The following is a 72,089-nucleotide window of genomic DNA, read 5'->3' on the forward strand; positions in this document are numbered from 1 at the left end:
AAAAATCCACATTATTATCCACATTAGTCCAATTTAAAATAACTGTGTCCATAAAACATTTTTCATAAGACCCAAAATCCATCTTTTTACTTGTGTAAGAATCTGAGTAGGATTTTTATTTTATCTTAAACAGTTGTAAATGTTTTACTTCAAATTTTAAAAAAAATTTTCTGGTTTTAATTTTCTAATATTTCTATATGTATTTAAACTGCTACTTGCTGCCATACCACATGAATTTCCCAGTTCAAGAGACTAAATGATCTAGTCTAATGTTATCCTTAACCAATTCATAAGTGTGATTTTTTTTTTTTTTTTTTTTTTTTTAAAATCAGGAAGCCAACATGTTGCATTGAACCTTCTCTTTGTCCGGTTTTCCATCTTGAGCATGTACAGTTACCTTTCTGGTGTCTTGGCGGGTTAAAGCAGAAGACAAAAATGTTCCTATTATGAGGGGAAAAACCGTCATCAGAATCAGAACCAGCGTTAGGAAGCGAGTTGGGGGTAGAAGGTACCAGAAAGCCGGTTAATAGGTGACATAACTCAAATCAGGGGAGGAAATGTACCATTAAAAGTGGTTCGAGTGGGGATCCTGGGATGCAAGTATGGCATGAGACATGGACGATAAATTCATAAAGATTAAAGTCCAGTCAGGTAGGTTTTGTTTGTAGCATATTCCTATTTTTATTTTAAATTACAGCAGATTTTTTATTCTGCTTATTCTTCAGGGTGTAAACTTATTAATCGTTCAGACTGTTGATTTGTGTCAGGTTTCCCTACAAGTGTTCAGTGAACATTCAGCAACACCAAAAGCCCCACTAACATAAAGGACAGATCAAATGATATATACTGCATTATAATAATAGTTACTAGCCGAAAATCTCCTCAAACAAGTATTTGCAACCAAACGTACCAATTAATTGTCTATTAGCCCTAAACAAAAAAACCTACCTGTGGTTCAACCTTCCAGATTTTTTTGGGTCTCCCCTTTTCTTCTTCTCCAACATACTTGTAGGCAGAAAACACTGGAATCTTGTTGCTGACATCGTAGAGCGTCAGAAACCTTCTCTTGTTCCTGTATGTCTGGCAAATGGGTTTGTACCGGTTCTGGTTCAGGATTTTCCCATTTTCCAAGATGTTTGGAACATGTGGAGGAGTTTGGTCCAATAGAAAGTTGTTGCAGTCAGACATCGACCTCACTACTTCAGCTGAAGTAGGAGTGATGCACAGGAGGAGGAGAATAATGGAAGCGATTGACATTAAATGCCACATCTGTCGGGATATCGTTTTTATAGTTTTTAATGCTAAGGGAAGTAAGAGACAGGGAGAGAGAGAGAGAGAGAGAAAGAGAGAGAAGAAAAATTGTGAACAGCTGTAAAAATGTTAACTACAAAAACAATCAGAGTGCAAACCTCTGCCAAGGGCAAGATTCCTTTAAAAAAAAAAAATAAAAAAATACAAACGGTGATCCGGATCACCACCAAAATTAAATCAGTTCTTCCTTTTCACATTTCACATTTCTGTCAATATCTTTTGGAGTTATCTTGAAAACAAAGACACAGATAAACTCTGGTAAAAACAAAACATCCTTGGCGGAGGTAATTACAGCTGTAAGGTCAAACTAAACACCATTGAACACTAACTATGGGAGGGCAGTTATAAAAATGTATGAGCAGCTTCACCTTATAAAGATTAGTGACTGTTCTGGATAGAAATAGACCAGATGGTGATGGTTTAGCTTAATATCCTAAAACCAGGGCCCAAGAAAAGTTAAAAATTTAAGGCAAATACTGCAGTTTTTTAAGCTTATCACATCTCACCAGCTAGCATTGGTCCTTATCCTATTTATTTGCACATCTCGCTTGCTAACATTGATCCTTATCCAAGTTTATTATCACATCTCTCTAGTTAGCATTTTCCTTATCCTAGTTTATTAGTACATCACACTAGTTAGCATTGGTCCTTATCCTAGTCTATTAGCACTTCTTGCTAGCTAGCATTCGTCCTTATCCTATTAGTACATCTCACTAGCTAGCATTGGTCCTTATCCTATTTATTTGCATATCGCGCTTGCTAACATTGGTCCTTATCCGAGTTTATTAGCTCATCTCATCAGCTAGCATTAGTCCTTATCTAAGTTATTTGCACATCTCACTTGCTAGCATTGGTCCTCATCAAAACTAGCAAAACTAAACCAAATCAATTAAAATGAACTTTGATTTAAAAAAAAAAAAAAAAATCTTTGTGGTAGTTTTCCTGATTCAGAAAATTGAAATGCTGTAGCTGCTGTTAAGATAAATAAGCACAATTATTGTTTATAATCACAGAAGAAATAAAAAAAAAAAAACATGAGGCTATAAATATGTGTTTGGTATAAATATAATTCTGTTTCAATCTATTCCTTTCAGATGGTCAAAAATTCCCCAGTGATGAAACTGAAATGATCTCTGCCACAAAAAAAATCCATTAAATATGTCAAAATGAGTATATAATGGTTAAATTTTACGGATTCATTTTAAATGTGCATAATTTTTATACCCAAAAAAGAATATTTTACACAAATTTAATCTCAACTTACATTGAAAAAAAAAACTTGGAGACGACTTGCTCCGATGATTCAGTCAAGTTTCATCTTTGAACTGAGCTTAAGAAACTGGGACCACGTTCCTTAAATGCAACATTTAGGGGATTTTCTGAATGCTCAAACATATGTTTAGCTGTTCAGTGATGGCAGGGCGGAGGAAGTGCGTTCAGGAAGTAATACGATTTTTCTGGTTAGATGTAGGTCTGGATTCCAGAGAAATGCAGTGATGCAGGTTTTGCTGCTTTTTGAGAAGCTGAGTCAGATATGAAATTTTGTTTTAGCTTTGCAAAAGTCCCTAAAATGAGTCTAAATAAGGTAAAACAACAACTAAGTTGTCTTTTTTTAAATCTTTATTACTTGCAAGGAAGGCGTCTCAGTCTTCCAGAAAGCAGTCTGGCAGATCTGCAGAGGGAGAGATGAAGATGTCGGGCAGGGGTCTCCAACTCCGGTCCTCCTGAGGTACCATCCTGCCGGTTTTGTGTTTCCCTGCTGTGACACACCTGACTCAGATCAATGGCTCTTTAACAGTCATGTGCAGAAGATGACAAGTTCTTGGAGAACTTTTTCATTTGAATCAAGTGGGTTGTAGCAGGGAAACACTAAAACCGGTAGGGTGGTAGCTCACGAGGACTGGAGTTGGAAACCGCTGACGTAGGGAGTCATCTGTCCGTAATACACGATTCACTGAGAGAATGTGGAAATGTTAAGGATTACATGTCAGTGAGGTTAAAGTGAAGGCCAGGATGACAAAAAACAACTGATACGTCCAAGATTATTTTCCAGACTAGTCAGAAATGTTGGATACTTAACATTTTGCATGATGCAGCAGATACGTGTGTTAAGGGATCTGACCAATGTGACATTTTACACCAGATTACATAAAAATGATTTAACATTTGTTTCAAGTCACAAACATTTACCAAATTGTAAGAAAACTGTTCAGAAAGTTTGACCAATGAAACAAACTCCATTTCTGTGTTGTTTCAGAGTTATGTGTGTTTAAATGTGATTGAAGTTGGCTTTAACCCTTTCACACATAGCGTCACCGTACGGTTACATGATGTTTTATAATTCAGAATTAAATAATTCGGAATTAATTTGTTCTCCTACGAGTTGACATGAAAATAATAATTCCGAATGAAGGTTTACACGAAACACGTCCTCACTTAATTCCTCTTTAGAGCAGTGGGTTGGGAAGGGTTCTGATTGGACAGAGGGCACATGTGACGTATGACTATAGACTGTATATAAAAAATGGAAGTAGCCTCTGTGACATCACCCATAGGTTTCTGAAGAGCTGAATTGAAGCTCTGTGAGCGGTTCCTACCATCGTGATCTTGGTATAGGCATGCGTGTTGTCTTGCCAGGAAAATACAAATGTGGGCAAAGAGGTGGAGCTGAGAGGGGGGCTGTGAGTGTGGGGGTGGATGATTGACATCGAGCGAACTCTGAGCTTTCTGTAGCTAAGAGCTAACCGAGCTAACCCGGCAATACCAGGAACAAACCAGCTAACGGAGGTAAGCGGGCTAAAGCTAAATCCCGTTGTTAACCGGCTAAAAACCGCGGTTTTTCTACGTTCTTCTTACTTGAAGCGGGAGATCGGGTTCCTGTCAATCAAAAGGACACGCCCCTAAATATGCCGAAATTTGAGATTAAGTTACTTTTAAACGGGCGAGTTAGAAACAAATTCATTCCTCCCACGGTTGTCATGAAGGTAAACCTGACCTATTAAACCTAAAATGGATTTTTGAACCAGGCTGTAAACATGTTTATTTCTGCTGTGAAGTTGGTCTTTTTAACATGGGAGTCTATGGGGATTTGCTCTGTTTTGGAACAATACAAAATTGCATTAGGAATTAAGTGTTTACATGGTCGTTTTACATCAGTTTAAAGCAGAATTAATTTTATTCTGAATTAAACATGAATTAAAACTCTCTTGTAAACGTAGCATGTGACGGCAAAGCCGGACCGCCTGGTAAGTAGGACTCTAATGCAGACTAGAATGATGACTGAAGCACACAACAGGATTTGTCTGAGGAACTGAGGCAGTAAGACTGAGCCAGAACTTCTGGGAGGAGAGGGAGGCAATTCGTGGAAATTCCAGTGGAGCAAATGTATCAGTAGTTTAACGGGAACCAGTTCCACCACATCCCAAAGCTGCTCTGTTGGATGTAGATCTGGTGACTGTGGAGGCCGTTGGAGGACAGTGAACTCATCGTCATGGTGGAGATGATGTGAGCTTTGTGACATGGTGGATCATCCTGCTTGTTTCTTCTCTAATCAATCGTTCTTAAACTTTATGGACATCGTCCCCACTGTGTGATCATTTCTCTGCGATATGTAACTTTACATTTTGCTCCAGGGGCTACAGAGCACTTTGATCATGAAGGTGGTGAGAGCAGTAAAATAAAAGCGTAATATGACGAATTAATAATATAAACCATTTGTTTCAGTGCAAGGATGGTAAGTACATCAAGATTTTTATAGTTAGAAAACATTTACATAAATTAAGAAAAATGGCTTTTGTCATATTTGACCTCACTTACATATGTACTTAAAGCAAAACCTTTAAATAAAAAGAATAAAATTATTTTAAATTTAATATATGAATATAATATTTTATAAAAACAGATTAAAAAGTTAAAATGATAAAAATATTTATGAATTCTATTGATTTGAATGGATAAGTATTCAATTTCCATTTGCTTTGATTTAGGATCCACTGATTAATATGAAACAAAATCAGTCCATTGAAAGCAACTATTCCCATTCATATCAAAATCACAAACATTGTGTAATGTTTTCTTTCCAGTGCTGATTAAATTAAACATTAAATTTTAACATAATTTGTGCTTCTAACAGACTAGTAATGAACAGAAAATAATGTGCCAGCGCGAGTCAAAATACATTCAGTTTCAAAATAAAAGCAAATTTTATAAAAGGTTGATTTTTGAACAATGTATTTTGTATTGATGCCATATGCTCATTGACCGCATGATCGATGTACCCATGTAGATTGTTGTATTGTTACATGTTTAATATTCACAGTTTACAAACGTGCTACAACGTACACACTAGGGGCGTGACGATATGCTTTTGTTCCGATTCGATTCCGATTTTTTTTGGTTGCTGATTCGATTTAAATTGCAATTCTCACAATTCTCCAATATTGCTGATTTTTGTAGATTAAAAACAAAAAAATGGACCAAACTTTTTTGAGCTTGTCATTTTTCTTGAGTTCAATGAGGAAAAAACAACAAAGCAGCCAGACCATCATTCTGCTGCTATAACGCCCAAGAAGACAAGTAAAAAGTTTAATAAACAGTAAAAGTGACAAAAATGACAAGAATTTTTTTATAGTGATAAAAAAAGGATTTTTTTTAACAAAAAAATCTATTTTAAAATTGTGAAGAAAAATATCCAGATTTCCAATTTTTCGATTCGATTTTCCCACCCCTAGTACACACAATGAAAGAACAGAATCACACAAGAGTCAATCCCAGATATGTGGAACTGGAAAATACAGTATTTTACATGTTGAACAGAAGAACTTTCAAAGTGTGTGTAAGTTATCGTAAGGATTGCGATATACTTGCTTGTATACACAACCGTACATGCAAGGCGTGGGGGAGTTGCACTCTTTGCCTGTTTTTTCCATTTGTTTAATTATTCACATTTGCAAAACCAGTCCAGGTGATTTGGTGGGTCTGTATAAGAAATGTATTGTGGTACTTTTACTGTGATTTACTTGACATTATTGCAGCTGTGTACTTGACCATTTATGACTTGATGACAAAGTAATGACTGGTACATCCTACTGTATTTAGGCACTAGTTAGCAAGGCCATGGCAGCTTCCACTCAGCGGATTTTGTGCTTGCGTCAACTATAAATGAAAAAAAAATGTAAAAACTTCCAATAAAAACATGGGCTAGAAAATAAAAACTAATTTCTGTAAAGAACCTGGGAATATTCAGTGCATACTATCTGTATCACTTCCTGTGGTTGAGATGCTGCACCTGACTCCTGTCCATCCTCCAGAAATCTCACCGAGACTTTCCTCTATCTTTCAGATCTCCTCAGATTATTTACATTATTTACAAAATTATTTACAAAATGTTACTGCGATTACTAATGATTAGGTCTGAATAAAAACAGGAACTATGGCAAAATGATGAAAGTTAGCAAGAAACATGGAATGATAAAGAAAAAATATGAATTAAACAAAAACAGAAAAAAACACCCTAAAAGCTATCAAAATCTATACTAATCCAAGTATTTATCATTACAAATTATTTACAGGAGGTATCTGGACAAAAGCACCGCAAAGAACACGCTAGTATTTGCTAAATCACGGCTACAATGCTACAGATGTTGGCTCAGTCTCCGCTGCTGTCTCCCACAGCCCAACTACCCCTGGCTGCTTCCCGCGGCTGCTCACTTTACCCCACCCCTCTCGTGCGTACCCCCGCGAAAACCATAACATGTCATACATCAACAGAAAGCTACGTTTCTCAGCTTTCAGAATCCGTTGGAACAACATTGATAGCGTAAATGGTTGGAGTTACGCTAGTTTCAGTAGATTCCTATAGAATCGTTATTTTTTGGGGGGGGGGGTTGTATTGGCTGGATGTGATTTTTGCGGGGGTTGCAACCCCCCCTATCCCCCGTGCAAATTACGCCATTGCATACATACGTTTCTCTACATCTCTGAAGTGCGATGCAGCCAAAACGTTCAACACTGTAGGTCACCACTAGGGGGCAGCGCACAGCACATGGACTCTGAACTAGCGAAAGGCCCAATGCGGCGGTCACATTATATTTCCAGGGAACAACAGTAAGCAACCAATCGGTTACTAACTGTTGAGGCGCGAGTTTTTGTCCCAGTGCAACTGGGAGCTATCATAGCTATGCACCATTGTGTTTACTTCTGATCTCGATGATCTTCTAACAATGCAGAAGGGTTGCATATAAAAGTTGCAGGACAGTAGATCTCGAGGACCAGACTGGTCTACACGAGCAAACGCATCCAGTTGCTGCCAGGTGATTGGATAATCAGCTAGGAATAGAAATATAAATAAAAATCATGGAAAAAAAAAAACTTTAATGTTAAAGTTCAGACTGTCATTTAATTGAGATCAAACCAGAAACGTCCTTATTCCAATAAGATGTTGTGATTCCTCTTCTAACAAAGATTCATCTTCATAAAAGCATTTATTTTGTGCTTTTTTCTTTTATTGGAAAAGAAAAAAATGACAGAGAGATCTAGAAGGGTGGAGCTGGAGGAGCGTTGAGATGTCCATCATCATCACATTTATTCTTTTCTGTTTGTTCGTTTCATCCCGAGCTGATGGGAAAAGCTGATGTGATTGGTGGAGGAGTGACTTCAGCTGCTTTGTCTGCTCGTTTTGATTGGTCCGATCCAGATGCAGTAAACTACCGTTACAGTGCAGACTGCTTAACGTGGCTTCTTCAGGAGCTGAATCAGCTGATTGGTGAGGTTTCAGTCAGGACGTCCTCCTCTAACGTGTCGGAGAGCATGAGGCAAAGCTGAGAGAAGGACGGACGTTCCTCTGGTTTCTGCAGAAGGAAAGAGGACACGAACCGGTGTAAACAGGAATTATGTTAAAGTTCAGCCATAACATCTTTTAAGGACGAACTGAGCTCTGCTGACTTTACGTCCCTGAATGATTTTTTTCTTCTCCAGCAGTTAAACCAGGACATGAAAAAGATATTTTGTACATCAGTCCTCAAATGTCCACCGGGTCTCTGCAGCCCAAATATCTGAGCATCCTAATTTGGTCAGAAAAACACTGCAGGGACAGAAAAGGAGGTTTTCTTGCTTTAGAGCAGAATCTTCAAGACAACCTGACCTTTCAGGACTTATACAACGTTCTTGTATCCGTGCACGGGAAGCTTCAACATGGACATCAGTCAGAGGAGTTATTCCTACTGCTGGACTTCTAACCTCTACCTTCCTCTCCCATGTTTAAACAACACGCTCAGGATCTCAGTTCAGCATAAACATCTAATAATTACCGTATCAGCTGATGACTCGCAGAAGAAACTTTTATATAAAAGTTAGAAATGACATAGACAACTGAGCTTTGAGTTTACAGAAGCCTGAACTTGTAAAACACTGATTATTTTAGTATGTTTGCTTTGATGACAAACAGCTAATGAACAAGACAAGCGAAGGAAAACCGAATCAGAATAATAAAAGCAAGAAAGTGTAAGTAAAAGTCGGTATTACTGGAAAGCATAACAGCTCAGAGAATAAACACAGAATACAGCTAAATTTACTAGAATAGTATCATAATTATGAAATAATAAAACATCAAGATGAGAAATTAGCAGAAAAATTAAAAAACCAAGTCAAAACTTGCTAAATAGGAAAAAGTTAAGTTCTTAGACTATATGGAAATGAAAAGATTTTCATAAGATATTTAAATTTTATTTTAAATATTATATATAAATATGACACATAAACCAAAGGTGGAAGCTCAAATAAAATAACTAAAATTTAAAAAAGGACTAAAATTTTAGTTCAAACGTCAAGTAAAAAGTTGTTTATCAGTTAAACATGTAAATTTAAAATAATCATAATTAAAACACTTAAATGAAATTAAATATGAAGATTTTGGAAAATAAAAATCTGTAAAACAAAAAAACAAAAAAAAAACAATTTAAACAAATAAATTTGCTAAATTATCTTAATAAAAATCTTGAAATAAAAAATTATAGAATAAAAGAAAAACCTAATCAGAACAAATAAATCACATTAAAGTTGCACATTTATGAGAATAAAAATATTTTGAGGTAAATATAAAACAAATACCTGAATAAAATTAGTTACCGATTTTATGAACTTTAAAATTGTTATAATAAATAGAATGTAAAATATTAAAAATACTGAAATAAAATAAGTTGTAAATTTATGAAAATAAAAATCTTGAACAAAATCAAAGCTGTAAATTGTGAAAAAGTAAATTTTTTAAAATAAATTATTAGTCTTAATTATTGTATCGTCATGATTTGAGTTAAAGTTTCTGATGTTTAAAATTCAGTGAAAAAAAACCCCATAAAGTCTCTTCATAATGTCCAACATTAAAGCTTTTCTGAAACAAATCTACTAGATTTTATTTCTTTGTTTGATGAGGTGTGTGTTTTCTGACCTCGTGCCAACACATCTGCATGATGTCGTACAGGGCAGGCGTGGCCATCTTGGGTCTGTACAGGCGGTGACCCTGAGACACCAACGTCACCACCTCGTGATTGGGACTCTGATCAAACGGCATCCGGCCCTCTGTGAACACCTCCCACATCAGCACACCTGGACACACCAAAAGCAGAACAATGAGACTGGCGGTGGGGTGAATCCATATGCGGACTTCCGGATGTTGACCCGTACTCACCAAAGGACCAGACGTCTGACTTGCTGCTGTATTTGCAGAAGTTAAACACTTCAGGAGGCGACCACTTTACAGGAAACTTGGCTCCTGATGAGCTGGTGTACTGGTCGTCCAACACATACCTGCAAAGGCAGCATTTATGTGACTGCAAACACCCATTTATGCTCATTTACATAAGTTTCAAACATTGTCGTTCGTCACAGCCCTCATACTTCCATGCATCTTTTATGTTGCTGTAATTGTTAAATTAGTACATCCACTAGGGGGCAGTGGTGAGTTCAGAGTTTACTTCAATGTTTTGAGACCGGTTATGCACCATGTTTACAACCGTCTAAAACACCAAAAGAAGAAAAAAAAACCACACGTTTGCTGCTGTTCTCAACTTCTTCCCTAGCTGCGTTTCCATTAGATTTTTTGTTAAATAAAAGTGAAAGTTTCGACAAACAGTTGCGATTTGCAGGTGTTTCCATTGAATGGTGTTTAGCCACAGTTCTCGTAAAATCTCGTCCAGCTCATTATTAACAGGCTCCCTGTTAAATCCAGGATAAAGTTTAAAATTCTTCTCCTCACATATAAAGCTCTCCATGACCAAGCTCCATTGTACATAAAAGATCTTATAGTTCCATATATTCCAAAGAGAGCACTTTGTGGGGGTGTGGGGACGGTGGGCTCTTGGTCTGTCTCTCCTTCTGCTGCCCCTCCCCTTCCTTGCCCCCCCCCACTTTTGCATGTGGTTTGTTGGTGCCTTCTTGGGCCGGTGGCGGCTCTTTTGTTGGGATTGCTGAGGGCCGTGGGTATTGGAACAGCTGCCCTTGGCCTGTCCTGGCCTTCGGGGGCCCCGAGAATCGGGGACATGCCTCGTGCCGCTGGTGACTCATCTTCTTGAGGGAGTCGCGATTGCCTCGGGACCTAAATCCCCGGACCCCCCTCCTTCCCTTCTTCCACCACACACAGGCAGGGCGTTGAGAGGTGGGAATTTGCTACGGCTTTTTGAAGCTTTTTCCCCTAATTTTCTTTATTTAAAACTCTGAAATTTGCTGTCGTTTGACCCACATGGCGCCATCTTTACCCGAAATAAACTGGTTGTGACTCTCCCAAATATTTGGACACCTAAATGCGAAAAAAGTGATTTCGTTACACTTTTATGATATATTTCTACATCAAGACGTCTGAAAAACCACCTCATGAGTGTAAAAACCTTTTAGTGATATTCGAGACTTTTCTCGAAATGTAGGTGTTTCCATTACCAATATTTTATTGCGAAATTTAGTATTTGCACAATTCTAGGTGTGTAATGGAAATGCAGCTTGTATCTCGGTGCTTTTTATTTGATTGTTTATGCATCAACGTCTTCCTGTTCCTTTTCTTCTTTGACACTGGCTGCATGCCAGCTATACAACTCAACACTGCCTCCGGGATTTCTGGAGGTATTGCTTCATTTTCTGTGTCATGTGACTGATAGCTAAGCTCCCTTAAAATATGGAAAACCACACATAACTGACACAGGAGATGGACAAAACCATCAGTCTGCGTATCTGTCTTCTGCGTCCAGCGTAAATGGGCCTTAAGTCATTGTGAGTGAATGAAAATGAATGATGATACTAGAGTTAAATAGTTACCTGGTCATGCCAAAGTCAGAGACCTTCACCTCGAGAGTGTCATTCACCAGACAGTTTCTGGCTGCCTTTGAAGATAAATAAAAGAATCTGATTTTTACATCTCAGCTGCCTGACTGTGACGAGCAACCCCCTGTGGGTTTAATGTGGCCTCAGAGTCCAACAAACAAGACGTTACCAGGTCTCTGTGGATGAAGCCGTTGGCTTCCAGGTGCTCCATGCCCTCACAGACGTCCAGGCAGATGCTCAGCAAGGACTCCAGGCTGAAGCTGCCCCGCCGCTGCCTGAGGAAATTCAGCAGGCAGCCGTGCTTCATGAACTCTGTGACGATGTAGATGGGTTTCTGCTGGCTGCACACTCCATACAGCTGCACCAGCTTGGGGTGGGATAGTTTCCTAGAAAAGAAACAGACAACAAAGCAAGAAATATAACCTTTTTTTCGGGGTAAAGCTTCTCAAATGCCAAGACCGGCGTCCAACTGGACTCCAGCAGATGATGTGATGATAAAACAAGCTCTCTGAAAGCATAAGAAGTAGATCTGGTGAAGCTGAACAGTAATATCTTACAGTTTATGGGTAAATCTTTTGATAAAATCATTTAAATCCTGATTGTGCTGGTTTAATTGTTGTAGTACCAAACTCCCTCCACTAGAGGGCAACAGAGGTTTACATTACTAACTACTCTTTTCTTTCTTTTAAAAATCTCTTTACATCCATTTTTTTTCCTCATTTTGTAAACATAGCATCCTCCTCCTTACATCATGATTCTGGCCTCCTCGATGAAGTCCTCCTCGTACATTGCTCCCTCCCTGATGGCCTTGATGGCCACTTTGTGCTGAGCCCTCCACTTGCCGAGCCTGACCTGGCCGAACTGGCCACTCCCCAGCTCCTTCATGAAGGTCAGCTCGCTCGGGTTGATCTCCCACTTTTCTGAAGGGCAAAGCGTTATCAGATGGAAATATCACAGATGTTTGAAGGTAAAAAACTGAGAGAATCGTTATAACTCACCGTAACTAAAACCAGCGGTGGATGGAGCGGATTTCTCTTGTTTTCCTACAGGATATCTCAACCTGACCACAAGACCTGATGCAGGTGACATAAAAACAGACATATTTACACAAACTACCAAAATCTGCAAGCAGGTTTTAAATTCATGCTTTTTTTTTTTTTTTGTAAAAATACAACCATTCAGCATATGCAGAAATAGAAAAAATATGACATTGTATCAACAACCTTTGCGCAAATCAAAAGACAATCGGTTTTATATGGGAAACAAAGATGTGAAAAAAGGTAAAGGTTAAAAAAGTTCTCACATACCATCAATGTGAAATGGAAAAGGCATGATTTGTGACGATAAACCCAGCTATAGAGTTAAAACCCAGCTGTGGTTGCATGTAGCTGTATGACTATAACTTCCTTTAACTCAGAAAGCAGATTTCAGAAAAGGTCCTGAAAAACTAGACTGAACTGTTTCTGAGAGTAGATGTGGACTTAAATTTAAAAGAAAAAAATCCCCTTGATTTCTTGTTTGGCTGTGTAAACCTGTCTCTTACCACAGTCCATAAACATGTATGAGAGGTTAACAGACCCTTTCTGTAAGTTCTGCCACTCACATATGCTCATAACTACCGAAGACAGCATTCATCTGTTTGTTTGTTTGTGTTCAAGATAACTCAACAGGGTTATGGATGGATTTTCATGAAATTTTCAGGAGTTGTTGGAAATGTGAAAAGCAAGAACTGATTTCATTTTGGTGGTGATCTAGATGACGGTTTGGATCCAGGAACGTTTTAAAGGCCTTGATGGAGGTTTGTGCTCTGAGTGCTTTTCTAGTTTGTGTTGTATTTTCACACAGATTATTTGTTAAATTGAGAGGAACTGGCTTACATAGGAAACTGAAGTAAAGAGAATTATTAGAGACTGCCATAAGTTACCCAAACCTCCCTAAGAAGCCTCTAAGGCCTTGTCCACACGTAGCTGGGCTTTTGTAAAACCAAACACTCATGAGCATATCAAACCTTTAGGTGGCAGTAACGCCCCTAATTCTATCCAATCAGAATAACCCTCCATCTCACAATGCCACTTCCACAAAACATGTCTCAAACGTGGTGGAAAATAGTTGACCTTAAAGTCGTCCTTCACCGTTGGTCGTCTACGTGGAATGGTAATGACGGCAGTGTAAAAACAAACGCAAGGCACTTGGACAATGGATAACGGCAACATTTCTGAGGATGTCCATGCTGTTGTAAATAAAGGCCACACATGACGTCATAGTATTTTTGTCTCAGATGGTGACGTTTTAAAACCTAAATCTCTGGTGATATATGTCCACAGGCAAATGGCGTATTCACAGATTTTCAGTAGTCAATAGTTTTCAATTGCATAAATCTGTGTTTTTGCGTGGATGAAAGACCAAATCGGAGAGAAATGTCTTCATTTTGTGGGATATCCTGCTACTTGTGCACAAGGCCTAAAACATCTTTTATCAGATTTTAGCGGCTAAATCAGCCCACCTTACGTTCAAAGCTTTCAATGGAGTTGCCAAACATGCCTCAATGAGGAATGTCAGAGACCTACAGCTCTCCTCTGTAAGTAGTCTCGGCTTTTTCTGATATCAACAGATGTTTCTATTACTTTGATGCTGACTGACGAAAATACTTATTTCTTTGTCGTTTTTTGCTCATGGAACGTCTGGTACAAAACGGCGAAAGGTGGACTTTTACAGAAAGAAAACCAGCCCATTAAATAGGGATGTGAATCGAACAACTCATGATTCAATTCGATTCCGATTTTTGGGATGATGAGTCGATTCTGAATCGATTCTCGATTCAAACAAAATTTCGATTCATAATTATTACACTTAAGTAACAAAAGGTGCTAATTTCCCAAGTAACTTCCTTCTTCTATAAGCTTTAAAAACTGAAAAATGATCAGGGCCTTACTTGTGTTGTATAGATTTCATACTTCTTTCGCACCTCAACCAGCTCTAAAATCTATCCATTGACCAAGTTCAGGCTTTTGCATAAGTGGAAAAACAGAAATGACAACTTTTTGCTTCCTGCTTTTCCGCATTAATCACGCTCACTTCAAATATCTGATGTTTCAGAATTGTATTTCTCAGAAAGAATATTAGCAAAACTTATGCCCAGGTGATGTCTTGAGAACAAAATGGTGTCATTTTGTATCGGGGGGGGGGTAAAAAGCTGCTGTTGCTCTGATTTGGAAAGAATCTGCTGAGATGGTTTGGGCAGCTGATGAAGATGTCTCCTGGTTGTTGCCTTTTGGAGGGTTTTTAAAGGGGTGCTATTATGGTATTTTAAGTTTTCTGAGCTTTCTACAGTGTTACAGTGTTGAATCCTCATCAGACATGTGAACGCCACTGTTTTTTTTATCACCTAAACGCATGTTTGAGTTTGAGTTCCAGCACTTTCTCCATTTGGTTTCCATGACGACGAAAAACGCGTCGTTTTAGAGAGTTTTTTCTTCTTGGAAATCCTTGTGACGTCCCGGGGGATAAGGTTCGGTGATTGGTTACCTTCTACTGGTTAACAAGGGCATGTACAAATACATCAGGCGGGTGGAAAACGTGGGATAAAGTTATTTCCAACGATGGCTGGTGAGTTTACCAAAGAGAGACATCCTGCTGCATTCGTTGCTGTGGGTTGCTGTTTTCCACTTCGTTTTCAGGGTCTGATTCAGGTTCCAACATGTAGGGCTGTATGCTATGTGTTGACATTGTATTTTGTTTTTTTTATTGAGTTCATATTAGCCTAATCCTTCTGTTTATGAGAAGTTACAATGGCGGTGAAAGCAGGTGCGGTGCGCGCTCCCGATGTAGTGCAGTGGCGGGAGGCGGGGCTTAATGCGGAAGAGTCTCAATCCACTCTTTTTGCCCACAGGCTGATCTGACAGCCTACAGAGAGGGTCGGTCTGAAGTAAATAAAGCGATTTGTGACAATAACTCCATCAATCCCAGCCCTTCTGGTCTCAGAAATAAAAATAAATTAGCCTGAAATGCACAGAATAGTTCCACTTTAAAGAGTGTCCAGCTGTTCAGATACGGTCACTATCCCACTGACTTCGGTGAACCACTTGCCATCGTTCCCCATGTGATGTCAGTGAGAAATGAGTGTCTTTGCCAAGCAACCTCGGATGGTTAAAAGTGAAGCCTACATGGAAGTGCATAAGAGTGCAGTTCCCACCTCATCCACTAGGGGCTGCAAAACAGAGCAGCCACATAGACTCCCATGTTAAAAAGACCAACTTCACAGCAGAAATAAACATGTTTGCAGCCTGGTTCAAAAATCAATTTTAGGTTTAATAGGTCAGGTTTACCTTCATGACAACTGTGGGGAGTGAATTTTTTTCAAACTCGCCCGTTTAAGAGTAATTTAATATAAAAATTTGGCATATTTAGGGGCGTGTCCTTTGACAGGTACCCGATCTCCCGCTTCAAGTAAATAGAACGAAGAAGAATCGCGGTTTTTAGCTGCTTAACAACGTGACTTAGCTTTAGCTGGTAGCTCCTGTTATCTCGGTTAGCTCTTAGCTACAGGCAGCTCGGAGTTCGCTTGATGTCAATCATCCACCATGACGCTCACAGCCCCCCCTCTCAGCTCCACCTCTTAACCCATATTTGTATTTTCCCACGATGACAACATGCCCTTGCCCTGCCAAGATGGCAATGGTAGGAACCGCCCACCGAGTTTCAATTCAGCTCTTCAGAAACCTACAGGTGACGTCACGGAGGCAACGTCCATCTTTTTATATACAGTCTTGACAGGACGAGTTGTGACAGTTACTGTCCCCCTAGTTCAAACCAACCACTTAGGTCTCAGCTTCAACCATGTCTTGATGCTAGGCTCCGTAGAGGAACAAGTCTGTAGTTTTCCAGTTAAAGCTTGAAAATCAACCAGTCTCCGTTGGTGAGGTGAGCTTTACCTTTTTCTTAACAATACATGGTTACCTGCTGCGTTGTGTTTGTGGTACTCGATCAGGTCGGGAATGGAGTTGAACAGGTGTTTCTCAGCCAGGTAAAACTGCTTGGGTGAGCCTTGTATCTCCTTGATGTGATAATGTTTTATAGCTGCACTCCCATCCCTGCAAACACAACAACAGCGATGAGATGACCTGTGGCTTCCTGCCTGAGCTAAAGTCCTCTGCTGCACTGAATCAGGTCTGTATCAGGGGGGCATTGACTTCATCCAGAATTCAGTCTCTTAACGGTTCTATACAAAATCATCTGCAAAGCACAAAACATGTTAAAAACCAGAATGTTACCCTGCTAAAGACTTGACATAAACTGAGACGGTGTAGGCTCCTGGGGTACTGGAGTCTCTGACGATAAAGGATCCTTCTTTGTCCTGCAGGGGGCGACACAGAGACACAACAGGATGAAAATAATGAAATCTTTTGTTTCATCTCATATATCTGCTGCTGATGTTTTGGACAGTTGCAGAATGAAGGTAAACATCTGGATCGATGGATGTTGGATCGTGTAGTTTGAATCCCAACAACGTGACTAAAGATGAACACAGCCCACAAATCAGACGGTTCCATGACAGGTCTGTCTGTCTGACTAATGATATTCATGGAGTCCATAATCTCCCTTAATGAGTAGTTAAAACCACCTTTTAAAACATATTTGTGTGTTTCGTATTGACTTGTATCTCCTTGTTTTAATGGGACGCTAACAAATTAATAACAATTAATTGCAAAAAACGTATGCATTTAAAAAAATTAACTTATTTGGTTGTTGTGTTGCAAATGTGTAATGTTTTCTTGGTACAACGATCACACTTCTTGTTCTCGAGGCTCGAGGAGAAAATTACGTCATGTTCTCTCGGACGTGACTGAAGACAGCACTCAGGCTTGCAGAATGTTTTTCTTGTGGCGTTCTGAGATGTATTGTGTGACTGGTCGGACATCTGAGGTTGGTGTGTTAAACACAGAATAACATAAAGCAGAAAGTTCCGCTTCGCGTTTTTGCTGTTGCAGGTAAAACGGATTGTTTTGATAAAACAGCTGATTGAGGTGGGGAGAAAGTACGAACATTTTTACAACTTTGAGTTAAAACACGCAAACGCGGATGAGGATATATGAAATAACTGGGTTCATTGCACATAAAGACAGACATTGTAGCCTGCAGTGATCCCTGCCTTCTTGCAAACTAAGCTTCTTGTGGAGTATGACGGACTAGATGAAAATGTTTTTTTTCTTGTTTTCATGGCTTTGAGAGCAAGAATGTATTCACTGGTCTTGGTGGATGGAACAAGATTAACTTAGCAACTATGAAGCGGTGATATTAAAAGCCATGTTAATAATCATCGAGCACGAATAGGCAGTGTATGCAGATGCAAATAAGTACAAGGAGATTAGAAGAATTAAGGACACGTTCACATCAGCCTTTTTGATTCAAATCCGAGTTCGTTTGCTCGGAAAGTCAAACTTCGTTTGGGGAAATGTGAATGCAACAAACAAATTCTGATTCGGACCAAAGAAGTGGACTCAGTCCGCCTACAAACACAGGTCTTGGTCCATTTCAAGCAGACCAAATACAGGAAGCGGACTACAATAAAAAGTTGCTTCCTGCATTCGGCGTAGCATTGCATTGTGGGTAAATACATAGCGATGGCGTTAAGCGTCCTCTGTCTCGTCTGTTGTTCATACTGCGTCCATTGTTGCAGTGTATTTTTGCAGTATACTTAAGACACAATAAAAAAAAAAAAAACGCAAACAGTGATAGTTTTGTCTCTATGTTTAACTCACAGAGATTTCTTCTTCAGTCTTATCCTCTCGTTTGCTAAATACTAGTGCAGCGCCACCTTTGGTGGGAATGGGGATATATTATTGTAATGGTTTGGCGCGTTTGACTAAAGTGCAGCATGAACACGATCTCGGTCTAAATGAATACACCCCCCTACAACTGAGCCGAGTTCCCAATCGGACCAGGTCCAGCAGACTGTCCTGATGTGAATGTACAGTAAATGGAAGAAGTTGTGACTGAAATGTGGGAAAACAATAAAGGTTAAGTCTTGAAAAGTGAAAGATAAACAAAAGAGAACATAGACCAACCTTTTTTCTCAGCAGCTCCTCTGCCTTGTTTCTGTTTACTTGTCTACTGTACCATCTAGAAGAAACAAACATGTATCTCGTCAGCATGAAGCTCTTGCCAGTCATCTGTCAGCTTCATATGGAGGTTTGACTCTGCAAAGTCCCAAAGTGGCCGAACCAAACCCAATCAACCAGAATAAATCAGGTTTTTATAGGTGTTCTTCAGAGAAATGAGGGACTCAACCTGCCAGATGATAAAATGATCTGATTCACTGTTATATTTGTTAATAATTTATTTTCGCTGATTAAATTAGGACTTTTTAAACATAAATTGACTAAGATTAATTTTTTTTTGTTTTGAAATATGTGAACTAATGACTATGTCTGTAGTAAGAAAATTAAAGTAGCGTAGACGTAACTGTGTTATATGTTAGAAATAAAAAATTATGCTTGGTCTATTTGTTTTCATTTTAACATACCAATTTTGTCACCTAAACAACCAGAAACACTCTAAAGGCACATTCCTGCTCTACGAAGACAGACACACTGACGGACGGATAGTTTTGTCTATCTCTTGCAATAATTTGGTCAAATATCAAGAAGCTTACTTGGCTTTCCACTTCCAGACAATTAAACAATACGACCAGAAATCAGGGCAGAAAAGAAGACGCAAGGAAGATGACGCAAAATCACCAAATTAAAAACAGCTGAAGAAGACACAAAAGAAGTTGAGGAGAATGACAAAAAACTTAATAGTTTTGATGTTCTACTTCTTCTGGTGTTTTCAGACGATTGTAAACAACTTCGATAACGCTACCGACCGGGGTCAGAACGCTGAAGTGAACTCTGAACTGCTGCTGACCATGTCCATCCCTTTCTGAGCACAGTGTAGCATCTTCTGATGGAAACTTCCAGCAGGATGATGCACCATGTCACAAAGCTCACATCATCTCCACCATGACGATGAGTTCACTGTCCTCCAACGGCCTCCACAGTCACCAGATCTCAGTCCAGCAGAGCAGCTTTGGGATGTGGTGGAACGGGAGATTCTCATCATGGTGATGTGTTGTGTGATGCTTCATGTCAACATGGAGCAAAGTATTTGAGGAATTTTACCAACAACTTGCTGAATCCAAGACACCAAAAATTCAGGTATGAAAATAAGGATCCAACACAGTACGCCAGGCCTCTTCAAACGGCGGCCCGCGGGCCACATGCGGCCCAGAACCAACTTCTATATGGCCCAGCTTATGTAAAGAATAAAGATATTAATCAAGAGCCTTCAGTCATTCCTACGCTGATTAAGTGGCCTACAATCCTACAGTTGTGCAGACCATGAATGCAGCACTTGGTTGCCTAGCAACATCAACCCCAGCGCGTGTTGTTGTGCTTTGAAGTTGTAGAGTAGCGCGAGCTAGCATGTCGCTCTCCCAAAACGCGAAATTAACAAAAAAAAATCGCAGATTTAACCCCACCTGGACTGATAAGTATTTTGCCGTCACATTCAAGCGCCAAACTGATGTGTTTAATATGCAATGAGTGCGTGTTAGTGTTTAAAGATTATAATGTTAGGAGGCGCAACATCGAGAAGTTTAGTTTAAAATTACCTTTTTATGTTAAAAGTTAGGAGAAAAACAGGCTCTGACTGGAATTTTCATTATTTTGTTTTGTACATTCGTCCTTTTCATGTGGGACTGAATTTAGAATAGAAAAATTAATTAACTACTTACTTTTCAAAATGTAAATGTCTTTTTTAATTATTTATTTTTACTGATTTATTTTCTCTTACTTTATTTACTGGTTCTGATCATTTTTTTTATTTTAAAATCTGGCCCACCTGAATATCTAATTTAGTAGCCCTGCAGTTCGCGCACAATGGACCTGATGAAGCTGTCGGTGAGTTTTTATACATGATCAAGCCTCCCTTACAGCTTTTCAACACACACCCTCCTAATCAGGTCGACTTCTGACACTTCAGAGAGGACAATGGTTGTTTTCATACTTCAGTCCTGCAGGTGTAGTTTGTGGCAGTAAAAGCAATCATTCAACGTAGTAAAATACATCAGTAGTAGAGTATATTATAGCACTAATACATGTAGTGTTTCTGTAAACAGTAACATTATGAGTTGTTTCAGCAGGAACTGTACTCATATGTGATAAATAACAGATGACTGTATGTTACAAACACCAGCGTTACCAGAGGAGATAAGTAGAGATGGTAGAAGTAGCGTCTTTAAAACAATGTCAGTGATAATAGCTGTGGTACAGCATAATCCCACCACTTCCTGTTAAGCACATCAAATGACAGGAAGTGCAGCTTGAGTGGAAAGACTTATATTGAACATGATTTTAATCATCTTTAAAACGAGCTCAGCTAACGAGAGTTCAGTCTGCTGCTTTTCTGCTTCTGGATGTTGTTTGTAATCACGGCTGTGTTACGTGCACAGTTTTTTTTTTTTGTCTGCATAAAAACAAATGTTAATTCAACATTTAACCTAAAATATGTCTGTCTTTTCATATTTACACACAAACTTCGACCAAAAGTCCACTGGTTGAGGGCAGTTTCAGGCAACAACCAAACTTTACCAGAGAAATTATTACTGGGACGAGACGTCAGGAACATATCACTCCTGTACTGTCCTCCCTTCAAAACTTTGGAATAATCTCCATTTGCACATACGAGCTGCGACTTCTGTTGACAGTTTTAAGTCTTTGCTTAAAACCTATTTCTTTGCACAAGCGTTCAACTCAGGCTAAAAGAGACTCTTTATTAACTTAAGACCGAATTGTTTACTGATTTTTAAATTCGTGGTTACAATAGTGTATTACTGTACTGTTTTCTGTGTGTTCTTTTATATTGTTCAGCAGTGTTACTGTTTGGAAATGTGCTATATAAATAAAGTTGACCTTGACATTAACAACTAGACTTTTACCAGAGAAATTATTAAAATACTTACACGTACTGCTCCAGGTTTCCAGATGTCTTCTCTGTTACATAGTTACTTGGGATGTAGCCTTCTTCACTGCGAAACACAAACCCGTAAGCAAACACAGAAACATGCATAAGTAAAGATTTAAATGTCAAGGTCACTGCACAAACCTCATTATATATGCAGTTTGTCACAAACTCACTGAGATTAAACTGTCAATCGAACTATTTACGCACAACTTTCACATTTCACGAAGGACCACATTTTATTGGAAACTATGGATTTCAACGGAAACTCCTTCAAATCTGTGCTTTTAGAAATAACGCTTTTATTTTGATAAAAACCATAGACTGTATATAAAAAGATGGACGGAGCCTCCGTGACGTCACCCATAGGTTTCTAAAGAGCTGAATTGAAGCTCGGTAGGCAGTTCCTACCATCTTCCCACCATGACTGACATCAAGCGAACACCGATCTGCCAGTAGCTAAGAGCTAACAGGAGCTAACCAGCTAGCGGAGGTAAGCAGACTAAAGCTAAGTCACGTTGTTAACCGGCTAAAAACTGCAGTTCTACGTTCTTCTAACTTGAAGCGGGAGATCGGGTACCTGTCAATCAAAAGGACACGCCCCTAAATATGCCAAATTTCGAGATTAAATTTCTGTTAAACGGGCAAGTTAGAAAAAAAATCACTGACCTATAAACCTGACCTATAAACCGAAAATGGGTTTTTGTACCAGGCTGTAAACATGTTTATTCCTGTTGTGAATTTGATCTTTTCTAACATGGGAGTCTATGGGGATTTGCTCTGTTTTGCAGCCCCTAGTGGATGAAGTAGGAACTGCAGTTTTATGTACTTCTGCATAGGTTTCACTTTTCACTGCCGGAGGTTGCTGTTTGATAAAATCTAATGAAAATGCAGCTAATGACAAAAGAAATAAAGCATAAAAAAGGGAGCAGGACAGTAGTAAGCAGTGGTAAGTAATACGGAAGCTAGCAGCCACTCAGTCTGTCCTCCTGGTGAGTTCCTGGTCGTCACAAAACTCTTTCTTTAGTTACTAAATCAGTCGTGTCCAGTAAGTGGAACAGTCAAATTAATGCAAAGTTAAAGAATTCATGCACAAGAAATCTTGATAATGTGCCACCAAATGTACATGGATGTGAAGATTTATCTGTGTGTATAATCTGTATCTGTGTGTAATTAATGAGAAATTATCTCTGCATGGTGGCGTAGTGGTTAGCACTAGAAGGAGGTAGAAGAACGCAGGTTCAATCCTCGGCAGGAGGAGGCTCAAACAGAAAGGCCATAAAGATCTTTAGAGACATTGGTCACTCCAAATTATCCCTAGAAGTGAGGGTAAATGTCTCTCTCTCTCTGTGAGGCCCTGTGATGGACTGTCCAGGTATACCTTTCTCTCGCCCCAATGATTGCTGGGATAGGTACCAGCTCCCCCCATGACCTTTAATTGGACCTTTAATTGACTTGCTTCTTGTTTTGTAGTTTCCATCAAATCTGCTGTTTTTTCCTGGATGTGTGTAATTCATACTGATTTTAGTTTAAGAAAGCATGTCAATAAAAAACATATAGCAAAGGCCTGTTTGAAAGCCAATAACCCCAATAACTTCATTTTTAAGCCTATATACTGCATGTTTCCATTTAGTCAGAAATAAGAATCTAAAATCTGTTTTTGGCCATTTTTGTGTTTGTAACAAACCCCTAGACGTTCAGACCTGCACTTAAAACCCTCCACTTCATCTTAGATTACTATGAATCGGATCTAATTATCTGTTTTCATGATAAATGCGTCATCGTTTTAAACACTCACCCATACAGGTTGCGAGCTTTGTACCAGTTGACGTCGCTCTTCTCCAGGATGACGTACTCGTCTCCTTTGACCAGGCTCAGGTCATGCGGCTCCGCGCCCGGGAAGTCGTAAAGAGCCACGACCACCTCCTCATCTTCGTTGTCGTCATCATTGTCTGCATCCTCTTCCTCGTACACTTCGGACAAAGGGGGGGCAGGAGGAGGAGGGCGTCGCTGCAGGAGAAAGGAAGATGTATTGGTGGGTTTTGGGGCATTACTCGTAAATCTGTGTGTGTGCGTGTGGCGGTTACTCACTTTTTCTTCCCCAGGAATCGGGGGTAAAGGTTTCCTAGTGACTAGAAAAAGAGGAACAGAAGCGTTCAGTGAAGCAGAAAACTTGTTTTTCTATTTCTGTTTCGTGCTTACTGATGTAGTCTTTACTAAATAATCGCAACCTTTTGACCTTCATCTGATATTCAGCCCAGAAAGCAACTTTAATTAATAACTAACTTTATTGATGAACAAATGACGTAAAAATACAAGCAAACACTGAGATGTGTTCTTGGGGGTCATGGCTAAAAAAGTTTGGCAACTCTTGGCCTACAGAAAGTTGTCATTAATGGGTTTGTGCAGAACTTGAGGAGGGAAAAATGTCTATTTTTACATGTGCATTGGGGATGGGTAAGGACTTTTAAAAGTTTCAATTGTCATGTGTCTTGCTTTGGGTTGTTGGTACACATTTATTTACAAGGCTATGCTTGGACTGCTGCCTCCATACATTGGTGCTTTGATCACATTGATTCGTACAGAGCTTGGGAAGTTCATGCAGCCCTTTTTGCATGGAAAAGGCTGGAAATGGACTCAACTTTTGTCTTGAAATGCTTTCAAGACCAATCTGAGGACTGATTTTCATGACCAGTGTCATATATATGTTGTTTGTTGGCATGCTGTAACTGGTTGTTGAACTTTTCCATGCCTCTTGGCCAGGACGCCTTTGGGAAAGAGGTTTTTTGGTCTCAATAGGATTTTCAGGGTTCAATAAAAGTTTGAAAAAAAAAAAAAAAAATTATGGCTAAAAATCCGATTATTGTTCACATACTTGCTTGAGTTGCTAAGCTTGTTACCAGGTGATTCCACTAGGGGCACATTGCAGACTTTCCACGTTTAGACAGTAAACAAAATGATAAACAAAGCGACAGCAGCGGAGGCTAGCATTAGTCTAGTTCTGTTTTCACCCTATAAAATACTGGTGGGCAGAACGAAGAGTTCAACCTGTACTCATCGTCTAAAATCAGAAACTAGAAACAAGTACAAGCCCTCAGAGAGCGCAGGCCTTCCGCCAGGCCATTGTAGTGTTACTTACTGGGCAATTGGAGAGCTTTATTTTCCAGTTAGAAACTATACTGGTTGATCAAGCGATGGACTGGAAATCTTTCCAGAGTTTATCCGCCTCTCATCTGCCAACTACTGGCATAGACTCCAGTTTCTCTGCAACCTTAAATCCAACTAAATGGTGTAGAAAACGAAGGAAGGAAGGTCTGTCTGTTTAATCATTTACTCCTTATTCCATTTCAGAAGTTTTCTGAACATTTAATCAAATCAAAATTGGAGTTTTGTTGCTAAGAGACAGAAACAGATCAATGCTAGTAAAAAACATAACCTCCATATTGGCGAAGATGATGGTTTTCTTGCAGAGATGATGCCAAACTGGGATTTCTATTGAGTATTTAACCGTTATGTCACTATGTACCCAACTAAAAAAGTGCACAGTGCTGGAAGGCTGCAACTAAAGAGAGCTGCAATAATTTGTAAAGAACTTTAGCTTGAAACACTGATCCCCGCTGGACCCTGTAATCAGCTGATTCTGTGCCGAGGCTCCAGGTACATAAGAAGCGAGGGTAGGTGTGTCTTACTGTCTCCAAACAGGTTGTACTCTGTGCAGCCCAGTGCCTGTTTTTCTGCCTGGCGACAGCAGAGCCACAACCCTTCCTGCCAGAACTGGGGGTGGAACTTCAGAAACACCACAGGGTTGTCTTTGATCGCTAGACGCACACACACACACGCACACACACACACACACGAAGAGTAAACACAAGTAAGTCAGAGCTGATCTGCAGTCTTTCTTTCAGTTGTTTTCTCACGGATATCTGAGAAAATGTTGTCGTCAATAACATTTTATCTTTTTCCCCAAAACACTAACAATTTTAAGCTAATATTTCTTATTTAATATGCAACATATAATGCTAACATACAGACTTTATCATAAAACTTTTCTGCTTAAAACCACTGAAAACTATTTATCTTAATCTGTAATAAAGCACATTTAATCTATATTTCTCTAGTTATTATTATTCATAGTAATGTGTTTAAAACATAAAAGCATCATGTTACATTTAAATCACCAAAGTCTGCGTTACAAGCTGATAGAGTTGGTTCTGGAGTAGTATGGAGAGCAAGACCTGCCATAATCGTAAATAAATAAATTAACAACTAAATAAATGAGGAAATGAATTGAGTTCCTTTTTTACATTTTTGATTTGCGCATCCATTTATTAATTTGTTTTTGACCTACTTTATTTTTATTCCCATATTTATATTTATTTTTACACTTGATTTTGGTCTCTTTTATTACATTTATTTATCGCCACATTTATTTTTCCTCCATGTTCATGTTTTATTCCACATCTGTTCATTTTATGTCCACCTGTATTTATTTACATTTGAGGGAATGATACAGTGAAGAAAATGTGTGTGCATTAGTTTAAATGGAAATGTAGAAAAGTAAAAATAAATTTATAAACAAAGGTGGAAATAAAATTATTTATTGTGGAATTAAATAAATTAATATCAGAAAAAATGTGTCAAAATAAGAAAAATTTGATGAAAAAAAAGCTTAAAAAATCATTAATATGGTGATTAACTGAATATGGCAATAAAAAAAACTACATCAAAAATAGACAATATAAGTAAAAACGAAATTTATTTATTTCCCTATATATTCATATATATTTATTTATTAGCTACTGTTGTTTTGATCCTCCATACAGCAGATGCTTGTAAAATCAGACCAGAAGAATAACTTTAAATTTTTTAGGTGTGCATGAGTATCTCTGTTCAGTTAGATCAAAATCTAATAAATAAGTGGCCTATAAGCAAAGTGGGGCATGAGATGCATCTTAGTTTCATGAGAAAACATGAACAAAGCACTGGAAAAAGCAGTTTGTGCTGGCTTGTCGACTGTGTAAAAACCACCCACCACTGGGTGGTTTAAGGTGTGAAAAGTTTGCTGCAGGGTGAAATCTGTTACACTTTTACAGATGTCTACTTGTTTCTTCTGTTAAAAACTGACCTTCCTTCAGACTTTGGACCCAGAGACTTCTGCTGTTCTGTGTTGGAGCGAACACATACAGGGTGTTGGTATCGTACACCACCTAAACACAGAAAAACGTGAATTGTCTTTTGACTGGTTAAAAGAAAAAACTTGTGGTGACAGTAAGAGAGGAGGTGTAACAAAACGTCATTTTAAACCAGCATGATCAGCAACGCCTTTCAAAAATGCATCAGTGCTACTTTCTGCACATTAAATGATACGTATGAAAAAAAAAAATTAATTTTATGAACATGTCTACAAAAAGAGACAGAAGCTGAATATTCGATTCAAGTCAAGTTGAGTCCTTTTATTTGCAATTAAACTGAATTCCAATCATTTTAGTACATTTAGGTGCAAATCAGTTCATTTCCATATAATTTACCATACTTTCGCGACCATAAAGCGCATTTGAAAGTCTTTTATTTTCTCCAAAATAGACAGAGTGCCTTATAGTGCGGTGTTTCAAAATCCATAAATGTTGTTGTGTGATTGATCAGCGCTCTGCTTGACTGACTGAGAGCGTTTCCGACACGCCCCTTATATAGATAAAAGTAACAGAGGGTAGCATGACAACGTTAAAGGGGGAAGTGTGGGTGTGAAAGAAGACACTGAAAGCATGTCCTCAGTAGGTATATAGTGCCGGTATGTGCATTATGCAACACATCGGTTTGGCTAATGACGCCTTATTAAAATGGCACCTGCGAAGAGACGCGCTTATGAAGCACAGTTCAAACTGCAAGCTATCAGCTACGCGCACAAACATGGGTATCGAGCAGCCATGAGAGAATTCAAGATCAATGAATCCATGGTTCGCAAGTGGAGGAAGCAGGAAAACGACCTTCGCCAAGTCAAGAACACGAAGCTGAGTTTCCGCTGAAACAAGGCTAGGTGGCCCGAATTGGAAGACCGACTCGAGCCAATTTGGGCTTGATGAAGGAACGTCAACCGGTGGACAAATGGATGGACAACCGCAATGGATGACAAATGGCAAACACAGTTTTACGAAGAATGGGAGGCAACACCGGGCGAGTTACGCCGCAATTTGTGAATGAATTGCGAACGCTTAGGCTAACGTGTCTGCTTGCACTGTTGTTCGAGCTTTTGCTAAAGCCGGCATCATTTATGAACCTGGCGTGTTTGATGGAGAACTAGCCCAGCTGTTCATTTCGGATACAGAAGATGAGGACTTTTGATGGATTTGTGAAGGAGGATTGATCAGAAAACAACATGAAAATATTGCTAAATTCTTCAATAAAGTCAGTTTTCCTCCCGCTGCCTTTTTAAAAACACATGCAAGCAAGCATGTTTTAAGCTAGAATACCAGCATGTTTCACCATTCTCATGCCCTAAAATCTGGTGTGCCTTATGTGTGTGTTAAATACAGAAATAACACCCGTAACTGAGACCGCACCTTTTAATACGGCACGCTTATGGTCGTGAAAATACGGTAGTTAAGTTCAGTTTGATTAAATTCAATCTCGAAGTACTTTTAAACCTGCTGTACAATTTAATTATAATCCACCTCAATGCAGTTCCCTGTAAACCAGTTATAGTTCAATTTCATCTCATTAATTATACAATCTATTTTAGTCATAACTGTTGTGTTGATACAATCCTATTCATTAAAAAATTCCACCTAGTAGCAGGAAACACAGGCATGTATTAAAACCTTTATAATTTAGTCCCCAGAGTATGAAAAGAGCGTTTGGTGACAGTGAGGACAAAAACATTTTAATATGAAGAAAAGCCTCCAACTGTCTACTTTTAATTGTTTTGAGGCTATATTGATAGAAAAAGGTTGGATTTATGTGAAGTTAGAATCAATAATTTGTGAATCTTTGTAAACTCAGGGGTTGTGATCAGTACAGGTTATTAGACTGGATCTCTGTTTATCCTGTGCTATCCTGTGCTATAAACCAAAACCAATGAACGCCGTCACTGCAAACAGCTTGCACACCTACATGCAACCTTTAATGCAAATGCATGAACCCCTTAAAACATGTTAAGCATACTTGAAACTATGTAAATGAGTCATAAATACAAGATGCAGTTGTGGATCTTTGTACCTGAAATGGGTATTTGTACTGGCAGGGGATGCTCCCACCTCCATTCTTGACTATCTCCACACATCTGATGCGGCTCAGTTCAATCGAGCCCCTCTTGAACTTCTTCTGTTGATGGAAACATCGTGTCAGAAATAGCATTTTCTACTTTAACCACTATTTCTTACAGCACTGATTTAATTTGATAATGACTGTTTTCTGTGTAGTTACTGAAAAGATACATGTTTGTACACACTGTTCTCTTACAATTATTAGTAGAAACAGAATTTCAACATTTGAAACATTTAACTTCAAGTATGTTTTCCCTCCTAATAATTGTAAAACATCACATGTAAATACAGTTAAGTCAATTAAGATTTTTGGCTATTTCTTTATTAGATTAAAAAATACTGATGCCACTTTTTACACAATAAAAATCTATCCTAAACCATCAGTGTAGCTTATCATAAAGACTGAAAACGTGGAGAAGCAGCCAGCCTGGCTCTGTCTAGAGCTGAAAAAAAACATCTACCAGTTAGTGTCTATTAACTTTTTTATTAATATATTATATAATCATTATTCAGTAAATAAATTAAAAAGTAGGTAATGATAAAGTTGGTTGGGACCTTGAAAGAGCATTACTGTCTTGCTTTATTAATTTATTGTTACTGTTTTGCTTGAGGTTAACCAAAAGCTAAGTTAAAGCTAAGCCAAGAAGCTGCAAACCACTGAACAAATATTTGTCGTAGCTAAGCTTTTCAGATTGGAACCAGGCTTACTGTTTTGCTTTATACAAAGCTAGGCTAATAAGGTGCTAATTACAACACCGATATTTAGCTGAGGTAGGTTTTTCGGATAGAAACAAAAGTTGTTTTATACTAAGCTACACAAACAACATGCTAGTTATAACAAAAATATTTAGCTGAGCTTCTGAGATGAAAGCCAGGCTATCTGTTTTGCCTTACGCTAAGCTAAACAAACAAACTGATAGTCCTAACACAAATCTTTAGCTGAGCTGAGCCTCAACAGGAGCCAGGCTCACTGTTTTGCTTTTTGCTAAGCTAGGCTAATAAGCTGCTAATTAAAACACGAGCATTTGGCTGAGGTAAGTTTTCTGGAAAGAAACCAGAGTTGCTTCAAATAAGCTATACAAGCGATACTTAAAGCACAAATATTTAGCTGAGCTGAGTTTCTGAGATAGAAGCCAGGCTAGCTGTTTTGCTTTATGCTAAGCTAACAAGCATCTCTTTGCAAAGACCTATTAGTATGTATAACAAGTACATTTATAATTCATGATGAAATGTTGATTTCAATGTTCATTTAGAAGAAAAAAAAAAACATAGATGGAGAACACAAAGAAAACAGAATCAAGAAGTTAAAAATGACCTCGGCTCTTCCATCATAGTATGTTAGACTGGTGTTTGTGAGAACAAACAGTCTTTGCTTATAGTTCAATGGAGATGTCCTTTTCTTCTGCCGAGAACGCTTGATTAGCGTCTCCTCCAAAAGCAGCTCTGTGCTCATTGCGGTCCCACCTACGATTTCTGCCCATTGGTTGATGTTGTTACAGTGCACCAGAATGGATTGGACCTAAGGAGAGGCATACACCATTAACTGAAAGTAAACAAGTTATTTTATTACAAAAATGAGGAATGTTGAATCTATATCGTTGAAAATGGTATTGATGACAGTCCCAAGGAAACAAATTATAAGACTGCTGTGATTGGTCGTTTTCTTTGCTTTTTTTTAATGTATATATTTATTACTTTTTTAAGGCAAACTTTGTTCATATTCATCTTCAGACCCTTCTTTTGAGCAGACCTATAAAGTTCATTCATGTGGAAAACTAACAAGAAACCTGTCAGACATTCCAGGAAATCTAAACATTTTTTGTGCGCTTGTTTATTTTTTAACTAGATCTCCGCTGAAACATGGGCTCAATCAGATATGCTTATTGAAAGCACAAAAAACAACCAAGATGCCCCAAGGCTCTTTACTTGGACCACTTTGATTTGGGCTCCACTATGTGCTCGCGTAGCTTTTCATGTTGCAGTTATGCAGACGATACCCAACTGTACCTATCATTCCTACCAAATAAATCCTAATCATTTCACCACAACAATCTGAGATTGTCTTTTTGACATATGTACATGGCGGATGAACTGAGAACACTCAACTGATTCCCTTCAAAAGCCCATTTATACGCCCTTGTATACATAATAGCTGGTTATGTTTCTAACATTGTCATACATTGCCATCATTCATACTTCCATACTTGGCCCCTTGAAAATACACCACCTACACATGTAAATCATGCAGGAGATGGATAAAGTATGGTTAATCTCTTTATCAATCTTCTGCTTCAGCCTTTGTGGTAATCTTGCTCAGAGACTTTTTTTTTTTTTTTTTTTAACTCTGGGTGAAGTGGTTCCTCGTCCTGATAGTAGTCTGTATATTTTGTAATCATAAACAATGAGAAATATAGTTAGACCCCTCAATTTACTGTAAATCTGTAAAAACTCTGACCAATCAAAGCATTCGGACCGAATTGAAGTTCGTTTCTTATATTTTGGAAGCTTCTTCTCCCGGCTCCCCTCCTCCCCGTCCAGCAGCACATACCTGATAGCCACACCCTGCATGTAGATAGTGTGTTAGGATGAAAATACAAAGTAGTGAAGAAGAAAGTTGGAAGGCAAACATGGCTGAGAAAATGCTGGAAGTATTTCTCTGACCTGGCTCAACCTATTTGCCTCCTCCAACTAAACAGCCGAGAAAGAGAAAATCGTTGGTGGAAAAAGCTGCAAACTAGAAAAGCAGTAGGAGAGTGCAAACCTCCGCCACGGCCTTTAAAAAAAAAAAAAAACTCCTAGATCCAAACGGTGATCCGGATCACCACCAAAATCAAATCAGTTCTTGCTTTTTTCACATTTCCAACAATTCCTGACAATTTAATTAAAATCCGTCCATAACTTTTTGAGTTATTGTGAACACAAACAGATAAACACCGGTAAAAACATAACCTCCTTGGTGGAGGTAAGAAAAAAGCCTTGGATCACACAAGGAGCAAAACCAGAGGGGGAGGAGCCAAGACAGCGCGCCACTTTCACATCTTGCTATTTTCCCGTTATTACCTACCCCAGCTTTAAGACTGGGATTTTGGCCACCCCAGCAAATAATTCCTTCTAACACAGCACACATAAAACTAACCTCTATTTTGTCTTCAAGAAAGGTTGCAAGAAACATGTCATGTCTGACGACATACTATATTTCGCATCTATCTCTTGATCATATCATTTTTCAATCAAAATTATTTAAAAATAAAAACTAGAAAAGCACTTAAAGCGCGCAAACCTCTGCCAAGGCATTTAAATGATTCCTGGATCCAAACGGTGATCCGGATCATTATCAAAATCAAATCAGCTCTACTTTTTCACATTTCCAACAACTCCTGAAAATTTCATGAAAATCCATCCATAACTTTTTGAGTTATGTTGCACACAGACAGACAGACAGACAAACAGATAAACACTGACAAAAACATAACCTCTTTAGCGGAGGTAAAAAAAAAGAACATTTTACATAACCTCTATTGTGTTTATTCAACCAAAATGGACACTTACTAGTCATTTTGGTTGAATAAACACAATAGTTAGTCACGGTGACTTAATTTAAACATAATTCACTAATGCTGTCTGCAGAGTGACTGTCTGCATCCATCTGTATGCTCCTTACAGACTAATCAATATCCCTCAGGAATATCATACTATTAACATTGTACTGGACCATTATCATACATTTACACTACATTTTGCACATAGTTGTGTAGCCCAAGGCTTCTTTCCTGCTCTGAAGATAGAATATTGTTTCACACCTGTGTAAGTGCCTACAGATAAAACCATCTACTAAAGGATTCCTAGACTTAGGGCCATCGCATATTATTAGAGTTGCCACAGACATGAAGTCCTTCCCACTCAATAACAGGAGAAAAAAAACTTTACAACTTTCTAAATCTGCTGACTAATAAAGCTAAAAAAAAAATAAAAAAAAACCTTTTTCAGATTTACTGTTCTCAGTTTCTGTGTTAGTGTTGGTTTTCACATCCTCCTGCACTCAGACTGGCTACACACATTAATATTCACAACATTTACCAGATTTCATTTGCTTTGATTTTCTGCTGAAGACAAAATATTTGTTGCAATTCCTACTATACAGAAAAATTATTTAAACCATCTCACCGCACAACTTCTTATTTTTATTTATTTATTTATTTTTTAAGGAATACAGCAGTTCTGCAGAATAAACAGGACAAGACTGAGTTTCTTTAAGCATATTCTTAAACTGGTGGAGAGTAAAAATGAAAGCAAAAGTCCACCGCAGGACTGGAAATTGCTTGTTTTTTAAAAACTATGTTTCTCTTGGTGCATTTGAATCTTATTTATTCTGCATTATGTTTGATACACAATCTTGAATCTCAGTGGAGGTACCATCAGCTGCACATTTTCATTAAATCTCCAATACAGCAGCATTTGTCTCACTGTGCCCCACAATGCTTTGATGCATTTTATTTCACTCTCGAACACACTTTTGATAACAAAATATCTTCTATATTTTCTACCTTTAACTTTAACTGTCTGTGTAGAAAAAAACCCCGGGGAACTACAGCTCTAAGAAACCTCTGAAAAGATAAAGTAGTGATACTAAGTAAAGTTTCATATCAGTGTAAAGCCTGAGAAAAACGTCACCTATCTGTCGGAAAGCAACCTTTTAATTACACATTATTTTAGGAAAGGAATTTAATACCACAACCGATACCACAGTAGTCAAGCTAGCACAGATGTGTTTGATGACATGCATCAGACAAGTTTTAAAAGAAATAAATCCCCTGAATGTTAAAATGTGACATTTTTTGTTACATTCAAACAGTGATCCTCACTGTTCATTCAACAAGAGCTGTACTCAATATACTAAGACAAGAGGAGAGCCGCCCCCCCACGAAAAAAAAAAAAGTGTTCCGACGCAACGTATCCTGCCACATTGCCAAATCAGTAACATTCAGCTTTTTAGCAAGGAATTAATGCTAAACATTGCACGGAGTAATTGCAATAATAATCAGTCACAATAATGTTCACATAAACAGATTTAGTATTGGTAGATGTTCAAACTTCAGATATCTGTATCGGATTGCATCCCTATTCAATATATTGATATTTTCTTACATCCAGGGGGGAAAATATGTAAGAATTGGTTGACAGAAAAGCAGGAGACACAAGGTAAACCAGTACAAAGCCTAAAAATGTCAATATTAGCCGTTGAAACATTTGAGAAGAGTTGCAGATCTAACACCAAGAGGAAGACTACTCTATAGACTTGGACCCAGAGGTACAAACAGTCCCACGTGCTATCAGTTGAGAGCGTGGAACAACTTTGATCAGAGGATATTAAGGCCCAGACAGGGGCATCAGGACAGATATAATTTGGTTTCAGGCTTTTTAGATGAAACTGACCATTTTTAACAGGATCTTGAATCCTTGAACAGTTCAGTGACATGAAAACTGGGGTAAGATGGAGATGGGGTGTTAATGAACAGTCGTGCTGCAGAACTTTGAACCAAATGCAAACAAGTGACCTGGTCTGTATTTAACGCCCATAAACAGTTTTGTTTGTCTCCTGTCTCATTTATGTGTGTAATTTGTTCCATTTTTAAGGGGCTTAGCAGCTTTCCCAATGCAGAAAACATGGCAACACCACCAGAAACTGTGCGGGGGATTGTTGAGTTGTATATCTGACACACAACCTAAGGAGGATACAAACCACAGAAGAAGAGGAATAAGGGGAACACAAAGCAAAACTACCAAAAAAAAGCACCTAAAAAAAAAAGAGCTAAAACATTTGTGGTATTTTTCTTCTTCAGGTGTTTTTGGATAATTGTAAATACATTTATAGTGGTGCATAAACTGCTACCAATTGGTGACAGAATGTGGAAGTGAACTGCCCACTGGTGGATGAACTGACTTAATAACTATGGCAACATAAAAGACGTATGAGGTATGAGGACAACCACGCCCTCATTTCCATACATAAGGGAGCAAAAATGGGCCTTAGGACTGCAGTTGGTTGTCGATCTGGAGTTCTTTTAGCTTGTTCTCGATGCATTAGCATCGCAGAACTTTCTTCTCATTGGGCTCTGAGAAATACTGTGTGACTCTGGGTTATCTGGTCAGGCAGGTTTAACACAGAAAAGCAGAAAGTTACCACTTCCTGATTACTGCTGCAGTACTGAACATATATTTTACATAGACAGCTGATTGAGATGGCGAGACAGTCAGAAAATGCATACAGCACATGGTATACCTAAGACACAGACATACCACTTGCACAACCGTGTCCTCTTTAAGCATGAAATAACGGCATCAATTGTTCACTGCACCTAAAAACACAGACACCCCCTTGGTAATCCCTGCCCTGTTGCAAATGAAAGTTCTTGTGGCATAAGCAATAACTGGACCAAAATGTACTTTTTTAATTGTTTTTGTGGCCTTGAGAACAAGAACAATGTTCTCAGATCTGACAAAGTATGTATAAAGCGTAAGGGTGATGATACTGTTTGAGTTAAGTTCAACACGACAAAAAAAGCTCTGTTCCATCAAGACTAAAAGCAAATCTGGTCTTTGAGGACCACCTTTTGGCACATTATATGCAAGTTTTGTTGGATCTACATTTGGATTAGGGGCAGTGCTGCTGCTGAACTCATAAGAGATACAAGACAAGACAGTTAGCCGACGCAACCAACCACAGCCGGAGAGCATTTGGTCCTTTCCATTTGTATCAGCTTGTCTCAGTTTAACTCGCCTCGACTCGGTTTGCTGGGTTTTCCACTCGGCTTTTGTACCCGTTTGCCTGTACTTTTTTTGTAACTCCTCAGCCCAGGTTCTAAGCGAGCTGAGTCAAGTTGTGTGTGACGCCACCAGACTGCGTGCCACCATTGGTCATGGGTGCGGCCAATCAGAGCTCAGGGTCAGACAAGGACATAAATGGAAGAGCGACTTCAACTTGCAAGTTCTTTACATTACGTGACAAGCAATGGCGCAACAAAAGTCTGGTCCGTGGTCCAACATTGAGGTGGAGACATTTCTTTGCTTGGTTTCCGAGGAAAGGATACAGAGGGAACTAGATGGAGCAACACGAAATGAAAAAATCTATCAAGAGCTTTCCGACTCAGTGGCTACGGGTACCAAAAGGAGTTTTCAGCAGCGTCGAGAGAAGCTCGACGAGACTGGAAGTGGTTCCAACAAATGGATTAATGGTCAGCAATCACCGAGCCACAGACCAAGTAGCAGATTTCCTCTTGGTCCTGTGTTGTTATAGAGCTTGTCGTGCACAACACTGACGTCTAAGCCTGTCATAATAACAAATTCTGCCATGCGACTAATTGACTCAGAAATGATTGCGATAGACGATAATATTACGCTGAGCGATTATTGTTGTCATTTTGACAGCATTTTCAACTAAAATTACAATTATGCCATCATAATGCAAGTACGCCCATTCAATGATCAACTTTAATCCCTAGAGAGCATTTAACTTGATGTGCAGACTAGTTTATGCTCATCCAGTTCCCAGTCTGATAAGACAGATCAGGATTTCTCCTGGGGTTTTGGCAACGTGGTTATCTGGAAGATATGGTCTCTAAACTCCATGTAGCACAGTTACATAGTTACATGGTCAATATAAGTGGACATGTTTGGACTTGACCGGAGGTGGATTGGTAAAATTGAATGTCTTTGATCGCCTTCAGTATGTTATCATGTTATAGTAAAGTTGTGGAAATGCCGTTTGTAACATGAATATTCATCCAGGCGATTCATACTGGCTGTGAAAGGTTTGCAACATTTTTCAAAATGTCGCCTTTTTAACCACATTAAAGGACAGGATCACTTTACCGACCATGCTGTCTGAGTGCACACCATGTTGCACTGTCCTGTTTGTATGTAATCTGTCGGCTAAGCACCTCAAGGATCGTGGACTGTCGGAAAGATGGAGCTAGCCTGTTTGTTAAGGTCTTTTTTCCCAGCTGGGTAAACTGTAGTTGATGATTGTGTTTTACGTGCAGATGGAAACTTGTTGTACTGCTGTGTTCAGTTTATATTGACTTAAAACAAATGCAGCCTTCACTCACACCCAAAGTGAGAAAGTGGGCGAGAGAGAAAAGAAAGACCAATGAAAATTATTGTGTCCAGTAAACTTATTGCGCACATTTTTTCTTATCATGCGATAAGTTGACTTATTGCTTATTGCAACAGGCCGACTGACGTCACAATTTCACACAAACTCCGCCCATTTTAGACCTGGTACTAAATTGTAATGGAAAAGAAACAGGACCAAACTGAGACGAGTTGAGGCGAGTTAAGTTGAGACAAGCTGATACTAATGGATAGGGGCATTAGTTTACATACTAGTTAAACTAGCTTTATATTTTAAAATTTCCTATTTTTAATTATGTGTACTTACCATTTACACTTTGGGCATGTGTAGAATATTATTTATACTCACAATTGGCTTTTCATTCGCATGAATTTTGTAATCTTTGTGCATGAACATGTTCCAGCTTGATTGCGTGCAGGTTAAAAGTCCAGGCTAACAGGATGTGGTAAGCCTCAAATCCATTTATAGAGGACCCAGGTAGCACAAAGATAAGTTTGGCCTAAATATGTCCCACATCTACAGTTTTGTTTGGCCCATATTTGGACTTGACTTACAGCGAAGTGAATGTGGTTGACAAAACTCACCCACATGACCATAACTGGGTCATGGTCACAAAGAAACTTCTAGGATCTGTGTCCAGACTAGCTGCTCATGTATGGACTGCTTTCAGAACCGTTACTGTAAACAACATCCAAGCCAACAAACTGGAGTACATCTGTCCCAAACAACACCTGCCAGTACCATAACCATGCCATTAGGACTAAAAGTGCTAAAGGATTAAGCCCAAATGTGCGTAGCTTTTGGTATTAACTGTTTGTTTAAAAGCTCACAAGTCAAAAGATAATTACTCATAAGACACAAACAAAAAGAAACAAATTCTCACAAACTGTTTTATAATATATATTTATGATAAAATGCATTATAACATGCTGTATAATAGCACAAAGATACACAAATATGAAATATGTTCTCACATAGATTTAAAGTGAGTTATGTTTATGTCACCAGTCTTGGTAAAAATCTGAGCTTAATTTATATCTTCATACAGAAGATATCTTCCCTCTTTTACCTTGAAACTTAATCAAGCCCAGTTTTAGCTGAGATATCTACAGGCCTCTAACCTTCTGACTATTTTCTTTTAATCTAAAATCAGGTCTCTGAGACTACAGGTCCAGGAAATAAACCTAGAAGTCCCTGTGTCCAGGATCCTGAGACGTTACCATGCCAATGGCTACGGTCACATGATGTTTTTAATTCGGAGTTAGATAATTCGGAATTAACGTATTCTCCTACAAGTTTAGATGAAAATAATCATTCATGAACAATAATCATGACTGAAGGTTTACATGAAACACGTCTTCATTTAATTTCTCTTCAGAGCGGCGGGTTGGGAAGGGTTCTGATTGGACAGAGGGTGCACGTGACGTATGACGTATACCGGAAATAAACAAAGTTGGCTCCCTGCTTCTCGTCTTTTCAGTCGTAGCTTGTAAAAACTACATAATAAGTACCAGTTTCGTCACTATTTTTATTATAAATTTAAAGTACTAGCTCAACACCAGCATACTACTTCACTTTTTGCAGCAACTGAGAAGGAGAAGAAAGATAGACCACCGAACACGGGAGGCAAAACAACGCGCGTCATCGGGACAGGACAAGGTAACGAGCATGCTCAGAACGACCAGAATTAACTTGGAGCGGAATGAAGGTTTACATGACCGAGGAATTAAATAGTTTGGAATTAAAATGCGAATAAACCAGCTACTTACATCGGAATTAACTTTCATTTCAAATAGAATTAGGAATTAGGTGTTTACATGGTCATTTTTAATCAGTTTGAATTAACTTTTATTCTGAATTAAACAGGAATTAAAACTCCGATGTAAACGTAGCAAATGTGGTAAAGTTGCTAACATGGATAATTTTTAATCAGATGAAGGAGATATGTTCAGCAACTGCAGCAGACAACTTCTTCTACTTATTTCCTTTTAAATAAATCTATTATTTCTGGGCATGTTCGAGCTGCATCAGGGTGACATGATATTAAGAGTTTCTGAGAAGTGAAATAGCAGAATCAAAACAAAAAGTAATCACAACATTTCACTACCTCCAGATCTGCATGCTTCATTAAACAAAGCTAAGAAAATAACGCTGGCAAGGTAAACTACGTCTCTGTTGGGTTTGACTAACTGAATTTTATCATCAAGGTTAAAAAATAAAAATAACTTTGTCTCCTTTTTGTTATCTTTCCTGCAGATCAGCGAACGGGTCCTTTTGAAATGTGAAAATAAGTCACTGAATGCTTTGCATGGTAAAGACTCTGATCTGATAAGAAACTTAAATCAGACTGAAGAAGTAGTTCTAAAATAACACTCTAACATCAGATGGTTAGTTAATGATACTTGAATATCATTAACAGGAAGCAGGCTTGGTAACAGGAAATTTATCATTGAAATGCTGTTCCAGAGAAGCAGAAAACTGTTACTAAGCAACAGAAATATTGACATTATTTATGAACATAATCCACCACAACCCGGTTTATCTTCCTTATTTTTGATATTTTAAGCATCACGTTTTCAGAGGCAACCTTATTGTGTTCTGAAGATCTAAATTTGACATGATCTCTGTGACAGAAGCAGATTTTCAACAAATGGTTTGTCCCAGATCTGGTCATAATTGGCAAAAAAAAGCCCTTTGTCCTCAATATTTCTGCAGATTCTGACAGTTTTCCAGATTTACAATTAGAGGACGACTGCAAAATGATTAATCAAACAATCAACCACCCAGTCGTCGTTCTAAATGAGCACCACATTTTTTTGTTATCTTGGGGTAGTTGTGGCTCAAATATTTCTCTATTTGACTCTTCATGAGGAGGATGTAAAACTCATAAGCAGATGTGATAAATGTGCCAAGTAAAAACACTGACAAAACATGTCATCTATCTATCTGTCTGTCTATCTATGCAAACCATTATATGTTAGGTTGCTTTAACAATATTTGCCTTACTTTTTTAGCTACATAATGACCATTTCAGTTATAAAAATTAATTATTTACTCAAATGTAGACCTTTGTTTTATTTTTTATTTTCATGTGCCACCTATCTTGGGGTCTGGCCCCCCGATTAGAAACTTTCTAGACGAGCCCCTGACCCGCCTCTTTTCTATGAATGCGTTATGAAGCCGATATGGGATTGTATCTGCTTGTGTTACAGTGGCATTTTGTTCTGGTATCCAGTTTTCCGACGGTACCTGAATCCAGCAAAAAGGTAAAAGAAAACCAACTGCGCGTTCCCGTAGCCTGCAACCGCGGGCACGTAGCCCCTTCACCTGCTCTCAGGTGTTTAGGTTTACTTTCGACATTGTTAACAATACATAAAATAATAAATAAAACACATTTGACCAATAAAAGAAACGACTCTCATCACGACTATGAATAATAGGCTGAAATATTTGTCTTTTTAACCGCAGAAAAGGTTAATTTTACTGTCGCGTCTCTGCGAAGTCACACGACAATTTTATTAACTTAAGTCACACATTTTTATTTTTTTAAATTTTTTTTTACATGTTTTCATCTCACATTTTGTCTTTAAAGTCACGCTTGAGCAGCAGTCTGTAGTCAGACCTGTTGATCTGCGACAATAAAAGCCACAAGATTTGCGCAACAACAGTTAATGCACCACAAACTTCCTGTACTTTCTGTAAAATGTGGACACTCCGGACAGACTGAGGACGTTTTTAAAGACTAAACGCGGAGAGTTTGTCCTACCTTCCCACTTCATCCTCCGGTCTCTGCTCAGCTCTTCACCGGACATTTGTCCCGCATGTCTGTCAAGGAAATGAAGGCAAGGGGGGGGCAAGACACGCATGATATAGATCCCCCCACACACACAGACACTTCCTCGTACAGCACTAATGCAAAAGAAATGTGTGAGTGTATGAAGTCAGCAGGCTGTGACATCATTTCAGCATTCAAATAAGTCCTGATAACAATGGAAAGTATTCCTTTTCTGGGCATGCGCAGATGCCTTTTGAGGACAAGTTGGTTTGTTATTAAGTGGTTATGTTCGGCGGAGGAGGGCTTGGTAAATGCCGATAATTGGACCCTTCTGAACCAAATGAACACCATTTCCATGTTACATGCAGCAGTTACCGGTATGAGTGGCTGGGAATGTATTTTAACATTTTAACATGCTGCTGCTAAATCTTCCTCAGATTCACTTTCCTGCTGTTTCATCCTTTTTCTTTTAGTCTGTTTTACTTCACATTTTCTATCTATGCTTTTCGTAGCAGTCAGCAGTTTCACTTCTGTTCTTGGAGGATCAGTTTCTTCACTGACTGTAGACACTGAAACCAGTGGCGTAGTCTAGTTTATTCTAATGGGTGACCTCTGATTTGTTCGCCTTCCACCCACATAAACACATGTGCTGGTGTGACATCTGCCCTGCAGCTCACTGCCCAGATGCTGCTCTTAAACAACAATAACAACCATGCATATTAATACATACAGCTGCACCACGCCCCACGAAGGACTGGTTATCTAAATGTAAACGTATCATTAACAACACAAGATATAAAATAGTTATTAAAAGCCATTAAATTAACCACTGCGCAGCCAGTGATGGAACAAGACAAACAATTCCTTAAATATAGGAAGATTTGTGGAAAAATAAATAAAATACGAATAAATTTTTATAAATAAATCAAATTATGCAAAACACACAAACTTCTTTGAAGCTTGAAAAGGCTTTAAAAAACATGTTTAATCATCTTTGGATCATATCATCAGTACTATGAGGAAATGTAAGCAGTCTAAACAGACTTTTACGAACTACATCACTGGTTCACATCTCAACTTTCAGTAACTATTAAAATTAACCTTTTTTTTTTTTTTTTTTTTTTTTAAAGGCCCCTTTATGCTTGTTGCAAAAGATGGCTACATGGGGGCAGACGGTTTGGTCCGCCTGTCCTGCATCAGTTATCACCAAAAATCGCAGGGGCATAAAGGAACAAACCAGAGAGAGGCTGAACTCACTACTGCCCTCTATTGGATGAACTGATTTAGCAACTACGGCAACTTGAAAGATGCATAAAAGTATGAGGACGGCTAAAAGTGAGAAAGGATCTTAGCTGCAGCCTGGAGATTGAGATGGGGCTGGATATTGGACACTTTGATTGAATTACCCTAACTCTAACCCTTAACCTAACACTAACCCCACGGCCATTTGACATCCAACTCCGCCTATTGGACGTCAAACCCCGCCTTACATCTAGCCCCGCCCCATTCTCCAGGCAGCAACCGGGGGGTTATTGAAAAGTGAAGCCTATGTGGAAGTGCATAAAGCTGCAGTTCCCCCTTCATCCGCTAGGGGCTGCAAAACAGAGCAAATCTCCATAGACTCCCATGATAAAAAGACCAACTTCACAGCAGAAATAAACATGTTTACAGCCTGGTTAAAAAAAAATCAATTTTCAGTTTAATAGGTCAGGTTTACCTTCATGACAACTGGGGGGGAGTAAATTTTTTTTTAACTCGCCCGTTTAAAAGAAATTTAATCTTAAAATTTGGCATTTTCTGGGGCGTGTCCTTTTGATTGACAGGTACCTGATATCCTGCTGCAAGAAGGCAAAATTTATTAAAAGCACATTTGATTGTGATACATTTGATGATTTAGCTTTAGTCTACTTACCTCCGTTAGCTGGTTAGCTCCTTTTAGCTTAGGGTTAGCTTGGTTAGCTTTTAGGTATAGGCAGGTCGGAAATAGCTAGATGTCAATCATCCACCCTGACGTTCACAACCCCCCTCTCAGCTCTACCTTTGTGCCCATTTTTGTATTTACTAGGAGAGACAACACGTGTAACTTTGCCAAGATGGCGAAAGTAGGAACCGCTTATTGAGCTTCAATTCAGCTCTTTAGAAACCTACGGGTGACGTCACAGAGGCTCTGTCCATCTTTTAAACACGGTCTATGATAAAACATTTGAAACTGATGTCTATGTTCACGTAGAGAGCACAAATGGACCTAAAGACTTCCATCCTTTCCTTCCATGACTTTTGGACCAGCAGTGCTCAGTAATCCCAGTGATCATATTACTGATTTCATGTTTATTGTAATGCATGTTCAGCCTTCACTTCCAGCGTCCGTGTTGAAGTTGTTCTTAGAAAATCTGTCCTTTTGTTTTTGATATAAAATGATCTATAATTTCCTACAATTATAGTGATCTCAGTGTCAAATCTAGTGGCAGTAGGACTGAACCAATGCTCTCATCATCCCCCCACCAAGACCTGGTTAGATGAACCGTCACAACTGACGTTTCTTTAGTGTCTCGATCTTGTTATTTATTTGATTTAATCATCATTTAATGCAAAATGGAAACTGTTTGTAACTGGATTATTACAACGTTGTTGTGTCTTTGTTTTGCTTGTTGGGAATCTGCAATTATCAAGACATGAAGGACATCATTACTTTACAGGAGGCTTCGTTAGTGTATGTCATCGTCACGTTATTGGTAATGGTTGTCGTTTTTGGATCAGAGATGTGATTCATCAGTAATAAAAGGACAAATTCGGACAAATTGTTCAGTATTTCCAGGAACTGCAACATGTACCATTACAATTAACATTCCTGATAGCCGCTAACTGTGATCACGTCTTTCTGGGTTTTTGTGTCTCTTTTGCGCTGTGAAAATGATCCCTCCTTATCTGTAATCCAGAGTAATTATCTTTATGGCAGCAAATCGCAACACAATATTTCAGCATATTTACAGTAATTTCTTCTAAAACTAAAGACAAATTGTTGAGGATTGAGGCTGAAAATCCAGTGGAGATCCATTTTAGCAACCCTTCCAAGTCACTAAGAAGAAGCCGGATGTGACAAAATTCACTGAAGTTCGCAGATGTTTGCGCCTGCTCATAACAAGGAAAGTGAAAGTTATGTTCCTAAACAATGTTGACATTTATCTTTGTGCAATTTTTAGTGGCTGTACGGAAATCTGGGACCTTTTCTAGAAGGTATATATATATATACTTGCATGGCACATATACTTCACCAGTTCTTAAACCTAACTGTCCATCACAGTCAATATTAAGCCACCACTGTAACTTAATGTAGAATAATAAATAAATAAATAGCCAGAAATGTTAGTTTTATACTTTCCAGAATGCCTTTCAGCACATTTCCTTGACTAGATGCTGATATTTAAGTCTTGATGCAAAGCATTATGAAAGGGTGAGCTGTAGAGCAGCTGTTTGATTAAGGTTAGTTATTGATGAAAGCACAAATATGTTGTAATGCTTAACTATGTCAGTTTTAACACCTAACATTCACTTGTTCTGTACATTTTGTACTTGTTTTTTTCTGTTAGAAAAAGTGAGTGAATGCAAAAGGAAGCAGCAGGAGAGTTGAAAACCATTTCAGTGTTTAGTTAGATGAAGGTAACATTGACTGAGTCCAAAGTGCCATAAAACTGTAACGTTACTTGAAGGCAGCAGGAAGGAAACTGTGTAAAGAACAAGTACTTGAAGGTCATAACAGTGGTCTCAAATTTCCCAGTTTGTGCACCACCATCGTTCAACTTCCTTTTGTCGTCTCGTTAACCAATAAAGAACCAACCACTGAAAAATGTTAAGATAAATAATTTAAAAAAAATATGAAGTCTTTATTTATCCTTTTAGCAAAATGTAAGATAAAGAAGTACCCTTTTATTTGAGATATTCACCATGTATTACCATGTGATATGTCAAAACCTTTATAGTGTAATCTCCTGCTTTCTGATGTCCACTAAGGGTCAGAAGACAAAAATCCGATTGTATTCCACCAGATTTTGAGCAAAGCTGATACCATAAAGTGATGCAAAATGTCTCTGAAACTGTATGTTTTACATGTGTCACACTGGGTTCTTATGGGTTAAATGCAACAGAACAGGGAATATGGTAGGAATGTCTGCCGGAATAAACATAACATCATATTTCATGATCCAGTATTGGAATGAGCAGATATACTGGATAGATGGATGAATGGATGGATGGATAAAATAGATGGAATGATTAGATGGATTGATGGATGGATGGATGGTGGAACAGTTAGTGGATAAATATATATGGATGGATGAATGGATGGTAGAATGGTTGGTGGATGGATGGATGAATGGATGGATGCATGGATGGTAGAATGGTTGGTGGATGGATGGATGGATGTGCGAATGGATATGATGTATGGATGAATGGGTGGATGGAATGGTCTATGGATGGATGGATGGGTGGAATGATTGGTGGATGGATGGATGGATGGATGGAACTGTTGGTGGATGGATGAATGGAACTGTTGGTGGATGGATGGAATGATTGGTGGATGGATGGATGGAACTGTTGGTGGATGGATGGATGATTATATATTCTGCATATAAATCCTGGAGAAAGTCAGGTTTTAGCTGCTGGACCAGTGCAGAAATTGCAATACCACTGATGTCATCTAAGTTTTAGAAATATATGATTTCCAAACAAAAAGTCACAAATGTCTTTTTTGATTGTAAGATTCACAGCTTCTAGTTGGTTTACTGATGGCAATTGTGAAGATACTTCCATCTTTTTTAGAAATATTCAGACTCAGGTAAATGTACACGATATATACATTTCATGAAGTACAACTCTTTGTTACCACAGATATCTATGTCAGACAAGCACATGGCAGCAACTCACTGCATTTAGGTAATGTCTACATGGCGCCAAAGCTGGTTCAGATGTGAAAATGGTGGTGAAACCTAGAAAAAGGGTTCACTATCCCCATAAAACTCCTGTATTACCTTCTACAAGGCTGTAGGAGGCGCTGGAACGATACTCCAAAGCTTAACAAGATGTAGCATGTGCATAGATAAAGGCTCACTGCGTGTTGCAGGTGGTTCATATAACATTCATGTTACATCTGACATCCATTGTTTCCATACGTTGATGGCACAGTAGCGTAGCCCTCTGCTGTAAAAGCTGAAAACAAGCAGGGTGGTCCGGAGCAACACCACAATGCATTTGGTCACCAATATTGCTGTTGTGTTTGGTGCGTGTTTGTCACATTGTGGTCACATCCTCCAGTTGTTCAGTTATACTGTCCTGACGAAACACGGTAGAGCCTTCAAGCAAGCTTTCAGACGTGATCGGTTTCGTGTGGATGAAAGGGCGGATTGTTGAAATACTTCTGCGGTTTTACTGCATTTCAGCGCCATGTGGACTGTCCCTTGGTCAGGTGAAGAAGACTTGCTGAAGGCAAACTGAAGATAAGAATAACATTTAAGAAAGAAGATTTAAGTGAATGAATGTGTCATGTTTGTTGGTACCAGACAGGCTGGTCAGGAAACTGATGGAAACATGACAACATGGATCCATCCGGATTGGATCAATGCTTCAGGCTGCTGCTGGTGGTCCACTTTGGGCTTCTCAGTACCACCATGACATGGTTAAACCTCCACAGCCTACCTGAGTGTTGCTGCTGACCATGTCCATTCCTTTCTGAGCACAGTGTAGCATCTTCTGATGGAAACTTCCAGCAGGATGATGCACCATGTCACAAAGCTCACATCATCTCCACCATGACGATGAGTTCACTGTCCTCCAACGGCCTCCACAGTCACCTGATCTACATCCAGCAGAGCAGCTTTGGGACGTTGTGGAACCAAGCGGCAACCTCTGGCAGTTAAGTGAAGCCTTTGCTGAAGTGCATCAAACTGCAGTTCCCCCTTCATCCACTAGGGGCTGCAAAACAGAGCAAATCCCCATAGACTCCCATGTTAAAAAGACCAACTTCACAGCAGAAATAAACATGTTTACAGCCTGGTTCAAAAATCCATTTTAGGTTTAATAGGTCAAGTTTACCTGGGTGGGGAGTGAATATTTTTCTAACTCACCCGTTTAAAAGTAATTTAATCTCGAAGTTCAGCAAATTTAGGGGCGTGTCTTTTTGATTGACAGGTACCAATCTCCGGCTTCAAGTCAGAAGAATGTAGAACAACCGCGGTTTTTAGCCGGTTAACAATGTGACTTAGCTTTAGCCTGCTTACCCCCGTTAGCTGGTTAGTTTACTATTATCCACGGGTTAGCTCGGTTAGCTCTTAGCTACAGGCAGCTCGGAGTTCGCTTAATGTCAATCATCCACCATGACGCTTGCAGCCCCCCTCTCAGCTCCACCTCTTTGTCCATATTTGTATTTTCCGGGTGAGACAACGCACATGACGCTGCCAAGATGGCGATGGTAGGAACCGCCCACCGAGCTTCGATTCAGCTCTTCAGAAACCTACGGGTGACGTCACGGAAACTCCGTCAATCTCTTTATATACAGTCTATGGGTGGAATGGGAGATTCTCACCATGGATGTGCAGCAACTGTGTGATGCTTCATGTCAACATGGAGCCGAATCTCTGAGGAATGTTTCGACACCTTGTTGAATCTCTGACACCAAGAATTAAGGAAGTTCAGAAGGTAAATGGGGTCCGAGCTAATGATACTACCAAGATGGACCTGGTACAGTGGTTGACGAGTTTGGTGTTTTCCAATCAGCTTTCTCTCCTATCGTTGTGTCGTCACGTGAACCAAACCTGTAACCTAAAAGAGGACATACTTTCTTTTTCTCATTACTATGTTTTTATCAGTCAACTTTGTTGGTTAGTCATGTTAAAAAAAAGACCCATTTGCGTCCGACAACCACGAGTTTGTTGCTACATGATGAGCTTTACTGTGTGTGTGTTCTTCCTGGATTCATTCGCAGACGGATGCCCTGTGGTTTGATTCACGTCATTCTTTCACTTCCTCTCCACCTCTTTGTCTCTTTGACTCTACACGTCTCCCACTCTGTCAGCATTGTGAAACAAATGACTTTAGTTTAAAACAGACATTTAAAACTCGACTGATGACGGCAGGAAGAGAAGCAAACAGCTGCATTAAAACATCCTCTTCTCTCTGTGCACATCTCGTGTCTTTTGTCTTCTTCTTTACTTCCTCCGCCCACCACGACCTCCCCCTTTCGCTCTCTCGCTCTCTCTGCCTTTACGTTTACGCCATTTCCCACCTGTGGCATCATATCGGCTTCATCGATGGAGAAAAATCGCAACTGACCTCAAAAAGTCGGAGCTGAATAAGAAAAGTTGGAGCTGAGGGAGAGCCGCTTGAAGACAGACATGATTCACTCAAGTAAGTAAGATGCTCTTTCACTAACATCTACAGGCAGGATGCTGGAAACTGTCCTCATTGCTGGGGGGGACAAATATAAATATTCAATATGCAGCAAACACAACAGCCATCAGTACCAACAACCAAATTGTGTAAAACAAGAGAAAGGATTAGTCTAAAGCAGGAAATGTTTATATTTGACCCTTTTATCTGAAGAAGTCTGGAGCTGAACTCATGATCTTGGCCCTGAAACGGGTCACATCTGGCGAATCAGATGAAGGTCTGAACTGTGGAGCTTTCTGCTCTTGCAAGGCTTCGCTGCTGTTGTTATGATGGTGCAGTGGAGGTGGAAACGTCGACCTAAAGCTTCAGCAAAGCTGAGACACCTGCTGCAGAGTTAATGCCTCTGATCTGCAGAGAAACGTTGAGAAGATGAAGTTTCGCTTCTGTTTCTCACACTTGCATCAAGGACCGGTTCCCCTCACACAGCAGGCGAGAGCCGAGCCTGAAGTGGCCTTTTAAATCTGAGCTTGTTGCCTTTATGTGTCAGTCAGCTGACAGAGATGGAAATCTGCTCTGGGAGGATGTTCATCCAGCTGCTTTCAGCGAAACAGACATGACACAAAGTTGTTGCATTTAATTTGGAAAAGATGAAGTTAAAGTACGGAAGTTTTTAGCTTTTTCTCTCCAGGTCAAAATAAACCTACAGAATCCATCATGATACAAAAACAAACACAAACGCCTTTCCTGAACAAAAACAGACTTTCATACATGTCCTTAGCCTTTTGGTATAAAAACTGCATCTGACGGGCTCAAAGCGACAGTATCAGCAGCATGAAAGGGGAAAGTTTGGATCGGTTTAACAGGGCGGATGATCAGGAACTGGGAACGCTGGTGGCGTTGGCTGGAAAGTAAAGTTGGTCTCGTTTTCAGTCCATCTGGAACTTCTATCAAAAGTCTGTTTCACATGTAGAGATGTGCAAGAAACAAGGTAAAGGAGGAGTAGCTCACTGCATCCCGGCTCCAACTCCTTTTCTTTCACAAATTTAATTATTTAATTGTTAAGGAATTTTATGATTAGTATTACTTTCTGTATGTATATGTGTGGGTATGTACATATATTTTCTTTTATTTGTTCTAACTAACTAACTATCTAACTAGGCTTTCATTAAATGGATCCAACAGCCTATGGAGTTCTGCACAGGGTCTAATTCATATGATTCAGGTGTGTTGGAGCCGGTTGGAGCAGGGACACAAGAAGCTAGAAGAGACAGAAAGTCGTGATCCAGATCCAGCCGGCTGAAACTGGGACATTTATGACATCTTCAGTCCCTCAACTCTCAGACTGCAGGAGACAGCAGCTATAACAGCGTCTGGCTGCCAACCAGTCAGTTCGTTAAAACATTTATTTCTTCATCTGGCTTTAACTAGTTATGGACCATAAAATTTCCACCATAACTGGTTGGCGCTGTGATGGACTGGCAGGATGTCCATGGTGCACCCGGCCTCTCACCCAGCGACTGCTGGGATAGGCTCCAGCTTCCCCGCGACCCTTAATCGGTTCGGAAAATGAATGACTGAATGAACTTTGAACTCCAGTCTGATCCGGGTGTCTTGAACGCTCTTCGCTCTGTCGCTCTAAAATAACCGCCAACCTGGATTTTAATCTGGGTTAAAGTCCATTTTTAGTGGCTTTAAATTAAACTTTTGAAGCCAGTTTGGGAAGATTGAGAAGAAACTGGTTATTTCTGGAAACCTCACCTGAGTTCTGCGTTAAAAACTCTGTATCTTTATTCTGCTTCACTTTATCAGTTTATCTTTGCAGCGATTAATGTTCACATGCTGGGCAATGATCTAACAGAGGCTTCATAGCTACTTCTGTCCATATTTTAAGGCAAACTTGATTTTTTAAATGTTATTTTCAGTTATTCTTCATCATATATTAACAAATATGACAAGAGTTTACCTTAGTATGACCTAAAATAAACCTTAAAGTCTCAGATATGATCATTCTCCAATGGTCGTTCAGTTTTTAAGCAGAAACCTATAAAACAGGTTTGGGGCTCGAAGCAACTTACTGGAATGAAGCAAATTAATTTATAGATATGTGTTTTGCTGTGAAATGACAATATTTCATGATACATCCACTGGCTGCATGCGTAGCATTATTTATGGACTATTGAAACAAAGAAACAAAGAGTGGTAGTTTAATTGTATAAAGAGCTAGAATGGTTACAAGAAAAAAGAGCCGTAGGGGAGAATGTTGATGATAAAACAATGAGGTGAAAGCCACTGAGATCCAGCATCCTGATAATTAGTCCTCATGCAGTTCAGAGTTCGTGCACAAATGCAACGAGCAAGCAGAGGAGACAGAATATTCAGTCATGCAGATGAAAGAAAACTTCCTTCTGTTCAGTTCAATATGGTTTTTAATCAAACTGGACTTAATATTTAACTGCATCAAACGATTTCCTGTGAAAAATTGGTTTTAAAAATACGTTTATTTTGGCACAACACAGAAGTTTTCATCAGACACAGTGGAAGTCAGGCCTATCGTCCACATGCGGCACAAAGGAACTGCGTTGACTAAAGCTATAGATACATTCACCATTTATTACCATGTGATAAGTCGAAACCTTTATAGTGTAATCTCCTGCTTTCTGGTGTCCATTAAGGGGCAGAAGACAAAAATCAGATTGTGTTCCACCTGATTTGAGCAAGGTTTGTACCATAAAGTGATGCCAAATGTCTAAGAAACTGTATGTTTTATATGTGTCACGCTGGGCTCTTATGGGTTTATTGCAACAGAATGTACAGGATGGATGGATGGATGGAATAATGGGTGGATGGATGTAATGGTTTGTGGATGGATGTAATGGTTTGTGGATGGATGGATGAAATAGATGTATGGAATGGTGAGTGGATGGGATGCATGGAATGATTGATGGATTGATGGAATGAGGGATTGATTGATTGACGGATGGGTGGGTGATGGATGTAATGGTTTGTGGATGGTTTCTGCATTAAAACATTCTCTTCTCTCTAAAGCTTTGAAACGTTTATCTGGGAATGAGATCCACACAAAACAACACAAGTGCATTGTTTCCAGGTAATGGCGGGTCACATGGTGATGTAGTAGAAATAAACATTAACCAGGATGTAAATCAGCAGTTTGATCACAATATATCAATTTAGTGTTGAAAAATTCACAGATTTTAGTTCCATTCAATGTGGGATCCGCCGGCTGATATAAAACCATGTTACATGTGATTGAACAGTCACTTCTGTTTATATCAAAATCTCATATAGGAACTAAAAAACTAATTAAAAAAAGTTCTTCTAACAAAGACAAACTAGTAATAAACGTAAACGACGCGCCACTCAAGATAACACCATCGTAAACAATAGAATTACTTTCAACAAATAGTTATATTATTGATTTTTTTTAAATGATTTTTTAACATTTTGGATCAATTTCATTGGCTCATTGACCACATGATTGATATATCAATGTAAATAGATGTATTGTTATATGCCACAGACATAAGCAGTTATTCAGCAGGCTGGTTATGCACAGTGTTAGAACATGCCTTCACACAGCGGGACCGATGCAAGAAAAAAAACAAAGGGACATGAAATTACAAATATTTTGGTAAAATTTAGGCAAAAGTGGGCAAAACCAAATATGGATTCCGTGTCACGTTACAACAATATTGTGCTGATTCTGCAAAAGAAAAGGAAAAATAAGCGCTGCGTTTGTCTTGTTCTGGTAACCTTGTGTGGTCCAGGAGCTGAAGCGGGACCACGGCTGCATCAGGATGGACTCTAGGATGTCCACGGGACTGTTGGAGCATCTGCTTCAGCTGCTCGCTGGAGGCAGCAGAGAAAAATAAGACATAAGACCCTCAGCCATGGTGATAATAGTTTCAATCAGAGTGAGTAACTCCGGCCCTCGAGTGTTAGGAGTTTCCCTGCTGCAACACATCTGACTCAAATCAACGGCTAATTAGCAGAGTAGTGCAGAGTTTAATGTCAAGATCTCCACGGGTCTGTTATTTACATCTGATGTGTGTCAGGTGTGTTGCAGCAGGGAAACTCTGAACACTTGTAGGACTGCGGCGCCCAAGGCCCAGAGTTTCCCACCGCTGATCGGTGACCTCTTCTCTGATTGGTTGATTTTTGTGACTTTTGGAGATGAATATTAAGATAAATCTATTGGATGAAATTTCCGCACTAACGTGAACATTCCCATTAACTTGACATTGATTCAATAAAAATATTACTTTGTAAATTATTCAGACAAAATATTCGGTGCAGGTCTGTACATTTCAGGATTTTAATATTTATAGAAATGTGTATGATGCGCATGCACAACAAAACGAGTTCGGTGTGCATCCTCAGATGAATACACGTATGTTACGTACTCGCCACCAGACCGGACGCCAAAGATTCATTTAAAAATGTCTGACAATGAGATTTCCTGCAGTCCTTAAAGCGTCATCAGGTAACAGACCTATAAACAAAAACCAGTTGCCATGGAGACAAGTAATGGGCTGCAGAAGAAAAAGAGATACTAACCTTGAAAAAGTTTGATAAATGGCAGATCTATGCTCCCCTACGTCTACGTACGTATGTAAGGGAGCGTAGATGTGGACGTCCGTTTCAAACGTCTCAAACGCCGTCATATGTCGCTGTCCGTCCGTAGTAAACTTTGCTACAAGAGGGGCTTCAAGGAGAAAATGTTCAGTCACGTGAAACGCCCGTGATGTTAGACGTGCACGAATGTCGAGACATTCTACGTTCACAAAAAGCAAAAACACATCTACTGAAGATGTTTGTGTTAAACTGTTCATGCTGGTGCTCTGCTCTCTCCATCACACCTCAAAATTATCTAAATGAAGATTCAAATAGATTAATAACCTGTTTATATAAAACAATGAAAATATTTCACACATTTTAACCCTTTAATGCTGTTTTATCATATCTGATACAGTTTGAGGCTTTCTTTGCTCAACCCTGTTAAACATTTGTCTTCTGTCACTTTTTGTAAAGAGTCAAATTAAAACTTAAGATAAAAAAATAGAATTTTCTCCCATTTTTTTGCGAGGTTGAGCTCTATAAAGTTGAATTTGTGTAAAACAATAAGATTAAAATGAACCCAAACGGGTCTTAAAATGCTCATGAATTCATGTCGTAAAACAATGTCAAACATCAGGTGTCATGGTGTTAATGTTTCAGTTTGCATGGAAGTCTATTAATAGAAGCATCAGAAATGATGTGTTAATGGGATGTTGGTTCACCACAAACCATCAGAAGAGTTCATTTCGCCTCATGGCATTGACTCTGCAGAACTGCTGCTGGGATCAGGACGGTGTGGCGTGCACCAGGAGACATGAATCTGGGTCGTCCTTTTTAAACTGCATGACAAGTGTTGCTGGGCTGTAGATGAGTGTTTTCCTCTCACACTAGAACAGGAAGTTATTTGGCCATCTGTCTATGTGATCACAAGATAAAAATTAAAAACTACCCACGTTTGGTTTATTCGCCCACAGAAACGAGCACATCTACTTGCAAAGAAAGAGTTAATTCTCGCGAAAGGAAACTATACTTCCTGACAGAGACCTCCTACTTAAAACCACAGAGACTCGCAGACAGCAGAAGTTAAGCTCAAACAGCTGGTGGGATAAATATGAGATCCATGAAACAACAAGTTTTCCTAAACCTTACAGCCTAACCCAAGATAAAATGGGTTTCATCTGGAGTCTTTATTTGGCCTTGAACTATATGTAAAGATATCATTTAAATCATAATAATAAGAATAATTCTTAAATATTTATTTCTAGCATGTGATATGTAGAAGTTATTACAATGCACCATTGCATCCAGCAGGGGCAGTATACACACATCAGCTTGTACAACAGGGCTCTGAGCAAAGTTTTTACCATAAAGTGAAGCAGAATGTCTCAGACATGGTCAGTTCACTCAGTTGTGATACACACAGCATTAAAACACCAACGAGCTGCTTTGGATGGAGCAAGAATAACTTTAAAGAGAAATTTTTAACTTGAAACAAATTGCATTTTTAAATGAGCTAATTCCATATCAAGTAATGGCCTGAAAAAGCCTGAAAAAATACACAATAGCAAGAATATCAGTTCCCTCCTAATAAAAATTCAATAAACATGTAACTTATATTTAATTGAAAAATTAAAATAAATTAATTATATTCTTATTATTCTGATTCTGATAAAAGATTCAGACGTTAGTTGTTTTTCCATTTTCTAAGAAAAGTAAATTTAAAAAAAGTATAGTATTGATAAAAAACAAAACAATAAAATAATGACGACTCAACTCATACAAAAGGGTGGAGACTGAATTTGCTGGGCAGCTGACCAGTCTGAGGAGACTGGGACATATGAGAGGTACGGATGGGTGAAACTAACTCACAAACTTGAGGGTTAACAATGATATTTATTGAGAAAATCTGCCAGATATCATAATGAACCTCATAGACTGGTGAGAAAATCACGCGTTCTGCTGTGTTTCGGCTCAGGCTCTCATTTGGAAACGCTTGTTTTCTCTCTGGACTCACCAGCTCACAAACTTTCATCGTGCACTTTTCACGCAAACACTCCCTCAATGAGGGGTTGGGCTTTTTTTGCCATCTCTGCTGCAATAGCATGAAGTTGCTATGACGACCGTCTAAAGAGGAGGAGGTCCTGTCCTGATTGTCGCACCAACAATCACCAGAGCATTCTGGGGTTTGTAATATTGGCAGTACGTGTGCTGTATAATACCGGCGGGGCAGCTGTAGTAGTCATTAGGTATTACCTCGTGGGCCATGTTTAATTACACATTGGGCCAAAGTTGGATCTAATGCTTTGGATCTACAGAAGTTTTCCAGACATTTCTATCCCATCCAGGAGGTTTACAGTCCAGCCACAACATGTGGAGTTTATTCAGAGAGTCTAAATGGTAAATCTTCAATGATCCATGATAACACCATTATTTATCACACTTTGATTAAGAAAAGATAACTATCACAGGGCCGGATTAAAAGTGCACAGTCCCCTGGGCCCACAGTGTTCCAGGGGCCCTGTTCCACATTGTAAAAATTGTGAATGATACACTGTGAAACATTTCTAACATCTCTCAGCCAGTGGTACCAACAGCAATACACTAGACACTGTGGTGTAACTATCTGGCTTTTATGTACATTTTTTTTTCATGTCCAAACTGCTGGTGTTTGCCCTACGTGGGCCCCACATGGACTCCCAATGGGTGTGGGCCCGTGCCCATAATGGCCATTGAATAATCCGGCCTTGCAGCTGTGTTGCTAAGAGACCTTTAATTTGGCCGGGAAATTATGACAAAACCACTTCCTGTCACACTTTGTGTTCTGTTTGATATTTGTCTTTGAAAGATGCGTATTATACCGTTGACTGCAAGACGTGCATGATGTAAATTTCATCCTCATCATCAGTTTGGGTCCACACGATCCCTCTGACCACTTGCAGCTGAAATATATGTAACAACATGGACTAGATGCGGACAAATCAATCATCGTCTGTTGTTGAAAACACCAGACAAAGATGTGAGAAGCAAAAGAACAACATGGAGTTTAGTTTTAGTTTCTTTAAGGTAATGACTGCTAATAATCCTGTTTGGGGCAATTTGTGCCTTCTGCCCCCTGGTGGACACAATGATATAACAAAATGGTAATAAACTTTTTTTTTTTTTTTTTTTTTAACATTTCTTAAAGGCCCAAATGCAGATTTTGGATTAAAAAAGGACTTTCCTTCATTTTTTCTTGGGTCTTAATCTCTTTTTGAAGTTAGTGATGTTTAACTATTTCAGCCGTTAAATGACACTAACAGGGATGAACTTTTCTTATTTGTTTCCTCCAGGTCTTTCCATCAACTCCCTGTTCTGCTGCTGCTGCTGTGCCTTCCAGACCAGGTATTAATCCACTCTGAAAGCGCAACATTTCACCTTGTGGCTGGCTGGAATCCAAGCCTCATGCATTGAGATGAGACCCTGTGCAACTGTGATGCATTTTCTCATAAAAAAAAAAAAACCCAAAGTCACCACAAATGGCAATGCGGGGTTTAAATAGGAAATAGACATTACCAGCGTTGCCTTTCAGGGATTTGGACTGCATGAGAAAATGAAGATATTTAGTCACTTTTAGCCTCGTGAGGTGAATGTACATCATTGCACAGACAAAGAAAAGATATTTTGGGTTTTTTTATGCTGCCCAGCGTTGTAACACGCAGAACTTTGTGCCAAATTGTGCTGGAGAGATTTGCTCTCTGGGCTGGGATACCCTTGCTGTGTACGTTTCCACACATTGCAGCATTTATATGTCTTCTTGCTGCAAATATGACATGAACAAAGAACAAAGGCAAATACAAGAAATATAGGAACAGGCATAACTCGACCTTTAGCTACTTTGGACATGAAGGCGACAACATCAAATAATCCCAATAAAAAATGCAACAATCATCAGAAGTAGCAGCAGAGAGACTGTTACCAATATGGCTCACAATGGTAACAAAAGAGGGAGTCAAATACGTTATTATTAATGAGTTATTCCCATTCACTTTATTTACAGAACTTAATAAAAAACAAACTCATAATGTGGTCTGAGTGAGTAAAATATCAGTAGTGAAATGCTGTGAATGATTGTGACCGTGTGTGCAATGTTGTACAAAAATGCAACCCAAAACTTAACAAATCATAATTCCGTGATGGGGAGAGAAATGCTGCCCAGTCAGAGGAAAAAACAGGGAGTGAGTTTGGCAAAAGCAGGCTTTATAAGTTAAGCCACTCCCACCTCTGCAGGTGCAGTACATTCTCTCCTAATCACACCTAATACAAACTAAGATGGCAGGCCATCACAGACACCTACAGACACACAAACATTAGCGGCAACCCGCCAAAAGCAGATGGAGGCAGAAGCACCTCAGTGTGTACGCACATGTCAACACGTGGACATAAATGTGGACGTCTGTTTCAAACATCATGCAACTTTTCTATTGCCATGGTTGTTAAGTCAGTTCATCCACTAGTGGGTGGTGTTGAATTCAGAGTTCACCTGTGTGTTTTGACACTGTTATGTCCATAGACTGTTTTTAAAAAGATGGACCTAGCCTCCATGACGTCACCCGTAAGTTTCTCAAGAACTGAATTGAAGCTCAGTGGGCGGTTCCTACCATCGCGATCAGACAGCCAAATGGGGGGGTCAATTTCCACCGATCCTAGCAGACATCTTCTCCCTGTTGTTATCGATTTATGACCTGTCTGGACCAAACTCTCATCCTGCTTACGGTCGAGTCCGATCAACGCAAGAGTCTGTGCACTGCTAGCCCGGCACATACCGTTGCAGAATTCAGGCAGCCTGCCAGTTGTTGCCAGAATCTCACGGGTCTTGAGGTAGATCAGGACTCCACCAGTGCCAATCAGCAGAATCCCAATCACCAATAATCCAAAGGTGTGAACATCCTCCACATCCTCAGAGGACAGAACCGCCAGACACATAGGTCTCCACCTGGCCCATGAGTCCTGAACGTATCCAGACGGAAGCGTCCCCTCAGGACATATGGGCTCCTCTCTGCCCGATCTTCGGTTGAGAAAATTTGATCAATTGCGTTGAGAGACCAGTCGATAAAATCCATGATGAAAATTTGAGTGGAAGTAAAGAGATGTAAAAAGAGGCTCAGAGTCAGACAGGACATAGTGGGAGGTAGGGGAGGAAACAGGAGCAAAGAGAAAAGCGTCCGCCTTCGCTGGGAGCAGCCATCATCTCAATATGAAATCTTCTTAAAGTGTTTTCTGCCGGATAAACTTTGTGTATAAATTTGTAATAAATTACTTTAATTTTATTGTTCAGAATATTTGGCAGTTTCTGCATCGTCTTCTTCCCGATCATTTTCTTCTTCTCTGGTTTGTTCCATTTGCCGGTTGTGTGTCAGGTATACACCTCAACGCTGCCGCCACAGTTTCAGGTGGTGCTTCTCTGTTTTATGACTTAAGTGAGGTCTAGTTAAGCACCTTGAACACAGACCAAGCAGGTAATTGAAGGAAGAGACAGACGGAGCTGTTCATGCATCTGCGTATCCGTCTATTCCGTCGAACACGAATAGGCCTTAAGCCTCGTCTCGGAAACAAGCCCTAGAGGTGATAGAGGAAGTCTGATTGTTCTTCTCATGTTTATAGAAAATCAAAATGATCTAATCAAAACTTTTGAGAGATAAATTGATTGTTTGGCCAATTTTAGGGAGCTCAGCACCCATTATGAGGTCGAACCCAGACAGGCTCTGTGTTTCCAAGGCAGACGTAACCCAGGAAACCCCCGCCGGGTAAGACTTTGTCCACTTTCATCTTCTACCTTACATTCAAAAGTAGATATTGATTCTTTTTCTCCCTCTTAATCTGTCACAAAGGTTGACAGGCCCAGGAAGAAACTTCCCCTCCCGCCACCAGAGAACGGCGAAGGAGAAGGGATTCTGAATGTCGTCGCCATGTATGACTTCACCGCCAAGGAGGACACGGACCTCACACTGAAGCAGGTACGAACGGACAACAGCATGCAGACAAACCGCAGAGGCATTGGTGTGCTGATGCTGTGTGTTACGTCTGCAGGGTGAGGAGTACGTCATCCTGCACAAGCAAGACCAGCTGTGGTGGCGAGCACAAGACAAACATGGGTATGCCGCCCTGCAGACGCAGTTTTACTGACCCTAACTGACCTTTAATCTCAGTCTGAGTAAACCTGATTATGCAGCTATGTCATTTAGTGTGCAGTGTCGGTTATGAAAAACATTTTTTAGTCAGTAAATAATGCAAACATCTAATGCTGAGTCCTAAATGTACTGAAACAGCATATTGTGAATAATTCCTTTGCACTATTTCTGTTAGGAATAAAGGCTTCATTCCCAGTAACTATGTGACAGAGAAGAACAGAATTGAGGCTAACTCGTGAGTCTGTTGGGTTTTTCTTTATTTAATAACACTGTAAAAAAAACACAACTGTTTTTCTAAAAGTTTTCTGTTCTCTACGAAGGTGGTACTGTAAGAACGTCACCAGGACCGAAGCAGAACAGCTGCTCAGACAGGAGGTATGAACTAGATTGGTATTTATATGTCTGTCATAAAGGACCGAAACAATTACAATAAAACAAGTATATTTCTGGATAAATGATCATGGTTCTCTTTGTGTCTGGTTGATTTTAATTTCTTTCTTTTTTTAAAATGTCATTAAACAGTAAAAAAAAAAAAAAAAAAAGTATTTTGGATTGCTAGAATAAATAAACAAACAAATAAATAAATATGGTGTCTTATTTATATGTTTAAATTATAATGAAATAAAATTGTATTTAAATTATTTCCTGTTTTTGAATGATTACTTTTTTCATGTCCCCTCCAGGACAAAGAGGGTGGTTTTGTGGTGAGGGAGTCCAGCCAAAAGGGGGTCTACACAGTTTCTGTTTACACCAAGACATTAAGGTGATTCCCATCTTAATACGCAACATTTAGATCCCAGACTGGAAAAGACAAAGAAACAAAAAAATAACCAAAAAGTTATTTTAAAAAAAGATCCAGAAATAATTGTTGTTAAACAAAATGAAAATCTTTTCTGTCTGTTTCTATGTGCAGTCATAATGGAGATGTCAAACATTACCAGATTAAAATAAATGACACCGGACAATTCTACTTGGCTGAAAAACATACTTTCAGCTCCATCCCAGATGTCATTCACTACCATGAACACAACGCAGCAGGTTGGCAAACGCTTACATCATCTGAACGTGCACCTGCAGAGCTACGTCTTCAGCTAATGAACAAGTCAGAATAATATATTTGTGTTGTGTGTGTGTGTGTGTGTAGGTCTTGTGACCAGGCTGCGATATGCAATAGGACCAATGGGAAGATGTGCACCTGCCACAGCCGGATTCAGCTCAGGTGAGTCTATACAATCTGTAGGAGCAATAATGTAAGTATTTTAATATTTGATAGGATGCTGATATGTAGACACTGTATTGGGTATTGTGTGTGTCACTTTGTGTATTCTGTGGTTACAAATAGTTGTGCTCACCTTGGTGCCTGTCATGGAGGATGTAGGGGTGGGGAGACCTCAGGAATAATTTGTTTTGTTGACAGCAAGTTGGCATCTCGTTCTTTGCATATTGTTTTCTTTTGTTACATATGCTGAATAATAATGGAGTTTATTTTGCTGTGACATTAAAATAAACAAAACATGAGATGAAGAAGTTACACCTAGTGTAATCAGCATCTATATGTTTAGCCTGAAGAAAATGGAGTTGGACAGTTGGCCACAAACACTATCACTTAAAACAATGTGCATGTTTAATGATAAACATCAGGATTATTATTATTATTTATTTGTATTAATGTATAACAACTTAACTCACAAAAAAAAAGTTTTTGTATAATTTTTCTCTTTGCTGCCATTTGATTTAAAATAAGTATTTTCAGCAACTTTATCTTTAAAAGCCATTTAACATTGCACCATTGGTCAGCCTATGAGGGGCAAGAACCAGTCCGTGTAGGCCGTCCTTTGTCATTGTGTTTCGCCCATCAGACAAAAGTAAAACACAATCTAACTTAAAGAAAAAAGAAAAAAAAAACCCAAAAAGAAAATTAGATTATTTAAAAAAACAAACAAAAAACAACCAAACCAAAAAAAGTGTCTTTATATGCAGATGATCTCTTGCTTTATCGCCAGCTTTATTTCTGTTGTTTCATCTCATTTCCTAGAAATATCCAGTCATAGTTTGAATGTGTGAATAATTTTTGTTCAAAGATTGAACAGCATTATAATTTTTTTTCTGTTTTTCTTCCTCCTCCTCTCATTCCTCTTTCCAGAGAAGTGGGAGATCAATCCCACCGAGCTGACTTTCATGAAGGAACTGGGCTGTGGTCAGTTTGGAGTCGTCAAGCTCGGCAAGTGGAGAGATCAGCAAAAAGTAGCCATTAAGGCCATCAGGGAGAGGTCCATGTACGAGGAAGACTTCGTAGAAGAGGCCAAAGTCATGATGTAAGAAAGAAGATCAGGAGAGTTGTTGTCAAGAGGCTGGCATTGGCTTTTTAACTCTTCAGTCTGTGTTGTCTCTCCTAGGAGGCTTTGCCACCCGAAACTGGTTCAGCTGTATGGTGTTTGCCTACAGCAGCGCCCGCTGCTGATTGTGGCAGAGTTCCTGGAAAACGGCTGCCTGGTGAATGTCCTGCGGCAGAGGGGCAGGGCTCTTAAGGACGCATGGCTTTTGTCCATGTGTCAAGACATCTGTGAGGGGATGGAGTATCTGGAAACACATAGCTTCATCCACAGAGATCTGGTGAGTCCTTACACACAAAAAAAAAAGACTTTCACAAGTAATTACAAATTATTCTCTATCATGGTTTTACATGCACTTACCAGCCACAGGCCCCTGTCGAGATGTCTTATCTATGCTTTTTGTGAAAACGTGTATCACAAAAATGTGATTTCAGTGTGTGGCTGAGGACACGCCTATAAATTAATGCTACTCTCAGGTCCTTTGAGAAACTTTGTTTTGTGTGCACATGTTCCTAAAGTAAGAACCAAAACTTATAGTGAGACCTCTTTTCATTACTATGGTCCACGTCTGTGGAACAGCCTGCCGGAGAACTTCAGGACTGCAGAGAATATGGATGTTTTTAAAAAGAGGCTCAAGACCTACCTTTTTAGTTTAACTTTTAGATTATCTTATTTGGTTTTTAGTCTATGTAAGGGTTTTTATTGCTTTATTTCTTAAATATTTTATTCTTATGCTTACTTTTATAATATATATATATATATATATATTATAAAAGTAAGCATAAGTATAAAATATATATATATATATATATATATATATATACATATATATATATATATATATATATATATATATATATATACATATATAATTCTCCACAAATGAAGAGAATTTATAGGTTAATTTTTGAGGTCAATGACAGATAAGTTAACAAGCTTAACATCACATTTGCTTTAGAAATGAACTTTAACTAATAGAGTGAAAACCCTAAAAGTAAAATTTTAAAGTGTGTGACTACGGTAACAGCACTTGTAGCACAGACATAGACTGTATATGAAAGAGGAACGGAGCCTCCGGCGGTAAAAAGTGAAGCCTACATGGAAGTTCATAAAACTGCAGTTCCCTCCTCATCCACTAGGGGCTGCAAAACAGAGCAAATCCCCTCAGACTCCCATGTTAAAAAGACCAACTTCACAGCAGAAATAAACATGTTTGCAGCCTGGTGCAAAAATCCATTTTAGGCTTAATAGGTCAGGTTTACCTTCATGACAACTGTGGGGGGAGTGAATTTTTTATAGCTTGCCCGTTTAAAAATAATTTAAAAAATTTGGCATATTTAGGGGCGTGTCCTTTTGATTGACAGGTACCTGATGTCCCGCTTCAAGTTAAAAGAACGTAAAACAACCGCGGTTTTTAGCCGCAACGTGACTTAGCTTTTGCCCGCTTACCTCCGTTAGCTGGTTAGCGCCTGTTCTCTCCGGGTTAGCTCAGTTAGCTCTTAGCTACAGAAAGCTTGGAGTTCGCTCGATGTCAATCATCCATCATGACGCTCACAGCCCCCCTCTCAGCTCTGCCTCTTTGCCCATATTTGTATTTTCTGGGCGAGACGACACGCATGCCCCTGCCAAGATGGCGATGGTAGGAACCGCCCACTGAGCTTTAATGCAGCTCTTCAGAAACCTATGAGTGACATCACAGAGGCTATGTCCATCTTTTTAAATACAGTCTATGAGCACAGACAAAAAATATTTAAGTATATTAAAATCAAAATTTGTCTTTTTTTTTTTCTCATCCAGGCAGCCAGGAATTGTCTTGTCAATGAGCTCAATGTGGTCAAGGTCAGCGACTTTGGAATGACCAGGTACACAAGACAGTTAACTTCTTTCTTTCTGCACCATATACATATACTGCAAATTTTTTTTTTAGCTTAACCTATTTTGTGATTAATTTCTAATACTGATATAATGGCATAATAAATATTCAAAAACATTACTGCTCTCCGTTTCAGTGATATTAATCATCTTGGGTAGAAAAAGAAAACCCACTTAATGGTTGAAATGTCAAAAAATTATTATTTTCCCATCACACACATTCCCATCATTAGCATTAGCTAAAGCTAACTTGCATTAATAATGATTGTTAGCTCACCTTAGAAAGGGTTAGCAGCTGTTTGCATGAGCTAACCCTAGCAGGCATGAGCAATCATTAGTGTTACTTGAAGCTAGCACATATCACTAACCAACAGCTTTAGCTGGGATTTAGCAAGGATTAGCAACCATTAGTTTGATGAAGACAGCAAGCATTAGCGCTAACTAAAGCTAGCTAGCATTAGCAGCTACTGTAATTAGCTAAAGCTAGCAAACAAAATGGTCTGTTAGCTCTATAGCTGCTGGTTCAGGGTGCAATGCTTGATGGTCCATGTCGACAGATATGGAGCACAGAATGGCAAGTTTGTATGAATGAATATATGTTAGCTAACATTTAAAGTAGCATGATAATATGGCTGATTCCCTGAAATGGGCAATGGCTATAATGAGCTGAAGTTGTATTTTGACTGCATGCTTATACTGACAGGTATGTTCTGGACAACCAGTACACCAGTTCCAATGGCACAAAATTCCCTGTAAAGTGGTCTCCTCCTGAAGTTCTCCATTACAGTAAATACAGCAGCAAGTCAGATGTCTGGTCCTTTGGTGAGGATGCTTAATAGCTTGAAAAGGTCAACAACAGTAGTTGCATCAGAGATTCCTGATATGTGAATATTTGTGTGCAGGTGTCGTAATGTGGGAGATTTACTCAGAGGGTCGGATTCCATTTGAAAACAGCTCCAATTTGGAAGTCGTGAACAACATCACCAGAGGCCTCCGACTTTACCGACCCCACCGAGCCTCGCAGGCACTCTACACAATTATGTACCGTTGCTGGCATGAGGTACCAACCCACCCATTAACTCAATGAACTATAATTTTCATTTTCAGGCAGAACAATGTCGTGAACTACTTTATTACAATTTTTTCACAAAAAACCCCCAAAAACTAATTTATGGTAAGATGACAAGATGAGACTGAAAGATTCACAAGCTAAATGGGTTTCTCAATGAAATTTAGTGTTTTGGGAAACATTTGCTGATCTCACCTTTTGCTAACCACTGTCCTCCTCTCTTCTGTGGTGAACGTAGAAGCCTCAGGGTCGGCCAACTTTCTCCGAGCTTCTGGAAGAAATCCGAAAACTAGCAGAGAATCCAGATTATACATAAATATTTTTCCACTGCTGAACATCCAACTGTTCTTTACTGTTACCACAACTGTAATATTACTGTAAATACTTTAAAAAAAAATAAAATAGCATTTTCCTACAATGTAGTAAAGCCTGTTGTTATTCATTTTCAATTATACCAGCTACATATATGTATATAATATACTGAATATTTTGAAAGTCTTACAGGTATAACTAGAGGTATCGCTAAAGGTCACCCAAGTCAGTCTTAAGATTTTTAATTAAGGAATGTTTTAGGTGGTCCTGTGTTTTGTACTTAAATATGTATATCTACTGTACTAGGCAGAAAAGTGCAGTATAGCAACAGCACCATTAGATGGAGACAGAGAGCTTCTGTTGGTGGCATTTTCCCCAAACTGCAAAGGATAATGGCTCACGTCATACATATGTGCATAGATATGTGCATAGATATGTGATTGTACTTTGCCAAAGGACCCCAGGAAGCACTGTTGCAGATAATTGTGATGAATGCATATGTCCTTGTATGCCTACCAGGGAAATGAAAGTGTATCACAGCAAAAAGCATTCATTATATTATCAATAGAAATACAGTATGAATGTGTGTGTGATTGAGTGACTGTGACGTGGCATGAACGCATTTTGAATAGTCAACATATGACCAGAAAAGTGCTGTATAACTAGTCTATTTATCATTTAAACTAATTTCTACTAATCAGTATCCTGTTTCCAACCTTTGTGCCATACCTGCTACTTTGCAGCTCTACAGCTGAACCCAAGGTAACAAAAATTCGCCCCGGTTACATGAAAATTAGTGTTGTTTTTTTTGTTTTTTTTTCCCCCTCAAGAATGTTGATTATAATTGAGACAGTTCAAGTAAGAGTATATCAGGACTAATCTGCTGAATCCATAACTCACCATAGATTGCATATAATGTACAGACAGGGTTCCCTATTTTATTTTATTTATTTTTTCTAAAAATAATTTTTATATGTTTTGTAGATTTGAAGCTCTTTTCTTTTTTTAAAAGTGTTTTTTTTTTTTTTTTTAACTTATGCATTGTATTTATAAATAGAAAAAGTCACTTTCTGTTAATGTGTTTTACACATGATGCATTTTGCATCAAATAAAAGTACAAAAAATTAAACCAAGATCCATTTTTGGCTTATTTGGTAGTAATATGGTTTACTCAAGACACAAACATGTTGTTTATGTGTGTGGATCTCTTTGGATCTTTTACTGTGTCTCAGAATTTAAATAACTTGAATCAGATTTGATGGTTTAGTCAAAGACTTTCTCATAAAGTGTTTTTTCTTTTCTCTCACAAATGTGGGAATGAAACTATTTATGTAAAAATTGTGATATCTATCTTGGCAGGCTGCTCTGTGTGCTCAGCCCCCCTAAACCTCTGATCCAAAAATCGCCCCTGGCCACCCCTGAAAAACATTTTCTGTGGGCATCCCTGGGTTAAAGGTGAAGCCCGCGTGGAAGTGACGAAAAATACAGTCGCAGCATTTCTTATTTAAACGATATAAACACTTTCTTTAGGCATTACATGCCCTCAGCAAAGTGCTTGTAATGACTGCCGGTCATGTTTATTTCCATAATTTCACATAATTCATAATACGGATTGACCATTTTGCTTTACTGAGAATTTCCTAAACAGCCGAAACAAACTCCCGACAACAACAACGAGCGGCGGGGGGCGTTACTATAGCAACGCGGAGGGCGACAGACGCGAGGTCGCGGGTTTGTCTTTTCCAGTGACATCGACACGTTCACACGAACACAGCGTTACTCCCATGTTTACGTTACCGGAGCTCAGCAGATTAAAGCGATAAAAGGAGATCAGCTGGAAGGTCGGTAGGTTGCTGTGTGTGTGTGTGTGTGTGTGTTTGTAACGCGGTGTGTTGTCTGCAATGTCTTTACAGCAGCTCTTCACCTGCCAGTGTTTAAATAAAAATTATGTCACTCAGGACATTTCTGCTGCTTCTATGCTAATATTCACAATTAGATGATTGTTTACAGCATGTGTTAATGTGAACAATGTTAGTGAAACGACTGAGAGGAATTTATGGGCAGTGTCAGAAAAAAAAATGGATTCAAAGTAAGAAATTTCCTCTTTCTTCTATATTTAAGTCTTAACATGTTTGTCATAAAACAGCTACTTTGAGTCTTCCTCTTCTTATTTTAAAATAACCATTTATTTGTTTAGTTTGTAAGTATGCATGTGTTACCTTTTTATTCCTCTTTGAAATGAAACCACGTCTGTAATTGGATTTGTGGGGTGGGCAGCAAAGTTTAGTATGTGTTTTTTTCATGAAAAACTTTTCTACATTAACTGTGTGTTTTGAGCATCATTACTCCAGCTGCTGCCAGTTAGTTGTCTGATTACACAAGATTAGCAACACTTGTGAGCATGGACTTTGCTATAGTTGCCACTTTGGTGCTCCAGACATGCATGTTTGACCTGTTTCAGGATGATACAGGCGATGGCTGTACCAGAAAACAGAAGTGATTAATATTTCATGTTCATAAATTAATAAAAACATACACATGAATGAAGTTCAGCAAACAAAAGATGCATTATAATTTCTGCTATTAAAGTAAGCAAATTTTTTTTAAAATTGTTTCACTGAGAAACTTTCTGGACTTTTTTGTCCCAGCAGAGGAGAACCAGATGGAGCGTTATGAGTCTCTGGGTCAAATCGGGGAAGGAAGCTATGGCACCGTGCTCAAGTGCCGCCACCGAGACTCTGGCCGCCTGGTTGCTATAAAGAAATTCATGGACTCTGATGATGACAAGACAGTGAAGAAGATTGCTCTCAGGGAGATCAAGCTGCTCAGGGTATCTGTCAGTCAGTTCATTAGCTAGCCTGAAACCTACCAAAATTAATCTTTTAGACCCATTTACTGATTTAACACAGAAAAATATCTTTTTATCCTATTATGGCCTCACATGAGCTATCTCAGCTCTAAAACATCACTGTTATGCTTAAGTTACCCCTTGATGGTCACTTCTATTTATTACCATTCAGATCATTAGAGGGCAAAAAAGTCCTCCCACAAAACTGCTATTAAACTGTTATTAAAACATTACAGATTTATATTTTTCCCCATTTCTTTTGCTTATATTTTTCATTTAGCTTTTAGTCTAAACCAAGACTTTTAAATATGCCATAATTCCACATAATTTTAACCCTTTAAATACTAATTAAATTAGTTTATGTCACTTTTTTTTTTTTTAATAACAACAAACAAAGGAAAGACTTGCAAGAAATTATTTTCCATAAAATGTTTGCTAGCTGGGGGAATTGTTTAAAAATCAGTCTAAAATGTACTGAAAATAAGTAAAAAACATTGAATTTGATCTTTAAATAAAGCCCCAACCCTGCTTACACATACTGTAAGTAAATTGACATTTTTTAATAAAATAGTGACATAAAGTAATCAAACTTTCATTTCAAAGGCTGAAGTAATTAGAATAATTACATAATTTGGTAGTTTTGATAAGGACTGAGGTTAAATGAGCAATTTGAGGGGGTAAAGTGGAAACATATTATTCAGTAATGTTTTTATGGCAGTTTTGGGAGAGCAGATGCCCTCTAATAGCCTGAAGGAGGAGGGAATTAAAGCAACTAAGAACAACAATGGTGTCATTCTGTTGGTTTGAAGTTGAGAACAGTAACAAAGTCCTCTGTTCTTGGAGAGTATTTACCAACCTTTCGTCCTTTATTCATAAACGTATTAACAGTGTCCATCTTGCTCTTGCCAATCTGAAACACCATAAAGCAATTGCACCACGACAACTTGGTGAACCTCCTCGAGGTGTGGAAGCGTCGCCGTCGCTGGTATCTGGTGTTTGAATTCGTGGACCGCACACTTCTGGATGATCTGGAACAACATCCGAGCGGACTTGGCCTGAACACCATCCGGCAGTACCTGTACCAGATCCTGAGGGCTGCTGACTTCTGCCACCAGCAAAACGTGAGGATAAAAGTTGAAATACTGACCGACGTTCAGCTGGTACCATGTTTTAATGCTAGTCTGAAGTTTGCATCCTGTTGAATTTACAAACCTTCAACCAACTAGTTTCCCTTGCCATGGGAACATCCTAAAAGGTTGGTTTTATTTAGTTTTTTTTTTAACTTAGTTGGCCTGTTTGGTTACTGTAATCCTGCCCTTACTGTAAACCAGCAGAACCACAGGCAATTTTGAATATATGTCTGTAGTGAGACTCCAGTATAGGACATTCCAGCATATGGATTCTCTCTCCCATGTTTCAGGTCATCCATCGTGACATCAAACCAGAAAACATCCTCATCTCTCATGGAGGTGTGGTCAAACTATGTGATTTTGGCTTTGCCCGCACAATGGCATCGCCCTCCGAAGGGACTTTTTACACCGACTATGTAGCTACTCGTTGGTATAGAGCTCCTGAATTACTCGTGGGAGACATAAAATATGGCAAGTGAGTATCCAAATACTGACCTCAGGATGTTACCTGCAGGTTGTTTTCTGATAAAACACTGAAATGTATACATCTGTTTGTGCTTTTGTGTGCATGCAGACCAGTTGACGTGTGGGCTGTGGGTTGTCTGTTGATTGAAATGTTAACAGGTCAGCCTCTGTTTCCAGGAGACTCTGACCTCGACCAACTATATCACATCGTCAAGTGCTTTGGTAAGAGCTTGAAGTGGCAGCATCATACCATCTCTTCATGCTGACTGTACGCTGGTTGCTTTTCTGCTGTAGGTAACCTGGTGACTCATCACCAAGAGCTGTTCTACAGAAATCCCGTCTTTTCTGGAGTCAAACTGCCTGAATGTTCAGCCACAGTCCCGCTGCTGCAGCGCTTTCCCACAATCCCACCGACCGCCGTTGACCTGGCTCAGGTACAGTTCACTCTACTTAGTCCAATCACTGCCACGTGACATTATTGCCATAGATAAAAAGGGAGCCCTGTAGGAAAAGTTTTGAAAACCACTGATCTACATGAAGCAACTTAACCTCACGAGGGTCCCTTTGCACTGATTTAAAAAGAAGCAAGCATGTAAATGGAGGAAGGGAAAAGAGTATTATGGCTGCAAAAGTTCAGATAGAAACTATAATTAAAATGAGAGAATTTACTCTCTGAGTGCAGGAATTAAAGTATTGGTATGGTAACCATTAGAGAAGTTCAACCAGTTTAGTTCCCACTTGACACCACAAGACTTCTTTTCCCATCAATAATTACAGCTATCAAATAAAACTAAACAATATTGTCTTTTTTTTTAATTTTTTTTATTTATCAGAGGTGTCTTGAGATGGATCCAGAAAGACGAGCTCAGTGTTCAGAACTGTTAGAACATCTTCTCTTCACACAAGACTCTTTCCATATCAGGTCGATCTTTGTTGTTATGTGGTTCATTTTTACAAACCAGAATCTAAGGTTTATTATACATCTTATAATGTGTCATATTTCTTATGCCATCACAGATTTTTGGATGAGCTTAATGCCAAGATCCAAAAAGAGCACCGTGAGAACTCCACCCTGCCCAAAATAACCAAAACCCCAAGACAAGACCGGGAGGAAGGGGATGAGAAAAACCGCAGAGGCAAGGACAGGAAACAACCTGAAGACATGGATGAGAGAGTAAACAAGGAAAAGATGGAAAAAGCTAAAGGAAAACAACCTTCAAAAATATCTAAAACAATTCGCAACACCTCAGAACCTTTAATGACCAAACAATCCAAATCTCAGAGTAACAAGGGTATCCATAATGCAGCGCAGTCTTCTATGGCCATGAAAAGTAAACCAGGAAAAGTTGCTGGTGCAGAGTTGAGGAAGGTGTCAGAGATATCTAAATCAACTAAAACTACAATCTCTGAGCCGGTATATGCAACCAAGACCACAGGAAGTCTGAAGGGCAAAAACTCAGTGGCAGAAAATGATGAACGTAAAAGGACTGTTTCTCCAGAACCAAGCAAAGACCATCTGAAAAATATTAAAGAAGTGGACTTTAGAGGCTCAGACGTAGCAGAAAATAAAACACAAAGCACAATGAAAACAAGGAGTTTATCAAAATCTGAGCCAAGCCAAGAGTTTGCAAAAAGCCGGAGTATCACAAACTCTAAAGTGTCCAAAAATTCAACTAATGTTCAAAATAATTTGAGTTTATCTTCAACAGCTGCTTCAGAATCAGCAGTCAATCAAATAGATGCTCAGTTGGAGCGAAAATACTCTGAACTCTCCGGTAAGGACCATACTGAAGTCTCAGCACCAAAACCGCTTTCTTTCACAAAGACGAGCACCACCTCAGTGTTTAAGACCAACCACCTGGCAGCGGACACAGAACTAGGGACCTCTGACAGTCCAAAAGACGTGCCGTCAAGCCCAAAAGCATCCAACACTACCGCAAGCGGAGGTTCTAAAACTAAAAATAACATCCGGTTCTTGTCAACTAATCCTTTAAAGACTCCTACTTCAGGTGCTTCAGAAGAGCCTTCCACTGTCTTTAGAGATGGCAGTCCTGCCTTACCCAAAGGAAGCTCACATCCAAAGGCATCCAAAACAAGCAGCTTTTCAATGAATCCTTCAAAAGCCAAAGAACCTTTAGAGGAAAAGGATATTGAAGAAAAACATGGACTTTTAAAGATGAATCCAGTGACAGAAACCACTGCAAAACATGTTCCTATGTCATGTGCTTCCGATGGAGATACTGAAACATCAGAGCCTTCTTGTGCTAGTTGGCCGAGTGCTAAGATCACAAGAGAAGACCGAAAAACTTCAACCACCCTGCTGGATGAAAACGCATTAGAAGGATCCTCTGATCCAAAAGTACTAAAAGCATCAGAAAAGGAGAACCAAGAGGATTTAGTTTATCCTATTAGTTATGCAGCTAATCCGTTCATAAATCAGATTTCAAAGGCCAATGGAAACTTAAGTAATTACAAAAGACAAAAGAGCACAATCTCGGAACCTGATTCCAAATCCTTCAATGTCCTTCGCCCCAAACAGAACCTAACGAAGCCTGGATCCTTTAGCAACCATAAGAAGTCCACAGACACCCCCAAGACTCAGAAAACTACCTTTGTTGCTGAAATCAAGAAGAAAAATGACAAACCAGAAAGAAAAGACACAGTTGTATCAGCATTCCCAGATTTGACTTCAACCACATCTGAGGACCACAAAACTTCAACAAGAAGCTTCGTCCTTCACAGTGGGGATGCTACAGACCTAAATGAACTTGATTTCACTCTACCCCAGTCACCTACATTTTCTCCCCCACCTCCTCCTTCTTCCACTCCTCTCTTCCTCCATCCATCCTCCACAACTCTTATGTCTTTGCTCTCTGTCAATGCCAACAATCCAGCTGTCAGTGATCACCTTACCCATGGAGCAGGTTTCCATTATGGGACTCAGAGTCATAGGTAGTTCTCACAGCGCAGACCATTAAAGTATGAAGTTGTGACCCATATAAGACCCATTCAAGCCAAAACTCTGCCTTCTAAGGATCAGATTTTATTTTTCAATTCCAATCTCAACCATATTGAAAATAATACACTTGTAATTTCCATAAAAAAATGGAGCAACCAATCAATGAATTTTAGTGTATCAAGCTCCGCTCTTGAGGGTTGTA

At 39.1% G+C, this 72,089-nt stretch overlaps 3 protein-coding genes across 3 annotated transcripts in view; 2 read left to right on the plus strand and 1 right to left on the minus strand.

Annotated features, from left to right (window-relative positions):
* Positions 1–8,063: 8,063 nt before the first annotated feature.
* tec (tec protein tyrosine kinase) lies at positions 8,064–40,798 on the minus strand (the record flags this gene model as incomplete). Its single annotated transcript, XM_079257858.1, has 18 exons — positions 40,772–40,798; positions 30,190–30,393; positions 28,828–28,932; positions 26,741–26,822; positions 25,305–25,433; positions 23,707–23,747; positions 23,414–23,625; positions 21,617–21,682; positions 18,681–18,735; positions 16,887–16,969; positions 16,573–16,706; positions 12,615–12,689; positions 12,365–12,536; positions 11,786–12,002; positions 11,611–11,675; positions 9,995–10,113; positions 9,755–9,912; positions 8,064–8,159 (listed from the first exon to the last, which is right to left on the minus strand). The coding sequence occupies exons 2-18, from the start codon at positions 30,325–30,327 to the stop codon at positions 8,064–8,066; spliced, it is 1,947 nt and encodes a 648-aa protein (XP_079113984.1). The 5' UTR covers positions 30,328–30,393; positions 40,772–40,798.
* An 8,331-nt stretch (positions 40,799–49,129) lies between these two features.
* Positions 49,130–64,489, plus strand: txk (TXK tyrosine kinase; the record flags this gene model as incomplete). Its single annotated transcript, XM_079257859.1, has 16 exons — positions 49,130–49,145; positions 56,062–56,113; positions 58,434–58,515; positions 58,600–58,725; positions 58,799–58,863; positions 59,075–59,134; positions 59,220–59,274; positions 59,583–59,662; positions 59,813–59,937; positions 60,044–60,118; positions 61,043–61,214; positions 61,296–61,512; positions 63,030–63,094; positions 63,808–63,926; positions 64,007–64,164; positions 64,412–64,489. The coding sequence occupies 16 exons, from the start codon at positions 49,130–49,132 to the stop codon at positions 64,487–64,489; spliced, it is 1,545 nt and encodes a 514-aa protein (XP_079113985.1).
* Positions 64,490–67,147: 2,658 nt separating this feature from the next.
* Positions 67,148–72,089, plus strand: part of LOC306769294 (cyclin-dependent kinase-like 4) — a gene marked incomplete at both ends in the record, with an annotated part of 7,129 nt that continues 2,187 nt past the window's right edge. The window contains 7 exons of the mRNA XM_079257860.1: positions 67,148–67,315; positions 68,260–68,454; positions 68,754–68,938; positions 69,038–69,150; positions 69,223–69,362; positions 69,762–69,850; positions 69,946–70,483. Coding sequence (XP_079113986.1) covers positions 67,148–67,315; positions 68,260–68,454; positions 68,754–68,938; positions 69,038–69,150; positions 69,223–69,362; positions 69,762–69,850; positions 69,946–70,483 — 1,428 coding nt within the window. The remainder of the gene's footprint in view (positions 67,316–68,259; positions 68,455–68,753; positions 68,939–69,037; positions 69,151–69,222; positions 69,363–69,761; positions 69,851–69,945; positions 70,484–72,089) is intronic.

Source organism: Telmatherina bonti (assembly GCF_933228915.1).
Source record: "Telmatherina bonti genome assembly, chromosome: 18".
In the NCBI taxonomy this organism is placed as follows: domain Eukaryota; kingdom Metazoa; phylum Chordata; class Actinopteri; order Atheriniformes; family Telmatherinidae; genus Telmatherina; species Telmatherina bonti.